The 72,089-nt window shown below is 33.2% G+C and overlaps 4 protein-coding genes and 1 non-coding gene across 6 annotated transcripts; 2 read left to right on the plus strand and 3 right to left on the minus strand.

Moving 5' to 3' along the window:
* Positions 1 to 9,336: 9,336 nt before the first annotated feature.
* Positions 9,337 to 9,447, minus strand: LOC140815213 (small nucleolar RNA R71). The gene has a single exon (XR_012114299.1). It is a non-coding gene; the product is annotated as a small nucleolar RNA R71 (small nucleolar RNA).
* Positions 9,448 to 14,762: 5,315 nt separating this feature from the next.
* LOC140823706 (cytokinin riboside 5'-monophosphate phosphoribohydrolase LOG3-like) lies at positions 14,763 to 15,760 on the plus strand. The gene has a single exon (XM_073185175.1). It carries the CDS (start codon positions 15,113 to 15,115, stop codon positions 15,740 to 15,742), a length of 630 nt encoding a protein of 209 aa, XP_073041276.1. The 5' UTR covers positions 14,763 to 15,112; the 3' UTR covers positions 15,743 to 15,760.
* Positions 15,761 to 31,144: 15,384 nt separating this feature from the next.
* LOC140823351 (S-protein homolog 8-like) lies at positions 31,145 to 31,504 on the plus strand. Its single transcript, XM_073184679.1, has one exon. The coding sequence runs from the start codon at positions 31,145 to 31,147 to the stop codon at positions 31,502 to 31,504; it is 360 nt and encodes a 119-aa protein (XP_073040780.1).
* Positions 31,505 to 45,482: 13,978 nt separating this feature from the next.
* Positions 45,483 to 54,261, minus strand: LOC140823715 (ABC transporter G family member 24-like). Its single transcript, XM_073185188.1, has 15 exons — positions 53,872 to 54,261; positions 53,641 to 53,717; positions 50,482 to 50,757; positions 50,099 to 50,162; positions 49,870 to 50,016; positions 49,714 to 49,748; positions 49,462 to 49,535; positions 48,931 to 49,167; positions 48,248 to 48,846; positions 47,860 to 48,156; positions 47,084 to 47,569; positions 46,781 to 46,929; positions 46,354 to 46,643; positions 46,137 to 46,270; positions 45,483 to 46,002 (listed from the first exon to the last, which is right to left on the minus strand). Exons 1-15 carry the CDS (start codon positions 54,135 to 54,137, stop codon positions 45,846 to 45,848), a joined length of 3,288 nt encoding a protein of 1,095 aa, XP_073041289.1. The 5' UTR covers positions 54,138 to 54,261; the 3' UTR covers positions 45,483 to 45,845.
* A 5,227-nt stretch (positions 54,262 to 59,488) lies between these two features.
* On the minus strand, positions 59,489 to 67,584 carry LOC140823721 (ABC transporter G family member 28-like). 2 transcript variants are annotated; one of them, XM_073185200.1, is made up of 14 exons: positions 67,162 to 67,580; positions 66,922 to 66,998; positions 66,224 to 66,484; positions 65,779 to 65,842; positions 65,539 to 65,685; positions 65,204 to 65,238; positions 64,967 to 65,040; positions 63,854 to 64,770; positions 62,510 to 62,806; positions 61,827 to 62,291; positions 61,288 to 61,436; positions 60,652 to 60,941; positions 60,440 to 60,573; positions 59,489 to 59,944 (listed from the first exon to the last, which is right to left on the minus strand). In XM_073185200.1, the coding sequence occupies exons 1-14, from the start codon at positions 67,410 to 67,412 to the stop codon at positions 59,788 to 59,790; spliced, it is 3,318 nt and encodes a 1,105-aa protein (XP_073041301.1). In that variant the 5' UTR covers positions 67,413 to 67,580; the 3' UTR covers positions 59,489 to 59,787. The 2 variants fall into 2 exon arrangements, with proteins under 2 accessions (XP_073041301.1, XP_073041310.1); XM_073185209.1 differs by lacking the exons at positions 59,489 to 59,944; positions 60,440 to 60,573; positions 61,288 to 61,436 and having other exon boundaries at positions 60,770 to 60,941; positions 67,162 to 67,584.
* Between the last annotated feature and the right edge of the window lie 4,505 nt (positions 67,585 to 72,089).

Genomic DNA, 72,089 nt, shown 5'->3' on the forward strand with positions numbered 1-72,089 from the left:
CTAAATTTTGAATTTTTGAGTTATGGGGAGGGAGTTTGCTTCTTATATAGGCTTGAATAATCAACTATAAAGGTAAGCCCGTATCACTCCAAGAATGTCGCTGATTGCTTAATCAACGTGATGATTGCACTTTTCTCTCCCGAATGAACGTGGCCTCTTCTTGATTCAAGATACACACCCAAGATTCATGAGTGATTTTGGTTTTCCTTAAGTGCAAATGGAGAGTGATTTTGGCTGCATGAATCTCTTCCAAGATTGGTGCACTTACATATGGTGATAAATGGTCAATAATGAAGAGACAATGATTATTCAAATTTTCATTATTATGATTGTATGGAACTAAAAAATGTTATGCCAAAAATGAGTTGAAATTTCCTATGACTTATATAGATTTTCTCGTTGCAAGATTTCGGGTCTTCACATCCCTCCCTTCTTATTAGAAGTTTCGTCCTCGAAACTTGAGTTAACTCGATGTAGATATGAAATGATTGGTAAATTCGAAATTTAAATCCATGTTGAATGATCTATGGTTCGAGCTCAAGTGATTCAAGGAAAAATTTAAACTTGAATTCTATAATACGAATATGATAGGTTTCAAAACACAAGTGGTGAGATGTAAAAAGAAATAATATAGACAAGAGTGTCCTTATTCCAAAATACTTATGAGAGCCTAATCTAATCAGTAACGTTTCCATCTCCTAGCTCCTCGTTAGCGTCTTCTCCTTGTGCATTTAGTGGTTGTTGCATATGCTCGAGTGCAATTTGCTGGTTGGCGATTTCTACACTCAAGTTTTGGTTGTTGAGCTCAAGTTGTTGCACATAGTTTTCCATTTCCAGACGATAGGCATTGAACTCCTGTTCAAGTTGGTCACAAAACCATTTCTTAGCGTGATAGTGGTTGCACCAAGCTTCGGAGGTGGCAAACATTTGTTGACCATACTTTTGCGACTCTTGCAACTCTTCTTTGTAATCTTTGAGTTGTTTTTCCGCAAATTTCTTGTCGAAAGTGAGTTGTCTCACTTCTTCTTGAAGGTGATCCCTAGCATCCTTCAACTCTTTTTTGTCACGAAGTAAATTCGTAATGGTACCCTTGAGTTGCTTTATTTCGAGCTCGAGTTCCCTAAAGGTCTTGGCTTGCGTCGTCCTTTTCGAACACGAAATTGATAATCTTGCTTGAAGGGGAGGGCACGAAATACGAGAGGATTGTGATTTTGTGTGTTTGAGTGACATCCTTCATTTATATAATTACTTTCGGTGAGATGCATGGTAACAAAAATTTTGGCCATTAATTCATTTAATTGTTATAATTTGCAATTAATTGAGTGCTAAATTTTGGGTCAATGTTTCTAAATTTAAACAATAAGAAGCCTTAAATCACAAGTTAATTGTAGGTCACGATTTTTTTTTTTTGGGAAATAAGGCTATGGTGGATTCAAATTTATTTACCTTTTTTATTTATTTATTTATTATTATTATTATTATTAATTTTATCAAACAAGACTTTAATAATAGTTTAGGACCATTTTTAAGCAAATGAAAATTTTGTTATTTGACATTAAAAATAGAACTGGGAATGATGTTTCAAATCTAGACCATATATTCAAGTCAAGAACATAAATTTATATGTTCACATATATTTGCTTAAAATCCTAAATATAATAATTTTTTTTAACTCTATTAAAATTTAGTCATGAGTATCACCTCCACACTTAAAAGTCAATCTAACTTAAACCCAAAAAATTAGGACTTGAAACTTTCTATCGATGATTTAACATATATACTAGTCCCAAAATTAATCTAACTTAACTTCAAAAATTAAAATATCAAATTTTCTATTAACCAATTAATATAAAGACTAGTCCCAAAATCGATTTCATATAAATCTCAAAAATAATATCTTAAATTTTTTTTTCCCGATCATGTGATGTAGAAACTAGTTGTCAATCATTATTATTTTGTATTCAGACACTTGCACTAATATAAAACTTAAAATTCAAACTATGACCCAATATTGTTAACCTAACTTAAATCTCAACAATAATATCCTAGAAGGTTGAAATTCCAATCGTCCGATTTACATAAACACTATTTCCCAAATTTTTTTTTAAACATGCCTATGCATATGGATAACAAATTTTCGGTGAAGAATCGATGGAATATTCAAAAAGAAAAGTCAGAATATTTTCATATGAATAATTCATGAGGATCAAGGAACAATTGGCAAAATAGGATTTCAATTTTCTACGCAGAGTTGTAAGTTCTACGAGAATTTCAAAAATTGGCAAAAACTGAGCGTTGTTACGAGGGGCGTATGAAGCCATTTCCTGAAAAACAATGGAAGGCTTACAAAATGATAAGGTCATCAAACAGTAAATTTCATAGTCATCTCATTCGAGTTTTGATTCAAAAAGGGTTCAAAGATGGAAAATTCGAGAATTGACGTATGGTTTGAATATTATACATCGAGAACAGTCTAGAATAATTAATGGAATCGAATTCTTGAGTTTCCTATGGGTAGTCACAATTTTCAAATCTAAGATTGGGATGGATATGAATGACTAAGTTTTTGCCAAAATCTAACTTCGTCAAATTTTTTTCTATCGAAATCCCCAGCCGGATTATGAACCTGGCGGCTCTGATACCACTTAAATGTCACGCCCCGTGACCGGGGTTAGTCGACACCGGCGTTGTTCAACAATCACAAAATCGTCAAACAACAAGCCTCGTAGTTCAGTATAAACCAAAACCAGTCTATTTCATAATTAACTCAAAATAATTTTGTCTTACAGTGATAAATTCCAAAACGAAATAAAATGTACGGAAGCGTTATACAACTTGAATCGAACTTAGGAAGAACATAAGCGAGAAATCTTCATATCTCGAAACTTCATCACCAACTCCAAAACATGTCTTATTCATCCTCGTCTACTTGATCTTCATTCTTACCTGGGGAGAAATGTAAGGGGTGAGTGTTTGGGAAACACTCAGCAAGTGGGGGCCGATCGATTACCACAAATACATATAAATATAATTTAAAACCCATATTGCAACTGATTTTCAAAAACGTATCATATCAGATCAGAATCGGAATTGAAATGTGAAACAAAGATTATCAGACAATTCAGAACAGAGCGAATCAGAACAAACGAAAACACTGTTATTCATCTCGTTATCCATGGTCAAATTGTCCCCAATATGTTAGTCCTCTAAGGGGTGAGGCCAAAACACAGTTTTATACCCACTGATGGGGGCCGGAACACAGTTTTATACCCACTGATGAGGGCCATATAATTTACAATTGTCGTTCCATATCCCACTCGAATCATAACAGTGCACCACAGAATTAGATGTATCGAACAACACTTATCGGAATTTCTGAATGAACTCAGCAGAATCAAAGAACATCGGAAACAGAAGGAACATATCGTACATCGATCGATATTTTATGAAATATATAATAGCATTTTTCGAAAATGATTTGACACACAAACAAGCATGTCATGAAATACTTATACAAAGTTTAAATTACAAAGAAATACATAGCAAAAGCCCACTTACCTGATTCGTTTGGATTAAAACGCTAGAAAGACGTGCTAAAAGAACTTCGTTCGAACAAGGTTGCGGTAGAGCTTCGACTAGGTTGCTACAATTGCTAAATTTTGAATTCTTGAGTTATGGGGAGGGAGTTTGCTTCTTATATAGGCTTGAATAATCAACTATAAAGGTAAGCCTGTATCACTCCAAGAATGTCGCTGATTGCTTAATCAACGTGATGATTGCACTTTTCTCTCCCGAATGAACGTGGCCTCTTCTTGATTCAAGATACACACCCAAGATTCATGAGTGATTTTGGTTTTCCTTAAGTGCAAATGGAGAGTGATTTTGGCTGCATGAATCTCTTCCAAGATTGGTGCACTTACATATGGTGATAAATGGTCAATAATGAAGAGACAATGATTATTCAAATTTTCATTATTATGATTGTATGGAACTAAAAAATGTTATGCCAAAAATGAGTTGAAATTTCCTATGACTTATATAGATTTTCTCGTTGCAAGATTTCGGGTCTTCACACTTCTATCATTTTATGTTAATTTGATTCGCACGGACAATGTATTGTTGTAGGTATTGTGATGCTAGATTGAGGCGACATGAGACTTTGTTTGGAGCGTAAAATAAATATCCATTCAAGAAGATATGAATTTTAGAGCAGATTCTAAATAGATGAAACAGAAATATGTGTATCGCCAAAACTATATCCATATTTTTTTTCTATTATTGGCACAAGAAGTTCATTTTTGTTGTATTTTTTAGGATGGTGATGCAAGTAAGGATCCGGGTGACGACATTCTTTCCTTTGTTAGACCATCAGGTCACTACAGTTGGTGTGTATTCAGAAATTATTCTCTTAACTGGTTCGTTCTCTTCATTTTCTTGGTTATTTTTATGCTCTTGCTTAATGATCACCATGGTGATGAAGTTATCAAAGTGTTCTATTTTTTACTCAAGTTTGTGACCTGGTAATTTGATACAGTAGAAGATTGAAAATTTGATACAGTAATTATGAACATGATAAACAATATGCGAAAGCGAATCGAGTATTACCTCTGACTATTGAAAATTTTTAATTTCTCTGATTTTTCTTCCGGTTGAAGTCTTCTAAGCACTCCACCCTCTCGATAGATGGTGTATTTTTGTTTTCTGAGGTGTGTGCTTAGGGACCTCAATCACCGCTATTTATAGGCGTTTATCATACTATCGATGAGCATATCGGGAGTCGAGAGTAAAATGAAGAATCGTGTACGCATTCTAAATTTGAGACAGTTTTTCAAAAGTTGTAGGCAATGACCGTCACCATTTCCTATACGTCTGTTCTTCTTCTGATATGTGTCATTTTTCTTATATTCTCCCACTTGACACATATATCTCATTTACCATAGGAGAAAACAAAATACATGAATCATGGCGATATGTCATCTAAAATGATTATTATCTTCCACGTATTACAATGTATTATATATCTCAAATAACTTAATGAATAAACCCTATGTTTATTCGAGGTCCAATTTTATTGATATATCTCAAATCAATGAATGTCTGCACAATAAATATGAGAAAATATCATATCATAGTTTCATTATCTTTGTTCTTACAACAAAATATCATATCATCGTTTCATTATCTTTGTCCTTAGTCAAAGGATCTGCAATCATCAATTCAGTGTTAATGTGCTCGATAAGTAGCTTCTTATCTTTAACATGTTCTCGTATAACTAAATATTTAATGTCGATGTGCTTGCTTCGACTATCACTTTTGTTATTTTTACCATAAAAACAGTAGCTGAATTGTCACAATATATTCTTAATGACCTATATATAGAATCCATAATTCTAAGCCTCGAAATGATACTCTTCAATCATACACCATGTGAGGTTGCATCAAAACAAGCTACAAACTCAGCTTCCATATTAGAAGTAGCAGTCAATGTCTGCTTTGCACTTCTCCAAGATACAGCTCCACCAGCTAGCATAAAAATATATCTTGAAGTGGATTTTCGTGAATCAATGCAGCCAACGTAGTCTGAATCAGAGTAGCCAATTACTTCCAAATTCTTAGTTCGTCTGAACATAAGAATATAATCTTTGGTGCCTGGAAGGTACCTCATGACTTTCTTTGCAGCTTTCCAGTGATCTAAACCAGGATTACTTTGATATCTTCCCAACATCCAATCAACAAATGCAATGCCAGGTCTAGTGCAAACCTGAGCATACATTAAGCTTCCGACAGCAGAAGCATAAGGAACGTTTTTCATTTGTTCCCGCTCTAGATCATTCTTTGGACATTGGCTCAAATTGAATTTATCGCCTTTCACAACGGGAGCTATATTTGGTGAACAATCTTTCATCCGATATCTCTCTAAAACTTTGTTAATATATGTTTCTTGAGACAGATTTATATTTTTAATTCGGTCTCTATGTATCTTAAACCTATGTATCTTAATGTCAATGACATAAGATGCATCACACATATCCTTCGTATCAAAGTTTTTAGAGAGAAATTGTTTCACCTCATATAACAGACCCTTGTCATTGGTTGCAAGTAATACATCATCCACATATAGAATAAGGAAACAAATCTTGCTCTCACTGACCTTCTGGTATATACATTGATCCATGGGGTTCTCAACGAATCTGAATGAAGAGATAACATCATGAAATTTTAAATACCATTGACGGAAAGCTTGTTTCAATCCATATATAGATTTCTTAAGTTTACAAACCAATTGCTCACCATTACTAGAGAAAAATCCTTCAAATTGTTTCATATAAACCTCTTTCTCTAGTTCTCCATTGAGAAAAGCTGTTTTCACATCCATTTGTTGCAAATCTAAGTCAAAATGTGCAACCAATGCTAGAATGATACGAAGAGAATCTTTTAGATACAGGAGAAAAGGTCTCCTTATAATTGATTCCTTCCTGCTGAGTGAATCCTTTAGCAACGAGTCTTGCTTTATACCTTTCAATGTTGCTTAATGAGTCTTTCTTTGTTTTGAAGACCTATTTACATCCAATGACTTTTACACCATCAGACAACTGAACAAGATCCCAGACTCCATTAACTGCCATAGAATTCATCTCTTCTTTCATAGCATTAAACCATAATTTTGACTCATTACAACTCATGGCTTGTGAAAACGTTTCAGGATCATTTTCGGCTTCGATGTTAACGTCTGTTCTTGTAAATACACAACATAATCACTAGATATTGTTGATCTTATTCTTCTAGTAGATCTCCTAAGGTTATTTGATTGATCAACAATTTCTTGTTGTTCTTCATGAACAACTTGATCTACTGGATTTTCATCAGCGATTTGTGGAACTACGGTAACTGGTTGTCTAACACCCATTTGATCTTGAGGAGTGTGAATAACGACCAATCTATCATTTGAATAAGAGAGTTGTGCATTAATGTGATCATTCTAAAAAATTATGTCATGATCACTCCCACTAATCAAGTCATTTTCAAGAAATTTTGCATTTCTTGATTTCACAATTCTAGTGTTGTGAGATGAATAATAGAATCTGTAACCTTTGGATTTTTTGACATACCCAATGAAATATCCACGTATAGTTCTTGGGTTCAGTTTCTTTTCATGTGGGTTGTGAAACTCTTATTTTAGAAGGACAACCCCAAACATGTATATGTTGCAAACTCGGTTTCCAACCTTTAAATAATTCAAATGGTGTCTTTGGGACAGCCTTAGTTAGAACTCGGTTTAATATATACACAGCTGTCTTAAAAGCTTTAGTCCACAAGGATTCAGGAAGTTTGGAGCTGCTTAACATGCTCTGCACCATGTCCAATAATGTTCAATTTCTCCTTTCAGCTATGTCATTTTGGTCCGGAGAACCAGGCATAGTATATTGGGCAACAATCCCATGTCCCTAGAGAAACTTCGCAAACGAACCAGGTGCATGTCCATTTTCAGTGTATCTACCGTAATATTCTTCACCTCTATCAGTTCTCACGATCTTAATTTGTTTATCACATTGCTTCTCCACTTCAGCCTTAAAAATGTTAAAGGCTTCAAGTGCTTCGTTTTTATTATGAAGCATGTATATATACATGTATCGTGAATAATCATTAACGAAAGAGATGAAGTATTTCGGACTTTGCATGTCCATATCTGGACAACATATATCTGAATGTATGACTTCTAATATTTATGTACTCCTATTGGCACCTTTTTAGACTTATTGATATGCTTTCCCTTAATGCAGTCCACACAAGTCTCAAAATCAGTAAAATCTAAAGTACTGAGTACTCCATCATTTACTAATCTTTTAATTCTCTCTATGAAGATGTGTCCCAATCTCCGATGCCATAGTATAGAGGAATCTTCATTTATAACACATCTTTTAATACCTCCATGAACATGCATAGTGATATTATTATTTTGTAAAGAAATAGAGAAAAGACAATCAACCATTGTACCATTTCCAATAAGATTTGATTTATAAAACAAATTATTGATTTATCCAAAAACTGAAATGAATATCCAATGGGTACAAGTTTTGAAACTGAAATTAAATTCCTAGAAAAACTAGGAACATAAAATGTAACGATCATGGGCCATTAGGCTGAACCAACAAAGGCATCGGCCCATACCCACGCACCACTACTGGTCATGGGTCGTTAGGATGGTCCAGCATGGACCTCGGCCCATGCCCATGCACCGCCACTCATAGAATATCCCACTCCTGGAAAGTGGTTTCTTTCGCCTTCCCCAACACTCGAACCCAAGACCTCCAGGCTTAAGTACCTAGATTCCTAAGTGTTGGTACCAATTGAGCTAGCGCCTTTTTTTTGTAACGATCATGGGCCATTAGGCTGAACCAACAAAGGTCTCGGCCCATACCTGATGAAACTTAAAATTAATAATTTATTATATGTTAAAACCTGTATTTTAAAATTTTAAGTTTCATTAAAATTATAAATTATGTTATTTTAGTATTGTTTGTTTATATTTAAATGTCTTACTAAATTTGTTTTATTTTCAGGTTTTTTACGTGTTGGTAAAATAATGATAACTCAAGCCTTGACAATATTTATAATTTGTAAACTTCAGTCTTGCATTTGGTAATCTATAAATTAATAAATTTAAACTCAAAATAACCTCTCTGTGGATCGATCTCGTACTTACGAAATATATTACTTGCAGACAACCTACACTTGGGTGAATTATTATTTAAGTAGTAACAAGTTTTTGGCGCCGTTGCCGGGGAGGTATAAATTAAGTTTATATTTGTTATTTATGTTTTATTTATAAGTATTGTGTGTTTTTACTTGTATGAGTGTTTGGAGTCGAAAAAAAAGTGGTAGACTTATTCGAGTATCTGAAAATAATTTAAACATGGATGATAATTCAAATAATCAAGATAATGATAATAATAATAATAATAATAATCAAGAACATGATCAATTAAGAACACTTAGGCACCATATGAACCCTATTAGAACTAGTGCCCCATCTTGTTTAGTTTTTCCTCCTGACGCATCAAATTTCAACTTTAAACCTCAAATTATTCAACTTTTATCAAATTTTCATGGCTTAGATTCTGAAAATCCATATTTGCATCTAAGAGAATTTGAGGAAGTTTGTAACACTTATAATGATCAAAATTGTAGCATGGATATAGTTCGATTAAAGCTTTTCCCTTTTTCTTTAAAAGATAAAGCTAAAACATGGCTACAAAATTTAAGATCAAGTTCAATAAGATCATGGGAAGAAATGCAACAACAATTTCTCAAAAAGTTTTTCCCTTCCCATAGAACAAACTCTTTTAAAAGACAAATTACAACTTTTTCTCAAAAACAAGGAGAAACATTTTATCAATGTTGGGATAGATATAAAGAATTACTTAATACATGCCCACATCATGGTTTTGAAACATGGAGAATAGTTTCTCACTTTTATGAAGGTCTTATACCTAAAGATAGGCAAATGATAGAATTCATGTGTAATGGAACTTTTGAAGATAAAAACCCAAATGAAGCTTTGGAATATTTGGATTCATTAGCAGAAAATGCTCAAAATTGGGATAATATAGGTACAATAGAACCACCAACAACTAAAAACAATAATTCAACAAATGGGGGTGGTATCTATAATCTCAAAGATGATGTAGATATTCAAGCTAAACTTGCATCTTTAGCAAGAAAAATTGAGTCATTAGAAATGAAAAAGAGTGGTCAATTAAAAAGTATTCAAGAAATTGTTTGTCATATATGTGATACACATGATCATGCTACAAAAGATTGTCCAACATTACCTTCATTTAAAGAATGTCTCCATGAACAAGCAAATTATGTTAACAATTATAAAAAACCAATACTAGATCCTTTTTCACAATCATATAATCCGGGATGGAAAAATCATCCTAATTTTAGTTGGAGGAATGATAATAATGCACAACCGTCACAACAATATTTTCAAAATAACCAAAATCATCAAGGTTATATTCCCTATGTTACACCTCCAAGAAAAAACTTTGAAGATGTAATTCATGCATTTATCCAAAAGCAAGAGTCTATCAATATTCAAAACAGTCAATCTATGAATGATTTGAAAGAAACTCTTGCGAAATTTGCATCTGCACTTAATATTCATGAAAAAGGAAAATTTCCATCTCAACCTCAACCTAATCCTAAAAATCAAAATCAAGAATTAAAAAATGAAAAAATTGATCAAATAAAATCTGTTATTAGCCTTAGAAGTGGTAAAATAGTTAATGATCCATATATTAATGAAAACAATGATCATTTAAAATCAAAGAGTAAGGATGATAATCTTGATACTTTTGAGAATGATGATACCTTAAATTCTAAGAATAATTTGGTGAATGATAAATCATCTAAAATAGTAAATGACTCAAATAAACCTCCACCATTTCCTCATGCATTAACAAATTATAAAAAACAAAAAAGTGATTCTGATATCTATGAAGTTTTTAAACAAGTAAAGATAAATATTCCATTATTAGATGCTATTAAACAAGTACCTTCCTATGCAAAATTTTTAAAAGACTTATGTACTGTGAAGAGAAAATTGCATGTGAAGAAGAAAGCATTCTTGGCTGAACAAGTAAGTTCTATTCTTCAAAACAATTCTAGTTTAAAATATAAAGATCCTGGTTGTCCAACAATTTCATGTATTATTGGAGAAAATAAAATTAAAAAAGATTTGTTGGATTTGGGAGCAAGTGTGAATTTACTTCCTTATTCAGTTTATGAAAAACTTAATTTAGGGGAATTAAAACCCACTTCTGTTACTCTTTTACTGGCGGATAGGTCAATCAAAATACCTAGAGGTATTGTAGAAGATGTGTTGGTTCAAGTTGATAAATTCATATATCCAGTAGATTTTATTGTTTTGGATACACAACCAATAGAAGTACATAATGAAATTCCAGTAATATTGGGACGACCATTTCTAGCAACTTCAAATGCTTTAATTAATTGTCGAAATGGAATAATGAAATTGTCTTTTGGAAATATGACTCTAGAACTTAATGTGTTTAATTTATGTAAACAACCAAGTATTAATGAAAATGAAAATGAAGATGATAATGAAATTCAAACAATTGTGGAAGAAAATATACAAGAAGAAAACTTAAATCAACAATGTGAAGTTTTTTCAGTAGAAAGTTTGGAGTCTGAAAATAATTTTAAAGAAGATGATAATATAAAACTTGAATTAAAAGCTTTACCATTAGAATTGAAATATGTATTTCTTGGTCAAAATAAAACATTTCCTGTTGTAATTTCTTCCACTCTTCTACCAAATCAAGAAGAAGATTTAATTCAATTACTTAAAAAATATAAAAATACAATTGGATGGACTTTGAAAGATATAAAAGGTATGAATCCTTTAATTTGTACACATAAAATTCACTTGGAAGAAAATGCTAAAACGTATCAACAACCGCAAAGAAGGTTAAATCCACATATGAAAGAAGTTGTTAAGAATGAAGTATTAAAACTATTAGACGCTGGAATTATCTATCCAATCTCAGATAGTAAATGGGTAAGTCCAACACAAGTAGTACCTAAAAAGTCAGGCATCACTGTTATAAAAAATGAAAAAGGAGAGTTATTACAAACTAGGATTCCATCTAGTTGGCGTATGTGTATTGATTATAGAAAATTAAATGATGCAACTAGAAAAGATCATTTCCCACTACCATTTTTAGATCAAATTTTAGAAAAAGTAGCAGGAAATTCTTATTACTGTTTTCTTGATGGGTATTCGGGGTATTATCAAATACCTATATCATTAGAAGATCAAGAAAAAACTACTTTTACTTGTCCTTTCGGAACTTTTGCATTTAAAAGAATGCCATTTGGTTTATGCAATGCTCCGGCTACTTTTCAAAGATGCATGTTAAGTATTTTCAGTGATATGATTGAAGAATATGTAGAAGTTTTTATGGATGATATAACTGTTTTTGGAAACTCATTTGAAAATTGTCTTAAAAATCTAGAAAAAGTATTAAAAAGATGTGAAGAAAAAAATCTTGTTTTAAATTGGGAAAAATGTCATTATATGGTTAAATCTGGGATTGTCTTAGGACATGTGATATCTGAAAAAGGAATTGAAGTTGATAAAGCCAAAGTTGATGTTATTTCTAATTTAACATCACCAAAAACGGTCAAAGAAGTTCGATCATTCTTGGGTCATGCAGGATTTTATAGAAGGTTTATAAAAAATTTCAGCATAATATCTAAACCAATTTCAAATCTTTTAACAAAAGATACACAATTCGAATGGACTCAAAAATGTGAAAATTCTTTTAAAAAAATAATTAATCTTTTAATTACATCACCTATTTTACAACCTCCAGATTGGTCTTTACCATTTGAATTAATGTGTGATGCAAGTGATTATGCTATAGGAGCTGTGTTAGGACAAAGAAAAGAAGGAAAACCTTATGCAATCTATTATGCTAGTAGAACCTTAAATAGTGCCCAAATAAATTATTCAACTACTGAAAAAGAATTACTTTCAGTAGTATTTGCATTAGATAAGTTTCGATCTTATTTAATTGGTTCTACTACTATTGTTTACACCGATCATTCTGCCATAAAATATTTATCAAATAAACAAGATGCTAAGCCAAGATTAATACGGTGGATTTTATTGTTACAAGAATTTGATATTATAATTAAAGATAAAAAAGGAAAAGAAAATGTTGTAGCCGATCATTTATCTAGAATAATGACTGAATCATCTCATAATGAAATACCAATAAATGAAAATTTTCCAGATGATCAGTTGTTTTATGCTACTATTATGCCATGGTTTGCTAATATTGTAAATTTTCTTGTGACAAATAAAATGCCTTCTCATTGGAATTCACAGGATAAGAATAAATTCTTGATAGAAGTTAAAAAATTTTATTGGGATGATCCTTACTTATTTAAGTATTGTCCTGACCAAATTTTTCGACGATGCATACCCGACAATGAAATAAGTAATGTTATTAAATTTTGTCATTCTGAAGCATGTGGAGGTCATTTTTCATCCAATAAAACAGCTACAAAAATCTTACAATGTGGATTTTATTGGCCGTCTTTATTCAAAGATACGCATTTATTTTGCAAATCTTGTGAAAATTGTCAGAAGATGGGATCAATTTCAAAACGAAACATGATGCCTTTAAATCCAATCATAATTATTGAAATATTTGATAGTTGGGGGATAGATTTTATGGGTCCATTTCCATTATCTTTTGGATATAAGTACATTTTAGTCGCTGTTGATTATGTTTCAAAATGGATTGAAGCGATTGCATGTAGAACTAATGATCATAAAGTTGTTATAAAATTTTTAAAAGAAAATATTTTTAGTCGATTTGGAATACCTAGAGCAATAATTAGTGATGGGGGAAGTCATTTTATAAATAAATCATTTTCTTCTTTGTTAAGAAAATATGGCATTACACATAAAGTTTCTACCCCATATCATCCTCAAAGTAATGGTCAAGTTGAACTAGCAAATAGAGAAATAAAACAAATTTTAGAAAAAACAGTTAATCCAAATCGAAAAGATTGGTCTTTAAGATTAACTGATGCATTATGGGCATATAGAACTGCATTTAAAACATCATTAGGGATGTCACCATATAGGTTAGTTTTTGGTAAGCATTGTCATTTACCGGTTGAACTAGAACATAAAGCTTATTGGGCAATTAAAGCATTTAATACTAATTTAGATGATGCGTCTAAATTAAGAAAATTGCAAATAAATGAACTTGAAGAATTAAGAAATGATGCATATGAAAATTCAAAGATTTATAAAGATAAAACTAAAGCCTTTCATGATAAAAATATTATGAGAAAGTCATTTGAAATTGGACAAAAAGTTTTGCTTTATAATTCTCGTTTGCATTTATTTCCAGGTAAACTAAGATCGAGGTGGTCAGGACCATTTATAGTCAAATTTGTTTATCCTCATGGTGCTGTTGATATTGAAAATCCTAAAAATAATGACGTGTTTAAAGTTAATGGGCAAAGACTTAAGCCTTTTATAGAAAATGAAATTCTTAATGATGAGTTTATGCCTTTATATGATCCACAATAGCTGTTTGATATTTTCATTTTGTTTTGCAGATTCTAGTTCATTTCCCGGTTAAGTGGCGGATAACGGTACTCCGTGACTGTTTAAGTCGGTTTCTTCAGTTTTCCCAAAATAATTGAAATATATATAATAATAATAATATGGATGTGTGTATTATGAATCTTCGTAAATATTTTGATTGTTTACCTGATAATGCGTTGAAAAAAATTTATAAAGCTAGATGTGAGCGGCTAAGGTTGATGATGTTATATGGCATACCGGATGATATCCGTTTGATAATTGAAGCAAAAGTCCGATTGGTTGGGGAAGCAAGTGAATTAATAATAAGACATATGCCAGGATTTGGTAAAAGCACATATGCCAAAAAGCGAAGAGCTAAACGTATAGGTGGATGTCATAAATGTGCAAGGTGGACTTGTAAAGGAAATTGCAAAAATGTTGGAATGACATCAATGAATAGAGAAGATAAAATTTTATTCATTAAGAATGGTCTGAGTAAAGAGCCTTTGGATAATTTTCTAGAGGTTCTTGATACGCATTCTAGTGGGTACGTGCAAAATTAACTTCTTAAACTATGGTGGCAATTTCAACAGGAGGAATATCAATATGGACGGTGGAATCAGCCTTACAAAGATCCTACTGTAGTAACGCATATCTATTTAGATAAGTAAAAATATACACAATTTCGTCTTGGGAATCTGACGTTAAAAGACCCTGTTTGCCAATTTATAAGAAAATTGGATGGGAAGCATATCCTCGACTCATAGAAGGCGTTGAAGCCGTTACTGAACGTAAAATCAGAGGAAGATGTGAGCCACAATCACAACTACGCTGTATATATTTGTTTTAATTTTGTCATTTTTATTTTCTTTTAATAATAATAATTTCCTGTTCAAATATTGACTTTTGGCATGTTACGTTTATAAATTCATATGCTGTGATCTAACAATTACAGAAAACATATTTCTCAACATGTCAACGTCCACGGTAAGTAAAATCAAAAATATTTGTGTATTTTGTGGATCTAGTGCAGGAAAAGATTCAATTTATGAAGATGTAGCAGAAAAGCTTGGAATAACACTTGCTAAAAGAAAGATTCATTTGGTATATGGTGGTGGTGAAGTTGGCCTCATGGGAAAAGTTGCAAAAGCTGCGCATGCAGGTGGAAGTGAAGTCTTAGGCATTATTCCGATTACTTTAGCCAATCTTACAGGACCAACAATAGGAGAAGAAATGCAAGTGGACAACATGTATGAACGAATTACTCAAATGATTGAACATTCAGATGCTTTCATTGCTCTGCCAGGAGGTTTCGGTACTTTGGAAGAAATATTTCATACTGTTTGTTGGGCACAATTAAATATCCACAATAAGCCAATTGGTTTGTTAAATGTTAACAATTATTATGATAAACTGTTATCGTTTCTTGATGATGTTGTGGAACAGGGATTTATTTCATTAGCTTCGCGAAGGATGTTAGTTTCTGCTACAAGTGAAGGTGAACTTATTGATTTACTGCAAGGATTTAGTCATGAACCAGATCCATTCTTATCTCAACTTAATTGGCCAACATCCAAGAGTAAGAAAAGAAAATTCATGTGATGCTAAACTTGCGATTCAACGGTATGTTTTTAATGTTTTTTTTTTAAGGTATGAATAATTTCTTCTTCTTCTTCTTCTTCTCTTCTTAGTTTTTTTTATTATATAAAAAATAAAAATATGTAGTAATAATAATAATACTTTTTAGTTCAATGTCGAGTAAGGTGTCAGTAAAATGCACCTGAGACACATTAGTTAATAATTATCGGAAAATCGTAATACACTAGATTTTAATATTCATTATATTCAAATTACAGACTACAAGAAAAATTAGTTTTCATATGTACCAATTTATATACATATATATTTTGATCAATTAATATAAAATATATAATAGATGTGTTTATTTATTTACATATATGTATATAATTGTGTGTGTTTTCAAATAAAATAATTTCTAAAATTTTTATGAGAATATAGTTAAAAGATATGGTTTGTATGGTTGTTAACATGTATAATTGAAAGAATTCTTTTGTAAAAGTATAATATATACTCACACATCTTTTGTGAGTGAGTGGTGAGAAATGAGAAAACAATTAATAAACTTTTATTGATTATTAAAAAATGGTTTATTACAAGAATATAAATCCCCTAAAAAAAAAATATTTATTGAAAAAAAAAAGAGAAGTAAATAAATAACGGACTGCAAAATACTTTATTCATTGTAAATTTTTTTTAGATTTGATTGATGTACTATCAATATGTTCTAAAAACATCAATCAATGTTCTCAAAAAAAAAAAAAAAAAAAAAAAAAAAAAAAAAAGAAGAAGATTTGTTTGTGCTAGATAAGTTCCAAAGGAAATCGGATGTATCCGTTATATAAATGTTTATATATATACATATATATATATATTTATGGTAGAATGTTTGGATAGAAAATTTTATGTTATTGTAAAATTTTGCAGTCACGTTATTTAAAAAAAAAAAAAAACAATAAAAAAAAAGAAAAAAAGAAAAAAGAAAAAAGAAAAAACAGGGGATTTTATTCTTTGTAAATTTTCCTATTTTGTTTTCAATATTAGTTTAATTAATTGTCTGCTTTAATACTTGGCCTTTTTCGATGAGAGTTAATATTCATTCCAACTCCATGAGTGAAAACTAGCTATTCCGTAAACATTTTGACCTGAAAGATTATATGGAGTTGAGGCTTTTACAATAATATTCTTGATATTATACATGTTATGGTGGGTGGTGTGAATTATCTTTTTGACTATATTATTATAAATTTTTTTAGAAATTTAAAAATTATATATATATTGTTACTTTATATATTATGTGAAAATAAGAATAAAAACACATCTAATTATATATTATTATATTAAACGAATATATATATATATATATAAATCGGTATATGATTTTGTTTTTAATGAATATGTTTGTATTTGAATATATAAAAGGAATAAAGAATCTAGGTTGTGACTTTCCGATAAATTTTATTACTAAGGGACTAGTAATAAGATAGTGTGGGGGTGTGATGAAACTTAAAATTAATAATTTATTATATGTTAAAACCTGTATTTTAAAATTTTAAGTTTCATTAAAATTATAAATTATGTTATTTTAGTATTGTTTGTTTATATTTAAATGTCTTACTAAATTTGTTTTATTTTCAGGTTTTTTACGTGTTGGTAAAATAATGATAACTCAAGCCTTGACAATATTTATAATTTGTAAACTTCAGTCTTGCATTTGGTAATCTATAAATTAATAAATTTAAACTCAAAATAACCTCTCTGTGGATCGATCTCGTACTTACGAAATATATTACTTGCAGACAACCTACACTTGGGTGAATTATTATTTAAGTAGTAACAAGTTTTTATTGAAATAGTTATGAATTTTTTACTAAATGATGGTCATAATAAAAGTAAATGTGTCCTCCTTTTGATCTTTGCACAATTTGATCATCTTAATGAGCTTTTTAGGCAATCATGTCTTCTGCAAAGTTGTAAATAACTTCTCAAGGATTCCAACCATGTTTGAGTCACCTCCATTTGAATTTTCTAGCTTGAGTTATCATTCTATCTCATTGTAAAATATAGTGTGAGTGTGTATCAAAGTTCTAAGTTTAAATATATTTTCTTTCATTTTCTCAACTTTGAGTGATATTTTAGTGTTGATCAAAAGTAAGTTCATGGCAAGCTAAATCTATTATGTCAAGGTGAAGAGGATGCATTCTTGGTGAAGTAAGATTGTTTATATTTTGTATATTATTTCTTTATCTCTTTTCATTTAGCTAACTTATTTTTATTGTAGGTATAAAAATGAATTATTTGTTGTTATCAATTTACATCAAATGCTTGATACCATTAAAGTGGTTATCTTGATTTGTTGTTTAATTTTGATACAATAAATATTTCATCACTTATTATTATATATATATATAGATATATATATATATATATGTATATTTATATAATAATATCATAATATTTCATTTAGGCGATAGCGTGGCTCTGCCGGTTGTTCTAAATGAAATATTATGACTTAATATTAACATCTAACAATCTAACATTTACTTTTTCGCAACTAACTTTTATTTTTCGCATCTAACATTTACTTTCTTGCAACTAACTTTTACTTTTCCGCAACTAACATTTACTTTATTGCAACTAACTTTTACTTTACCGCAACTAACTTATTAAATCAATATATTTCATTTAGGCAATAGCGTGGCTCTGCCGGTTGTTCTAAATGAAATATAATGATTTAATTTAACATTTAATTTATGCAATTATTTATTTATATAGTTATAATTATAATCATAGGTACCATATATAAAATATCGGTTAATTCGGTATTTTCTATAGTGGGAACTATATTAGATTATGTGTGTGTTTAATTTTCTTGGAACCATTATTTATGGTAGTTTCTTTTGTTTCACTTTTAGTTAAACAATATTACATAAACCAAGAATAAATCCTCAAGCCTTGACAATATTTATAATTTGTAAACTTCAGTCTTGCATTTGGTAATCTATAAATTAATAAATTTAAACTCAAAATAACCTCTCTGTGGATCGATCTCGTACTTACGAAATATATTACTTGCAGACAACCTACACTTGGGTGAATTATTATTTAAGTAGTAACAATACCCACGCACCACTACTGGTAATGGGTCGTTAGGATGGTCCAGCATGGGCCTCGGCCCATGACCATGCACCGCCACTCATAGAATATCCCACTCCTGGAAAGTGGTTTCTTTCGCTTTCCCCAACACTCGAACCCAGGACCTCCAGGCTTAAGTACCTTGAGTCCTAAGTGTTGGTACCAGTTGAGCTTGTAACGATCATGGGCCATTAGGCTGAACCAACAAAGGCCTCGGCCCATACTCACGCACTACTACTGCTCATGGGTCGTTAGGATGGTCCAGGCCCATGCCCATGCACCGGCACTCATATAATATCCCACTCCTGGAAAGTGGTTTCTTTCGCCTTCCCCAACACTCGAACCCAGGACCTCCAGGCTTAAGTACCTAGATTCCTAAGTGTTGGTACCAGTTGAGGTACCTGGAGGTCCTGGGTTCGAGTGTTGGAGAAGGCGAAAGAAACCACTTTCCAGGAGTGGGATATTCTATGAGTGCCGGTGCATGGGCATGGGCCAAGGCCCATGCTGGACTATCCTAACGACCCATGACCAGTAGTGGTGCGTGTGTATGGGCCGAGGCCTTTGTTAGTTCAGCCTAATGGCCCATGATCATTACATAAAATGTCTTTTCCAATTTTAAAATAAAACAACTATCGAATATAAGGCATCAAGTCTCAATAGCCTCCACATGCGAAGACATCTTGTTTTCTGAATAGATGTTCCGCTCATTTCCTTGAGGTTTCCTTAGGTTTTTGCATACCCTGCAAGGTATTTGTAACATGGATTGTAGAACCAGAATCAATCCACCATGTGTTATAAATCATATCAACCATATTAGATTCATAACAGACAAATGAAATAGGAATACCTTTCTTTCAAGCTAATTTTTAAATTTATTGCAATCCTTCTTCATTTGTCCCGTCTTTTTAAAGAAGAAACACTTGGGTTCTTTCTTAATGTCAGGTTGGGGTAGAATTATTCATTTCCCTTTTTCCTTGACTTTTGCTTGCTTCTTATACTTCCCTTGTGTAGTCATAAATATATTATCACTTGTTTCAATCAACAACCTTCCTTCCTCTTGAACACACATGGTCATTAATTCATTGATTGACCATTTATCCTTATGTGTGTGGTAGGAAATTTTGAAGGGTCCATATTGTTGTGGAATAGTACATAAAATGTAGTGCACAAAAAATTTTTTCAAACATTTTCACTTCAAGTGTCTTTAGTCGAGCCGTTATGTCCCGCATTTTCATTATGTGCTCTCGTACACTTCTCAAACTGGTGAGGCTTAATGAAGAGAATTTCATAATTAGGGTGCTTGAAAGTGCCTTATCTGAAGACTGAAACTGTTCATCAATAGTCTTCAGTAATTCTTTGACACTATTATGCTGGTCGACAGAACCACGCATGCCAGCAGATATTTTGGTCTTTATGAACATTACGCATAGTCGATTAGATCGCTCCTATTTTTCATAAAGATCAACATCCGGAATGCTATTTTCTGTACTAGCATATGGTTCGTCTTTCTGTACAGCATAATCAATATCCATCCACCCCAATTGAAGAAGAATTCTTTCTTTTCATATTTTATAGTTATCGCTCTTTAGTTCGGGAATGTCACATTTCATATCAGAAAAACTCGCAGGTTGCATAACTGCACAAAATATCATATGCTTAAAATTTTGAGATAATATCATGTTTTACCAATGTAATTCACGTTTTTAAAAAAAAATCTAATGACATAAAATTTGCATGTGGGCTAAAATTTAAATTCAATAAGATTTATCTTTAACTTTATGATAAAACTATCAAAATGTATTTTCATTAACTCATGTGGGTAAATTGAGAAAAATATAATTTGATATTTTAACCTAATTAGTTATATAAATATAATAAAAATATTTGTGGGGTAAAATTTATTATGTTTATATATTTAATTACAAGTGATGTCCATTATATGATCCAAATCCACTTAATGCATAGTTTTCCATAATTAAGGATTTTGTGGTTATTCCTCAATTATTTAAAATTATACGGTTGATTGGACAAAATTTTGGCTTTACTTTAATACTTTATATAATAATTATTTAGTAACATAATCAACATTTTCCAAGAGTGCTCTCTTGAAAGATAGGTAGTGCTAAGGTCTTTTAAATACCTAACTCCTAGTCAGAGAAACATTCCTCACGGAGATCAGTGGCAAGTCAAGGTAATTTAAACCGGTCTATGAAGAGCTCTCCCATATCATGTTTTCTCATTCCATCTTATAATTATTATTCACTTTAATTATCCACATTTATGTAAATCTTTATAAGCCAAAATTTTTCATTAAATAACTTTATATTCACATTTTTCACTTAATATGAACAAATAAGTTCTCCATCAGTTTCTCTCTTCAATCAGAGTTGTGATAAAATGGGGATCACATTTACATAAAATTGTGGACTTCTCATTATTTTTTCTCTTTTATCAGAGTAGTGATAAAGTGATGATTATTTGTTCATTTGTGAATATCTGAAATATTTTTTTTATAATATTATATTCATATTTTACTTGATATGTTCATTTAAAATTATAAACAACTCAATATAATTTAATATAAACATAATGTGAATATTAATTTATCAAAATATTTTTCAATACAATTTGCATTTAAAAAAACTTAAAAATAAATGTAAATATAATATTAAATTTGCATCTATAGATCAAACACTTATCCATAATATTTGACATTAATCTAACATGCAAAAATAATTTCTAAATATGTATTAGAAATTACGTCGAACTTGAAATTATTTTAATGTGTACAAATTATTTAACCAAATACTATATGTATACCGAATTATACATATAACTTAATAACATATTAATCATTATTTATTTATTTATTATTATTATTATTATTTTAAAAATAATAATAAGCAAAAAACCGACATTGTTCAATTGTGAAATAACTGTGTGGGTCCCACATTAATTAATTGTGGCGTGTGGGTCACACATTATGAAACGTCTACCATTTAAAGTGCGGATTTATTTATTTTTTTTAGAAGCTCGCAATTACAAAATAACATTTAAAATAATCGTATTTATTTTCCAACAAGAATGACGCAGTTTAAAATAACTAACGTCATCTAAAATCAACGAAAACGTAAACGTGTGAAAATCGTAATATCATTAACATATAAAAATGTGCAACTCCTCTCAAAATACGTTAATCAATATGCGGAAAAATAATGGTCCTCGGGTCGTGTCATCGCACATTCCGCCTGCCTACTCAGTCTTCGGCACCTTCGGTCCCCTGATCAAAATGCTCACCTGCATCACACACGCCTAGTGAGTCTAAAGACTCAACACACCTGTATCAGTAATAACAAGTACATATACGTAGCACACAGCAGTGAAAAATAGCATAATCAAACATACATTTCATGAGCTTAAAAATTATGAACATAAGCATGTCGTGTAAAATGGTAACATGTCAAAACATGTCTCATCATGTTATCATATCGTATGCGTAACTGTGACCTGTCAAAACATGGTAATAGCATGTATTATCGTATCAGCATATACATGTTAAAATCTTAATTTGAATTCCGTTCATTAGCTGTGACATTCGTATCATCATGTCATCATGTCAGTCGATGGATCCATCTACGTGTAACCGCGGTACCCGGCGGCGGGGAACATCAGTGACACTCTCACCCGTCAACTGAGCCCGAGCCTATCATGTCATCATATCATGTCAATGGAAATACGATCGTCGGGCTCCCTCTGGGCCTTCTCCAGTAAACGGGCTACCTCTGGGGCCTTTTCTCTCACGATATCTCCAATCATATCATCGTGTTAGTCACAACTAAATCACTTCCTTCAAAACGTGTCATCATATTCATCACTTAATAAAAGCATGCATATACATAATTTTTCCTTTAAACCAAGCATGCAACGTATTTATCATAATTACGTAAAAATCGTAAACATGATGCATAAACATTTAAAATATCATAATTTTTGTGGTCAGGGCGCTGCCAGGACCAGCATTTCACCCCATGTGCAAAATGACCATTTTGCCCCTGAAACCCAAAAATTACCATTTTGCCCTAGAGGTTTGGAGAGCAAAACCGATGTGAAGGATTCAAGATAAGTTTTCTTTGCAAGGACAAGTGTAGAACCGAGACACCCATCTCTATTTAATGAAGGGAAAAAGAAACAATGATAGTTGGCTTGAAAAAGAAGTGTGCCGGTTGTTGAATTGTAAATTAAAAGATGTAGGGTTATTTAATTATTAATGTATCATTAACAATTAGATTAATTAGTTTTTATTTTAAATTAAAAAAGTTTAAGCCCAATAATCTTAAAAATAGATCCATTAAATCCAAACACACTCCCGAAAAATATTTCGTGTTGAAAAATTTTTGAAAATATTAGCCAAACCATTAAAAAGTCTCTTGATTCGATAAAATTTGCGTACCGTTAAAAATAAAAAAAAAAAAATCATGCTGATAAAAATATCCAATAAATCCTATTTTTGAAAAATACACTTAAAAACACCTTATATTAATTAATAAAAATAGATCATGTAATTAAAATAATTTTCCTAAAATTCTCCGGTCTCTGATTCTCGTTCGAGCGCGAAATGCAACTTAAAAATCATTGTGCATGAACTTTTAAAATTTCATGAATTAAATCCTATTATGCATGAATTATGCATAAAATGCATAAAAATAAATAAACACAAACTAATAAAATAAACATGCATTTTATGCTTTAAAAGAATTTAATAGAATACCAAAGATATTTAATAATTTGCATGAATGTAGTTCACGTGGACCTTCAATTTTTCAGGACGTTACAATCTTCCCCCTTTAAATTGAATTTCGTCCCCGAAATTCGCTTATCATTGGTAATCAAAAAAATTTAGATTTAGTTCTAGTATCCCAATGGTCCACGCTTCCGCGACGCTACTCTGATTAAATAATAAATCTTAAGATGTCCTTATATCTCCTCGATCCTAATTATTTTGCCTGTCCAAATCCTCGTTTGTCAATCATAACTTAAGACGATTTATAGTGACTTAATTTTATTCTACTATGTCCTCGAATTTTGACTTTTCTCGCAATTCTCAAAATCATAAATGGCAGTCCAAACTTATCGCATCTTACTTTCTTTATAATCTACCCAAGACGTTCATTGACCTATTATATTTCAATATTGAAATCTTAACATCATCATTTCTTAAATTTATTGAACTCAAGATATGTTAAAGCTTCAAATCCAAGTATTGACATTCATGCAGTTCAACTTAGGATATCTTAGCACCAAAATTTACTGATCGACTTCTATCTTTGTTAATACACTTAATAGTTAAACATTATCTCAACCCCATAATAATATTAACCTAAGATCCTTTAATCGAATCTTTATCTTACGGTACCAAACTTACATAACTTAATTATTTACATGTACATCCCAAATATTAAATTGTCGCAAATCTTAAATTCGAGTAACGTTAATCCATAAAATCCAAGATAGGCAATATCGATCTTCTACCTTAATAATAAAACCATTCTAGTGTCAATTATATTCTTAAACTATTTCTTTCCCAATTACAATATAGTTGAAGCCTAAGACCCTTGAACTTTCCTCATTGGAACGAATGTCGCATTCTTACGTATCCTTAATGCTTAATTAATTGTAGCGTATAAAACTTACTAAGTTATCCCATGTTAATGTTGGACTAACTCTAGTAAATCAACTTTACTTATAATCCATAGAATTCCCATATCGAGGTTTTAGATTTTTACTCGATAAAAATCTTGATATTCGTTTATTGATAACATATGTTGAACATCACTAATTCTCTTTTTGTTTATTTCACCCAAAAAAAAATTTTCACTTATCTCATAAATTTGAAATTCAAACTTACTCAACCCAAATAGTAATAGATAGTATAACTCCAACACATATATCCGCTTAGTCTCAAGTTTCTTAATGACTTCCAAATAATTCTCAAAACAAGGTGTCTATCTCACCCTTACATGCGTCTACGAAATACCTTAACCATCAGTCATGCCCAACTTTCTAGAAAAATTTAACCGTAGTGAAGATATAATATTTTTTTAACTTCTAAGATCATGATTAAAACTTATACTACATCAAACCTTAAGTCTTCAAAAATATGTTAACTTAATGTCTAATCTTGTAAATTGACCAATTGTTCAATTTTATCTTAAATTGTTATCACTCTAAATTCTTAAATTTTCCACAGGATTATTCCATTAACATTTAAATTTTCAAGCCTAGTATTGATTCATCCTACACCGTCCTTGATTACCATTCTTTATAACATCAAAACCCAGATATCTAAAGGTTCTAAATATTCTTCCGGCCTAAATCACCGAAAATTCCTATCATTTAAACCATCAATTCTCACTTACTGCTAAACTAATCCTCCAAATTTCTTAAAACTGCAACATTAATTCTTAATTTCCTCAAAAATTATCCAATTTGTCCTTAATTTCTAAAATTCCACAATTACCTATAAGTTCTTGGCGTTACTAATTCCATTTTATAGGTTTCCCGGAATATAAATTTCAATAATTTTAAGTTTATTCAACCCAAAATCAATTCTCATAACCTTGAAAAATTACTGATTTAACCTAAGTGTTTCTCAAAGTTCGAATTAAATCCTCAAAAATTTCGGAATTTGCAATTTGACCCTTAAAGTTCTCGAAAATTACATTTGACCCTACAAATCTTCTAAAATTGAATCCTGGTCCCCAAATTTTTTTTTTAATTTTTGCCTCATTAAACCTTAAAATTCTCAAAACTTGGAATTTAATCCCAAAATTTGGCAAATTCGAAAATAGTCCCTTATAATTTTATTTTTGCACTTAGGTCCTCAATTATTGTTATTACAATTAGGTCCTTAAAATTCTCAATTCATACAATTCAATCTTTAAATCCAACTAGGTAGAACATACATCTTAAATAAATTCTACGTTTTTATATTTCCAAAAATCGTCGTAGTCTTCGAATCATTATTCCTTACATGAAATCCTCAAAAATTAATTCAACTAGTAACCACGAACCATCAATATTTTCTTAAAAACCATACCTGTCCCAAAAGTATTCATGATCTTCAAGATTAACTTATGATCCAAAAGTAGAACATGAGTACTACTAACCAAAATCAATATAGACAAATCATGTACAACCTTTCCCAATGCCCAATAGTAAAATTCTTATTTATGTCCAATTCCACCACAAAACCAGCATGCATGAAAATCATTTAATTTCTCATTTCATTTCGCAACATGCATGACAATTTTAAAGCATCTAATCTCAAAACATAACGACAGATAAACATGTACCATAAAACGTATATCATGTAAACATGCAGGTGATAGCATTAAAAAAATTTAAAACATTTAGATCATAAAAGCTCACAGATTTGAGGCTTGAAGACTGAGCGGCAGAAGCTGGCGGTGGCACAACCCTATACAAGACCCTTGCTCTGATACCAACTGAAACGTCTACCGTTTAAAGTGCGGATTTATTTATTTTTTTTAGAAGCTCGCAATTACAAAATAACATTTAAAATAATCGTATTTATTTTCCAACAAGAATGACGCAGTTTAAAAATAACTAATGTCATCTAAAATCAACGAAAACGTAAACGTGTGAAAATCATAATATCATAAACATATAAAAATGTGCAACTCCTCTCAAAATACGTGAATCAATATGCAGAAAAAAAATGGTCCTCGGGTCGTGTCATCGGACATTCCGCCTGCCTACTCAGTCTTCGACACCTTCGGTCCCCTGATCAAAATGCTCACTGCATCATACACGTCTAGTGACTCTAAAGACTCAACACACCTGTATCAGTAATAACAAGTACACATACGTAGCACACAGCAGTGAAAAATAACATAATCAACATACATTTCATGAGCTTAAAAAACATGAACATAAACGTGTCGTGTAAAATGGTAACGTGTCAAAACATGTCTCATCATGTTATCATATCGTATGCGTAACTGTGACCTATCAAAACATAGTAATAGCATGTATTATCGTATCAGCATATACATGTTAAAATCTTAATTTGAATTTCGTTCATTAGCTGTGACTTTCGTATCATCATGTCAAACGATGGATCCATCTACGTGTAACCGCGGTACCCGGCGGCGGGGAACATCAGCGACACTCTCACCCATCAACTGAGCCCGAGCCTATCATGTCATCATATCATGTCAATGGAAATACGATCGTCGGGCTCCCTCTGGGCCTTCTCCAGTAAACGGGCTACCTCTGGGGCCTTTTCTCTCACGATATCTCCAATCATATCATCGTGTTAGTCACAACTAAATCACTTCCTTCAAAACGTGTCATCATATTCATCACTTAATAAAAGCATGCATATACATAATTTTTCCTTTAAACCAAGCATGCAACGTATTTATCATAATTACGTAAAAATCGTAAACATGATGCATAAACATTTAAAATATCATAATTTTTGTGCTCAGGGCGCTGCCAGGACCAACATCTCACCCCAGGTGCAAAATAACCATTTTGCCCCTGAAACCCAAAAATTACCATTTTGCTCATAGACGTAAAATTTCACTTCTTTGACATTTTCTTAATTCCATTAACTCTAACACGTCCCAAATAATTATTTAAGCTTACAAGAACTTTCTCATATTTTTATTTGGCTTAAATCTATGACTTTTAAATTAATCTTTAAATATAACCTATTAATGCGTTTTAATCCGGAATTAAATCAAACCTTCGCATAAAATTCCCAAATTAAAAACTTAGACTTCTAATAATTATTTGAGCTTAAATATAATTTCCCATAATTTTATTAAGCTTAAATCTAGACGTTTCCATTAATCTTTTAATTAACATTTCGTGCGACGATTAAATCCCGGATAAATCCAAAACTCATTATTTTGATACGAACCTTACCAAACTCCTAAAAATATCCCAAAACATATTTATAAGCATTCCTAGATGTAAACTCAAGCTTATTCATAACTTAACCGAATTGTTTTAAAACTTGTACCGGTGTCCCGGTTTTAATCCGAATCGAACCAAAGCTTAACCAACTTTTTTTCACACCTTATAAACATATTAACAGCCTTAAAACATTCAAGACCAGCCCCTTTAACCTCTCTGCCAGGCCCCTTTAGGCTGCTGGAAATTTCTGTGCAAGACATCTTCAATACTAATTCACTAAACTTGCAAATTATCGATCTTAGCTCAAGACCAGGAGGACCAGCGCCTAACCAACCATACTAGGACCAAATTCGAACCCAAGAGACTCTCCTTGACTGACCTTGGCTAGCCTTACTGCCCAAGCAACCATACCCACGCAAAACACTCAAACCCGTGCACACCTCCTAGCCTAATCGCCATTCCTTGCGCCCCGATTGAATACCCGAGCGTGACCAGCAGGTAATGAATCCTTCCAACCCACGTCTCAGAATCATTAAAGCCTGCACCGTGGCTCGGTGTGGCTCCCTACAGCCGGCGCTTGCTCCCTCCCTCAACCTTGCCACAAACATTGACTTACAACCAAAACTCCGTTCGTCTACCCCCTAGGCTCGGTCAGTTCATGACTCCTGCGAAGTGTCCTCCATTAATCATGTCTTAACAGTCCCCTAACAACAGGATTCAGCAGCCCCTTGAACCATTAAAGAAAACGTGAGAAATAAACCACACCATGCAAGAATTATGACAAGTTTTGAACCAAAAACACTATCGCATGCAAGATCTTAAAAATTCGAACACCCATAATAAATCCAGCATATAATAACGTGTATGAAGAGAAAGTGGAAGATACAAACGTGCCTTAGAGGTTTGGAGAGCAAAACCGATGCGAAGGATTCAAGATAAGTTTTCTTTGCAAGGACAAGTGTAGAACCGAGACACCCATCTCTATTTAATGAAGGGAAAAAGAAACAGTGATAGTTGGCTTGAAAAGGAAGTGTGCCGGTTGTTGAATTGTAAATTAAAAGATGTAGGGTTATTTAATTATTAATGTATCATTAACAATTAGATTAATTAGTTTTTATTTTAAATTAAAAGAGTTTAAGCCCAATAATCTTAAAAATAGGTCCATTAAATCCAAACACACTCCCGAAAAATATTTCGTGTTGAATTTTTTTTGAAAATATTAGCCAAACCGTTAAAAAGTCTCTTGATTCGATAAAATTTGCGTACCGTTAAAAATAAAAAAATCATGCTGGTAAGAATATCCAATAAATCCTATTTTTGAAAAATACACTTAAAAACACCTTATATTAATTAATAAAAATAAATCATGTAATTAAAATAATTTTCCTAAAATTCTCTGGTCCCCGTTCCTCGTTCGAACGCGAAATGCAACTTAAAAATCATAGTGCATGAACTTTTAAAATTTCATGAATTAAATCCTATTATGCATAAAATGCACAAAAATAAATAAACACAAACTAATAAAATAAACATGAATTTTATGCTTTAAAAGAATTTAATAAAATACCAAAGAAATTTAATAATTTGTATGAATGTGGTTCACGTGGACCTTCAATTTTTCGGGACGTTACACATTAATTATGTATTTTTTTATTTATTTATTATTATTATTTATTATCATTATTATTTTAAAAATAATAATGATAATAATAATAATAAATAAAACATTACCGAAAGAATCACGATTGCCTGCAATTGTATTTAATCAGTGGGGCCGCCAACTTTAATAATTTCAATGTATGCAAGTGATGTATTACATTTATTGATCAAATGGATGACTTTTAATTTCATTGTCTTCTGCAATTTTTCTTGCTCTCAATTTTTTTTGATAATCTCTTATCAAAAAATTTTTAGAAAACAATTATCAATTTCAAAAGTAGAACTTGAAGCGCAGCCATCGACAAAATTCTCAGGCAAGTTATTTTATCCGATCTTCAAGTTTCTTACGTAAATTTCAGAAAGAAATTTTTCAAAATTTCATGATATCGGATTTTCAGAAAATGAAAACAAAATTTTCAAGACAGATGTATCATGACTCTGATATCAAATGTCAGAATTTTTCTTAAAAATCATGTTTCCTATTAATTATATGATGATGATTTACTATTTTCTAAATAGTTACATGCCTTAATTTTTACCTATAATTCTTAAAATAAAAGTGGTCGAACGATTCTATTAATTGTGGCCAAAATTTGGATGTAATTGCATAAAATATAAAAATGCAAAACTATTAAAAAAAAATTGATATACATAGTATTTCCTCTTAATTAGTTTCTTCCATAAATAAAAGAATTGAATGTTTATGTATTAAATTTACACACACACACAATATATATATATATATATATATATATATATATATATATATATATGCATGTACAAATGCAAAACTATTAAATAATTGATATACGTACATAGTATTTCCTTTATTAAATGAATATTTTCAAATAATAACTAAATATTTGGTAATAGTATATATTTTCTTATAATCGATATGATTTTGAATCAAGGGCTAGATTATAATCAGTCCACTAAATTAAATCATATATATGTCTTTACGCTTACGATTTACTTAATTCACGGATTAGTTAAAGTACAAATTTCGATTATTGCTTGGATTTTGCAATATAATTAGCTTTACTTAAATAAATGATTCGGCCATATATGCATAATCACACAGTATCTATTTCCACTTTATTCCCTCGATATATATTTTTTGAAAATTGTTAATATTTTGGGAAAATAATAAACCAGAGCCCACAAGGGCAAATCTGCAATTAACATTTTATATAACTATATATATGTATATATATATGCAATTAACATTTTATATAACTATATATATATATATATATATATATATCGATATATATTTTTTGAAAATTGTTAATATTTTGGGAAAATAATAAACCAGAGCCCACAAGGGCAAATCTGCAATTAACATTTTATATAACTATATATATATATATATATATATATATATATATATATATATATCGATATATATTTTTTGAAAATTGTTAATATTTTGGGAAAATAATAAACCAGAGCCCACAAGGGCAAATCTGCAATTAACATTTTATATAACTATATATATATATATATATATATATATATATATATATATATATATATATATATATATATATATATATATATATATATATTCCTCGATATTCAACAATTCCATCCACAATATTATTCGATAGTATCATGAGTTTCACCAAATCCAATTCCATGTTTCATTTTCTGATCATTTGTGTTCTATTCTTCTCCCTCCAAACAATGGGATTGTTCGAAGAAAAATGTTTTCTCACCAAGAAATATAGAGTCATACTTGCCAATGGCCTCCCCCCGAATTCCAAACCCATGCGGGCACATGTTTTCTCCGGGGACGACGAACTCGGATACCATACACTCAACAGATTCCAGAACTTCACCTTCAGCTTCTGCGCGGGTTTCAAAACAGAGTTCTTCTGTCATCTCTGGTGGGACAAGAAGGATGCCCAGTTCGACCTTTTCAAAACGGAGAAGTACGTATTTGCTCGTTGCGAGGATGAGTGCTATTGGCTCGTGCGAGGCGATGGCATATACTATTCACCTTCTTATCGAAACCAGCCGCCACATAAAGTCATTACTTGGTGATCATATAATTAAATGTATATTCAATATTTTTATGCATGAATGATCAAAAAGTGAAGAAATCTTTGAATAATTATTGTTGTGTAAGATGTTTTATTGAAATTTAAAATTTATATTTTGTTATTATATGAGTAAATTATAGTACTTCTATCATAAAATTTACAAATATAAAAGAAATTACAGTAAACAAGAATTTTTTAAATCTTGAATGGTATGTATATTTTTTCTGCGGTGAATGAAAGAAAAACGAAGGTAGAGATAATTGGAAGTTGTATTATAGAAATCTGAGAAATTAAATAGGAAATACAATTGCTAGTATAATTATGAATGGGCATTTTAGTTTAATAAAATATATGAGTAATTAAACAAGTAAAATTAATTTGTAAATTAATATAATAATGATAAAAGTGTGGAGTGTAAGAAACAAATTTTGGAGTGAGAATAACAATCATTATATATGTAATCGGTCAAAATTAAGGATTAAAAGAAGGGACACAAATAAATCTAGTAACGTACATATTAGGTAGGATAAATGAATGGTAAAAAATGGAGAAATTTGATGAAATAGATGCCCCAAAAAATATGAGTAGGTATCTTGTTATACGGTATCACGGATTTGTATTTGTGAAACGGATAGATCAGACTCCTATTTACAATGAAAAAGTAATACATTTGAAATGAAAAAAAATATTTCTCATATATCGGGTCGAATAGAAATATGTTTTTTTCGACCGTTTTATAAAAGTTTTTGTGAATAAAAAATATAATTGTGACACAGTTTTTATCTCTTTGATAAGTATTGTTGTAACTTGTAATGCCCGAGAATTAATCACTATAATTAATGATTATTGAGTTATAATTTAACGTGATTATGAAAGGGTCAACGGAGACAAGAGTTAAAATAATGTGCGGCAATTTATGTTGCAGTTCAGAATGTGTTGCCGAAGCAACACCGCACCCGCGCATCAAGTTGTACCGCACCCGCGGTGCATGAGCAGTTGGGTGTGCAAGTTTTACAGTAGGGTGACCGCACCCGCGGTAAAAACAAGACCACACCCGCGGTGCGGGTACAGAGACCTCACCGCACCCGCGGTAATTCCTGGAGCGCACCCGCGGTGCAACGTGTTGTGCAAAATTGATGCCACCTCTCCATATGCATGCACGGATATATATATATATATATATATATATATATATATATATATATATATATATATATATATATATATATATATATATATATATATATATAACATTCCTTCCTTCGAAAATCAGTAACAAATCGAGATTTGAGGGAAAGTTTGGTTCTTTGAGATTCAAGTTACAATAATTCATAATCCGTCCGTCCGAATCGTAATCTGACTTCAGTACTGTAATCCTATCGACGTAGGCTGCAACTTGACGTAAGTTTTGCTACGTTTTGACATGTTTTGAAATTATGCTATTGTCAGAATTGAATAGGATTCATATATGATGTTCTTGATATGTTAGACATCGTAGAATCGAAGTCAGATTGAGAAACAACTTGATTATGGAATTGTTATGAATTTTCAGATATATATTAACTGATATCGGACAGATTTTAATTAGAGTGAATTATGGATTGTATGGGGTATGAGTGATGATTGTAACTGTTATCTGGTGATACTGTATTGACGGGAATACTGAGATTATACAGTTATGCCGTCAATTTTGAATTAAATCCAGATTGATCAGATTATTATGGATTTGAATGGTATATTGACATGAGATTATTGGTATTGTCATTGCCAGACAGGCTGTGAGTTCAGGACTTTGACTGAGCCAGAAACAGACGAAAGAAGATATAAGTCAATGTGGTATTGGGAGATCGACTTGAGTCAGTTTAGACTTGAGTTTCCCTAAATCACATACTTTACTTTATTGCATTGATATTGCATTGATTTGATTGATATACTTGTTCTCTTGAGTTATAGATTGCAGGTATTAGAAGAGTAATCTTATGACAGAAGTGCCTGATAGTGGTGGGATCGCCACGGGCACATTGCACGATGGCATAAGATAGTGTACTGGCGGTGGTGCCAAAGTTTGTCACTGGATGTTTGGCTATCGATGTGGATAGAAGGGTAGCTTTTTCTATTACTGGTGATCGGTACCGTATCGATGTGGATAGAATTATAACTTCTTCTATTACTGATGATCGATGTTATATCGATGTGGATAGATTTGGAGTTTCTTCTATTACTGGTGATCGATACTATACCGATGTGGATAGAAGCATAGCTTCTTCTATTACTGGTGATCGATATCATATCGACGTGGATAGAACTGGAGTCTTTTCTATTACTGTTGGTCGATATAGGAATGCCAACGTCTGGAACCGGGATCCCTAGACTAGGATTGAGTCTAGTCTGAATTGTGTAGCTACGAGTATTGTTGACAGTTTGATATTAATTATGTTTCAGATTGGATACATATTGATGTTACCTGATTACATGCTTTATATTTGTTTATATGATCTGCATGTTTCGTTGATTTATACTGGGATTTATTCTCACCGGAGTTATCCGGCTGTTGTCTTGTCTGTATGTGTACTTGACAACAGGTGGGACAGGTTCAGGGTCCAGGAGATGAAGAGAGAGATCATGATTAGAGTGGAGCCACCGGACTTGGATTAGAGATAGGGTTGGACTTGATAGTAGTTATCAAACCCTAGTTTGAATAAATGTTTGTGATACAGGATTTGTATTTATATACTGAGATGTATATATGTTTTATGTCACTACTTTCCGCATTTTAAAAAAAAAATTTAGACCCTGTTTTATAATTGATTAATTAGTCCCAATGATGGTTAAGAACTTGATTAGCGTCCGGGTCCCCACAACAGGTGGTATCAGAGCGATAGATCCTTTAGATTGAGATAGAAGCTAGTGAGCGGGGTAGATTGAGTTTTCTTTCCTGCTTTTGATTGCTAGCATGTTTTCTTGTTTTAATACGTGTTACCTGAATTATCTGATTTTGATATAGTATTGTGTATTATTGGAATGGATCAGCTGTAAGATGATCCAAGGAGGATTGAGATAGGATTATTGTTGGGATTGTTAACCCTTTTGCTTATCAGATATGCCTCCACGACGTGTACCAGAAGAGGGAAGTACGTCAAATCCTCTGATGGATGTCACACCCACTCCAATGGAGAAACTGTTGAAAAGGTTTCAGTCATTTCATCCACCGACTTTAAAGGGAACAGAGAATTCCGTTGAATGTGAGAGTTGGTTGGACGACATTGAATCGTTGTTCGAATCTTTGGAATATACTGAAGAAAAGAGGGTGAAACTGATAGGACACCAGTTGCATGACGTTGCTAAACACTGGTGGATCACGACGAGACGGGCATTGGAACAACGAGGTACGGCCATTACCTGGAATGTGTTTAAGTCGGAATTTTATCTACGGTTCTTTCCAGTTTCATATAGGAAGGACAAGGGAGCCGAATTTGCAAACTTGAGACAGGGCCAGTTAAACATTGAGGATTATGTGGCTAAGTTCTCTACGCTATTGCGGTTTGCTCCCCATGTGGCTGGAAGTGATGAGGCTGTTGCGGATCAATTTATACATGGCCTAAATCCGGAAATTTTTACCCTGGTAAACACTTGGAGGCCAAACAATTTCACCGATGCTTTGAACCGAGCTAAGGGAGCCGAAGTCGGTTTGATAAGACAGAAAGAGGCTTCGTTTGTGCCTTTAGCACCGAGTTCACAACTGCCTCCACCATCTTCTCGATTTGAGAGCGGTAGTGGTAGTGGGAAGAAAGACTTCCTGAAAGCTAAGGGGAGGAAATTCAAGAAATCTAGTATTGGATCATCCAGTTCAAGTGGCTCTAGACAGACTGGTCTTGGTCAAAGTTATACAGGACCTTACTGTAGCACTTGTGGAGGGAAGCATTCCACCGAGCAGTGCCGAAGAGTGTTCGGCAACTGCCGCATCTGTAAACAGCATGGACACTTTGCCCGAGTGTGTCCACAACGCGGTGCCCAGGGATCACAGGCAGCTGAGTCATCGGGATCAGTGGCTCAGACAGGGAGACGACCCTCTGCCGTTCATTCCTTCCAACCAGCACCTCCTACTCAGTCACAGCTGAGGCCATGAGGGAGCCAGACAGCAGGTCAGCCTCCGAGACAGCAGGCCCGAATGTTCGCCTTGACTGAGGAGCAGGCACAGGATGCACCTGATGATGTCGTGGCAGGTAACTGTTTTATTTCTGGTTATCCTGCATATGTATTGATTGATACTGGTGCATCCCATACATTTATATCTGAGCGATTTGCTTTGATGCATTCTTTGCCTATTGAGTCGTTGTCTGCGGTAGTAACTGTCTCTTCTCCGTTAGGGACAGGTTTGATGTCAGTGAAATCTGTTAAATCTTGTATCCTGCAGTATGATGGGTGTGAGATTGAATTAGACTGTATAGTGCTTGGGATATCTGATTTTGATTGTATTATTGGCATTGATACGTTAACCAAGTACCGAGCTACAGTCGATTGTTTCCACAAGATTGTACGCTTCAGACCGGAGATGGCTGAAGAGTGGAAATTTGATGGTAAGGGTTCTCGATCTAGAATTCCTTTGATATCTGCAATGAATATGACTCGATTATTGCAGAAAGGAGCGGAAGGATTCCTGGTGTATTCAGTAGATTTACTGAAACCGAGCCCATCATTGGCAGATCTGCCCGTGGTGTGCGAGTTTGCGGATGTCTTTCCAGATGAGATTCCTGGATTGCCTCCGATGAGAGAGATCGATTTTAGTATCGAGTTGATGCCAGGTACCGTACCGATATCGAGGGCTCCTTACCGAATGGTACCTATCGAGTTGAAAGAGTTGAAAGAACAGTTGGAGGATTTATTGGCCAAGGGTTACATCAGACCGAGTGTATCTCCTTGGGGTGCTCCAGTACTGTTCGTGAGGAAGAAAGACGGGTCGATGAGACTTTGTATCGACATCGGCAACTGAATAAAGCAACGTTAAAGAATAAATATCTGTTGCCACGCATTGATGATCTGTTTGATCAGTTGCAGGGTTCATCTGTGTATTCCAAGATTGATTTAAGATCCGGATACCATCAATTGAGAGTCAAAGAGTCTGTTATCTCAAAGACTGCATTTAGAACCAGGTATGGACACTATGAGTTTATTGTCATGCCTTTTGATTTGACGAATGCACCGGCAGTATTTATGGGATTGATGAACCGCGTCTATCAGAAATATTTGGATGATTTTGTTATCATATTCATTGATGATATATTGATTTATTCAAAGAATATGATTGAGCATGCTGATCATCTGAGAACTGTTTTGCGAATTCTGAGGGCTGAAAAGTTATATGCTAAACTGTCCAAATGCGAATTTTGGTTGAAACAATTGATATTCTTGGGTCACATTATATCCGGAGATGGGATATCAGTTGATCCTAGCAAGGTTGAGGCAGTGATTTCTTGGCCGAGACCGACATCTGTACCAGAAATTCGCAGTTTTATGGGTTTGGCAGGATATTACCGACGTTTTATCCAAGATTTTTCGAGTATTGCCAAGCCAATTACTCAGCTAACTCAGAAAAATGCTCCATTTGTTTGGTCTGAGGAATGTGAGACCAGTTTTCTTGAATTGAAGAAAAGATTGACCAGTGCGCCTGTGTTGACGATTCCTTCAGGTACTGGTGACTTTGTGGTTTATTGTGATGCATCTCACCGAGGATTGGGTTGTGTTTTGATGCAGCGAGGGCATGTTATTGCTTATGCCTCAAGACAGCTTAAACAACATAAAACTCGATATCCAATTCATGATCTTGAATTGGCGGCCATAGTCTTTGAACTGAAGATATGGCGACATTATCTGTACGGTGAGAAATTCGAAATTTATTCTGATCATAAAAGCTTGAAATATCTGTTTTCACAATCTGAATTGAATATGAGACAGCGAAGATGGCTGGACTTATTGAAAGACTTCGATTGTGAAATCAAATACTATCCCGGAAAGTCCAACGCAGTGGCTGATGCACTGAGTCGAAAGGTATGTGCATTATCCTTATCGACGATTGGTGTATCGAATTTGATTGAAGATTGCTGCTTGTCTGAATTAGTATTTGAGACAGATCGTCAGCCTCTGAGATTATGTGCTATTCGAGCTGAACCAGAGCTACTTTTGAAAATTAAAGAACCTCAAAAAATTGATCAGAACGTACAGAATTCGATTGCAATGGTCAGAGCTGGACATCAATCGGAATATCAGGTTCATGATAATATCTTGTATGTGAATAATCGTATTGTTGTGCCGAATGTTTCAGAGTTGAGACAACGAATATTGGCAGAAGCGCACAACAGCTGCTTTAGCATTCATCCTGGTGGCAGGAAAATGTATAATGATTTAAAGACACGGTATTGGTGGAAACAAATGAAATCTGATGTGACTAATTTTGTAGCCAAGTGTCTGAATTGCCAATAGGTGAAAGCTGAAAGGAAGAAACCAGGAGGATTATTGCAAAGTTTGTCCATTCCTGAATGGAAATGGGATCACATTTCCATGGATTTTGTGACACAGTTACCGAGATCCTCCCGAGGTTGTGATGCGATTTGGGTCGTGATTGATCGATTGACCAAATCTGCATGTTTTATTCCATACAATTTGACATATAGATATGACCAGATGGCTGATATTTATGTCAAGGAAGTGGTTAGATTGCACGGAGTGCCGAAGTCGATTGTTTATGATCGTGATCCTCGATTTACATCGCACTTCTGGCAGAGCCTGCAGCAAGCTCTTGGTACTAAGTTACATCTGAGTACCGCATATCATCCACAAACTGACGGACAGTCAGAACGTACGATTCAGATATTGGAAGATATGCTGAGAGCTGTAGTGCTGGATTTGAGCACTAATTGGCAAGATGCATTGCCTCTTTGTGAATTTTCGTACAACAATAGCTATCAAACGAGTATTGAGATGGCACCATTCGAAGCGTTGTACGGAAAGAAATGTCGATCCCCTCTGTATTGGGATGATATCTCTGAAGTTCCTGAGATTAGACCTGACATGATCAGAGATATGACTGAGAAAGTTAAACTGATTCAGAAGAAATGAAGGCAGCACAGGACAGACAAGCCAAATATGCCAACATCAGACGACGACCGTTGGTATTTGAGGCTGGAGACCGAGTATTCTTAAAGATCTCACCTTTCAGGGGTGTTGTCAGATTTGACAAGAAAGGGAAGTTGTCTCCACGATACGTCGGTCCATATGAGATTCTTGAAAAGATAGAAGATCGTGCCTATCGACTTGCGTTACCGCCTTCATTATCTGGAATACATGACGTCTTTCATGTATCTTTGCTGCGGAAATATCTCCCAGATGATTCTCATGTGATTCAGCCAGACAAGACCGAGCTGGATGAGACATTGAGTTATGTCGAGAAACCGATCCGGATTATCGATCGCAAAGAAAAACAGCTCAGAACAAAGACGATTCCTCTTGTGAAAGTTCAATGGACTCGTCATGGCATTGAAGAAGCCACTTGGGAGATTGAATCAGATATGAGACAAGAATTCCCAGCATTGTTTCAATGATGTAAATTTCTGATACAGTTTCTGTATATATACTCCTTCTTAATGATGTGATTGATTGCCTGTGATTTCGAGGACGAAATCGTATCTTAGGGGAGGAGAAATGTAATGCCCGAGAATTAATCACTATAATTAATGATTATTGAGTTATAATTTAACGTGATTATGAAAGGGTCAACGGAGACAAGAGTTAAAATAATGTGCGGCAATTTATGTTGCAGTTCAGAATGTGTTGCCGAATCAACACCGCACCCGCGCCTCAAGTTGTACCGCACCCGCGGTGCATGAGCAGTTGGGTGTGCAAGTTTTTGAAAGCGGACCGGTTACGGTGGCCGGAAACGCAACGGAAGCATAAAATCGAAATTTTTATTAAAAATTTTCGGCCACCCCCAAAAATCTTGTGCAATATTTACTAAAAACAAAACACCATTCATAGGATGTTAAAGAAATGTACCTATCAACTTTAAAAGTTGATTGTGGCTCCAACTTTGTTGTAAACAACAAAGCTCTTCAAGGTTGAAGATCTACAAGCCTCCAACTCCCTTTTCTCCAAAATAAGGCCCACCACCAACTAGGTAAATCCCTTCTTAATTTGCACTAGAAAATTAAGAGGATTTTTCAAAAAGAAGTGTGTGTTCTTAAACAATTCAAGAACACAAAAATGGAGAGAAAAATTGGAGAGAAAGTGAGAGATAGATTTCGGCCATCACCATGTGAGAATGGGGGAGAATGAGTTGTCTTGGGGGTGCAAAAAGTAGTTCCAAAAAAGTTGCATGCCATGTATTATTTTAATCAAAAGTATTCCCCAACTCTTCACCTCCCATGCATGTATATTATATAGTTTTTTATCAAATAAAAAACCATGGACTAAATTTAATTATCTCAAACATATTTGAGACTAATTAAACATTACTTGAATTTACCCAAGTCCCACTAGTTAAATAATTAATTTAAATTGAGCTCTACAAGACTCAATATAATTTAATTAATTCAACACTTGAATTAATTTAATTATTTTGACTCTACTAGGTCCACTAGTATTTAATTAATTCAACACTTGAATTAATTTATTTAGTCCATAATAATATTTATGAAAATCACAATTTTCAATTGCATTATTCTCTTGGCCAAATTTTAATTTAGGAACACTTCCATAAATCAAAATTTACATTTCTCTCATAGAAGTCATACTTCTATTTTTCCTTACACTTATAAACACATTTATAAGCCGTTCAACACTTTGAACTATTTTCTCCTTTATAGAAGTCATACTTCTAAATTTTACTTACGCTTATAAACACCTTTATAAGCCGTTCAACACATTGAACTAATTTACTTCTCATCGGGATTTACAAAGCTAGTACTTGTGTGGCCCTCAATGGTTCATTGATACAACTAGCCGTGGGTTCACATCTCCATGTGATTCGGACTAAACATGTCCTTATTCGAGCATACCCCAATTGCTCCATTCTTACTTATCAACTCCTTGATAGTACAAAAGGGCAGAACTCGAGTCTGATAGTACCCAACCAATCACGTTAAACGCCTAGCAGCATCGCTTACGTGATTCCCTAGGTATCACATGATAGTGCCTGCAAGAACCATTCTATTATGGTTAGCGTACAGTACGGTCCCTTCAACTCATATATCCCGACCGATTCGACAACCATTGGTTTATCGAGAGTTGTCAATGAATCGATACTATGTGTCATGTCGTAGTTGCATCAATGGTGTAATCTATGAAACCCCTTTCATAATTACAACCATACTCTGGCCAGAGATTTCAACCTACATACACATGATAACACATAGGATATCCATACCCGAAGGTAAGCGGTGAATCCCCGACTACAATGCATCGACTCCTATGTGTTTCGACAGAACACCCAACCTTGCCACCTGATGACCCCATGAGAGTCGGTAAACAAGTCAAAGTGTAATTCTAGCACATAGAGTCTCAATGTTGTCCCGGGTCATAAGGACTAATTCTGTACAACCATAAACCAGGACTTTTCCACTCGATAAGTGAGAACCACTTGGAAAGTCCTTTTATGGAGGGTTGTTCAGTGCACTCTACAAGGAGCACCTATCTGCATGTTCGGACATCACAATGTCCCCTACCAATGAAACATGGTACTCACATCGCAGATACTAGTCTCTAACTCGAGCGGCCTATATCCTTCTTAGTGGCGGCTGAATCGACTAGGAACCGTTTAGAATATACAGTATTACAAATATGAGTTTCATGATACTCATCATATGAGCATCTCATATTCTTTCTACTATTTGTATATTCAAGGGCTTTATCTATGCAGCTAGCATGGGTATACAGATAAAGATTTGCCAAAATAATAACTTCAAATATTATTAAAATAAAGACTGCTTATACATAGAGTTTCATTGTGAACACTCGGCCAACACTTGGCTCGACGGGCACCTACTCTAACAGTTTTACAGTAGGGTGACCGCACCCGCGGTAAAAACAAGACCGCACCCGCGGTGCGGGTACAGAGACCACACCGCACCCACGGTAATTCCTGGAGCGCACCCGCGGTGCAACGTGTTGTGCAAAATTGATACCACCTCTCCATATGCATGCACGGATATATATAACATTCCTTCCTTCGAAAATCAGTAACAAATCGAGATTTGAGGGAAAGTTTGGTTCTTTGAGATTCAAGTTACAATAATTCATAATCCGTCCGTCCGAATCGTAATCTGACTTCAGTACTGTAATCCTATCGACGTAGGCTGCAACTTGACGTAAGTTTTGCTACGTTTTAACATGTTTTGAAATTATGCTATTGTCAGAATTGAATAGGATTCATATATGATGTTCTTGATATGTTAGACATCGTATAATCGAAGTCAGATTGAGAAACAACTTGATTATGAAATTGTTATGAATTTTCAGATATATATTAGCTGATATCGGACAGATTTTAATTAGAGTGAATTATGGATTGTATGGGGTATGAGTGATGATTGTAACTGTTATCTGGTGATGCTGTATTGACGGGAATACTGAGATTATACAGTTATGCCGTCAATTTTGAATTAAATCCAGATTGATCAGATTATTATGGATTTGAATGGTATATTGATATGAGATTATTGGTATTGTCATTGCCAGACAGGCTGTGAGTTCAGGACTTTGACTGAGCCAGAAACAGACGAAAGAAGGTATAAGTCAATGTGGTATTTGGAGATCGACTTGAGTCAGTTTAGACTTGAGTTTCCTAAATCACATACTTTACTTTATTGAATTGATATTGCATTGATTTGATTGATATACTTGTTCTCTTGAGTTATAGATTGCAGTTATTAGAAGAGTAATATTATGAAAGAAGTGCCTGATAGTGGTGGGATCGCCACGGGCACATTGCACGATGTCATAAGATAGTGTACTGGCGGTGGTGCCAAAGTTTGTCACTGGATGTTTGGCTATCGATGTGGATAGAAGGGTAGCTTTTTCTATTACTGGTGATCGGTACCGTATCGATGTGGATAAAATTATAACTTCTTCTATTACTGATGATCGATGTTATATCGATGTGGATAGATTTGGAGTTTCTTCTATTACTGGTGATCGATACTATACCGATGTGGATAGAAGCATAGCTTCTTCTATTACTGGTGATCGATACCATATCGACGTGGATAGAACTGGAGTCTTTTCTATTACTGTTGGTCGATATAGGAATGCCAACGTCTGGAACCGGGATCCCTAGACTAGGATTGAGTCTAGTCTGAATTGTGTAGCTACTAGTATTGTTGACAGTTTGATATTAATTATGTTTCAGATTGGATACATATTGCTGTTACCTGATTACATGCTTTATATTTGTTTATATGATCTGCATGTTTCGTTGATTTATACTGGGATTTATTCTCACCGGAGTTATCCGGGTGTTGTCTTGTCTGTATGTGTAATTGACAACAGGTGGGACAGGTTCAGGGTTCAGGAGATGAAGAGAGAGATCATGATTAGAGTGGAGGCACCGGACTTGGATTAGAGATAGGGTTGGACTTGATAGTAGTTATCAAACTCTAGTTTGAATAAATGTTTGTGATACAGGATTTGTATTTATATACTGAGATGTATATATGTTTTATGTCACTACATTCCGCATTTTTAAAAAAAAAATTTAGACCCTGTTTTATAATTGATTAATTAGTCCCAATGATGATTAAGAACTTGAATAGCGTCCGGGTCCCCACATAACTTCTCATTATTTACATAACCATTATCTACGTACAACTTTTTTTAGAAAACCAAATCTCAATTTTCACATATATATTTTAAAATAAAGTGAAGAAAGCTTGAATAATTATTGTTGTGTTACAAAATAAAGGAAAAACTAACAAAGTAAATATAATATATGAAAGGTTTACATGGATGACCTATTTATAAGTACAAGAAATTCCCAGATATAACTAACTATGCACAAGGCATTGATAAGATTGCAATTTTCTACTATATATATATATATATATATACATTTGACATTGTTAAGAAGTAACAAGGATACAAAAAATTGTTGTAATGAATGAATAAATAAAATAATTTTAGCTATTACAATAATTTTCCAACAAGATTGCGAGGATATATATATACTTGCTACTTTGAGATTTTTTTAAATGTAATTCACAAAAAAATTAATAATGATAGTTAACCATACAACATAAGAGGGCAATCCGATGAGAATTCCAAGAATAATTAATGTGTAAACAGCAATTAACATTTTCTATATTACTATATATATCCTCAATATTTTACATTTTACATCCACAATTTACACATTCTGATACCACAATATCTCTAGCATCATGAATTACACCGAAATCAATTCCTTGTTGCAATTTATCATCATTTTTGTTCTTCCACGTAGGATCCAACGTTTATCGCTTTACCAAAAGCTATAGTTGATGGTAATGGTGTAACTCAAATTTTTTAAACCACACAGCAGCTCAAGCACCACGGTTCAGTTGCTCTAGGGACAATTATTGCACTTAATAATCTCTCTCCCAATAATTGCACTCCTTGCAATTAACGAGAATCGAACCCGTGACCTTGACTCTGATACCAATTGTAGGACCGAGCGCTTGCTGCTTTACCAAAAGCTATAGCTGGTAGTAATTATGCAACTCAAATTTTTTAAACTGCACAACAGCTCAAACACCACGGTTCGATCGTTCTGCTAAGCAAGAACAATTATTGAACCCAACAATCTATATCTCTCAAAACAATGGGATTGTTCGAAGAAAAATGTTTTCTCACCAAAAAATTCACCGTTCTACTTGCCAATGACCTCCCCCTGAAGTCGCACTCGGTACTGGCCCATGTTTTCTCCAGGGACGAGCTCTACAGAAGCCAGAATTTTACCTTCGGCTTCTGCGCAGGTCTTACACTGCGTTTTTTTGTCATCTCTGGTGGGGTAAGAAGGCGGCCGAGTTCGACCTTTTCAAAGTAGAAAAAGGTATATTTGCTCGTTGCAAGGACATATTTTATCGGACGTCTTACGAGACGACGACATATATTATTCAGATTCTTATCCTTCCCACCAGGCGATGAAAGTGATTACTTGGCCATCAATATTATCATAGCAAGATTGATTGTATTTAAGATAAGATTGATTGTATTTAAGATTTATTAGTGTAATAACACATAATAATGGAAAGTAACTAAATATTGGATGATTGATAATCTACTATGTATTAAATTCTTTACAATAAGAATTCTTTGCATGGTATTATAATAAAGTGTTTATCTACATGCAATATTTTTTAATATTTGAAATATCTATACAAAATCACTGGTCATTAATTTTTTAAGATTTCTTGTTTCTTGTGTTGAAAGAGTCAAAATTAATTAATAAGATGAGAAGAAAGAACACAAATAAGTTTATTCACATCTTAGAATAAATAAATTGAGAAATTTGATTAAATAGATCAACATAAAAACATTATCGCATCAATGTAATTTCACTAAGGTTTAAAATCATATGAATCCTCTAAATCATAGGAATTACGTTTTAGTTTTTTATAATATCATGTCCATGCCAGATTATTGAGACGATAATAAAAGAGATATACATTGATGTCGTTTAATATTTTAAATTAATCATTTTCGTAAAACGAAAATTGACGTGAATTATTTGAGAGTCAATAGATTTTGCATCTTGCCCCAATCTTAACTTGTAACACCTTTAGTAATTTTAATAATTGGCAAGAATTGTTGTAACTTATCGATTATTTATATCATCATGATTTACTATTTTCTAGATAGTTACATGCCTTAATTTTTACCTATAAATATTAAAATAAAAGTTTCCAAATGATTATAGTATAATGATGGCCAAAATTGGAATGTAATTGCACAAAAGATACAAATGCAAAGCTACTAAATAATTTATATACATAGTATTTCCTGTATATAAGTTTCTTCAATAAATAAAAAGAATTGAATGTTTTTGTATTGAATCTACAAAAAAAATACATATATCCATGTGATCTAGTCCTATGCTACATTTTTTTTATATAAGCTATCAAAATTCATATGTCTATTACATATAAATCTTTGGTAAATTTCATGTGGATACGCTATATATTTTAACGAACCCTCGTGGCAAACTTGTGAGCCGAACTCAATCTAATCTACTATAACAAGCACCCCTATGCAACTAATTTTTACAAGTCTATTCTTCTGATGAACAAATATGAAATTTTTTAAATGAATGAATTTTGATCTCATTTCTTCTGTAAAGTTATCATACCGAAAAAAGCTAGAGCGCGACAGGCTGCACCAGCGCCAATGAGAAGGGATATACATAATTTCCAATAGTGAAGATTGTAGCCGGTTCTTAGAAGTGCACCACAACGTTGTATCAGCCATACACCATAATAACTGCAAGTGGAAAGGTGATGGGATCATTTTTGTCTGCGTCTATTTCGCAAGAATTATGCAACAATGTTGAGTGACAGCATAAGTGATGGATGGAAAATAAAATGCTTATGTTCTAAGGAAGAATTCAAACGTACTTTTTCGCGTTTGAGATTATGAAGGCTTCTAAAGCCCAGTTTGGATAGCACAATTCTGTCAAAATCTTCATTAACTTTCCAGTTTTCGGCTGAGTTGACAAAAGAGTCAGGACCACAGGTAGAAGCACAGAACACTGCATAATGCGAAACCATTTCAGAATGTCTAAAATCTGGAACAATAAAGAAAAAAAAAAGGTAAAGTGGACTGTTTGATCACCAGCTGAGATGGACCAGGTTCAAGGAAGATTGCCAATACATATGCGATACCGGTCACACAATAAACGAGGCAGAGCAAGACAATGTAATTGTCGAAGAAGGAAGATCTAGGATTGCTGAAGGTATAAAACATGGAAAGATAGACCAATGGCTTAATCAGCGTGTTGAAATGGTCAACCGTGTCTTTAGCAATAAAATGAGCCAGGCTGCTAATCCCAGAAGCACGTTCCCTACGGTATTGTAACTTATCCAGGGCGAACGTTCTCAGGGCCGCGATTTTGCAGAGCAGAGCTTAAAGGAAGAAAATTATTGATTCAGATCCCACAACTTATTTAAGTCAATTCAGAACTAGGAAAATCTGATGCACATAGTTACTAAAAAGGAGTACAGTCTATAGCTCTATGAATGATCAATTAAAACGAACTTACATGTGGCAATGATGGTGTAAGTATAACCAGGTGCGTTAAAGCTTTGATCGCTTGCTTTGGCAATCAATCCCAAACAAGCACCAGCGAGCAACAAAATAAGAAAGTCTATTGCTTGGATTCTAGCCTCTCGTAGTCGCTGCTTAGCCATCCTGAGACAGCAAACATGTTGAAGAGAAGAATATTACTGCATGATTAGGTGTTACATAGACCCATAACATGATCAAGTTGCATGTGGATACATCAATTCTTGAATCTCGCAAACAGAAAATAGTCATATGAGAAGGATGCAACTCAGTATTTTACCTTCCCAAGAAGTGTTTATACTGTAAGAGAATACTGGGAGTTCTCCTTCCGGACAAGTCCTTTGATTTCAAGAAGTTATTCAATATCCCCTCAAACCGCGCCTCCAGTTTGTATTGTAAATTTTGCCAGTATTCTCCACAAAATGATAATTGCTCAGCACTGGAACCAGCATAATTTTCATGGTCTATTGAATCATCGCGGATTATTTGCAGAGAAATGTCATTTTGCATATCTAGAGGTACGGGATACCCTTTATGGAGCTTCCATCTTAAAGGAAGCTCTTCATAAGTCACACATGAGCTCGTGCTCGGTTTAGCCATCCCTTCCAAAACATCTATAAAATAGTCGGGTGGATTAATACGCTCAGGGACGATAATACCAAGTTGTGCAAAGTAATCTTCAACCTCCACCACTGGACCATGATAGGCTGTGAGACCTCCCTTCGCTAGAAGTATCAAATCATCAAACATCCTGAACAAGGAATAGCTGCAAAACCAAATAGATGATTCGATTAACAGCAAGCGTGAACTAAACACATTGGAGAAAAACATATTACCTCCTGATACAGAAAAATTAAAAGTGGCTGCACTTTCTTATGCCTCTATATTATTTATATTGATGGTTGTGCTATTTCTAATCAAGATGTTCGGCTAATCATGTTGTCTATATGTTAATACTGAATATTTCATTCATATGAAGCAGTTAGTCACTTAATGATGACTGATGTGAACTGAGAAAACAATGAGCAAATTTTGTAACAAGATTACTAATATTACCTAGGTTGGTGCACAACCATGCAAATGTTTACTCCCTCGAGAGCTTCACGCCTGAGCGCTCTAAGTAGAAGCTGCGAAGACGAGCTGTCCAGTCCAGATGTTGGTTCATCCAGGAATAAAAGTGAAGGTTCCATCACCAGCTCCAGACCCACATTTACTCGCTTTCTCTGTCCTCCAGATATACCTCGCTTCTCCACAGTGCCAACAAGGGAGTTCCTAACTGGCTGCAGTCCCAAGGACTCGATCACCCTTTCAATAACGAGTACCTTCTCTGCTTTTGGTAAATCTGCTGACAGTCTTCAATAATTTTGGAATAAATGCTTATTAGAAATAATTCGAACTAAAAATTATATGTCCACACCAAGGATTTGAACAAGACATGGCATACCTGCAATTGGCACTGAACCATATATTCTCTTCCACAGTCAAATTTCCATGAACAACATCATCCTGTGGCACAAAACCAACTATCTTTTTATATGAGCGTATTGACTCCATCTTTCCATTTATAAGAACTAAGCCGGTTATTGAGCAACCAACGGTTTTTCCAGCCAGAGCTGAGAGTAAAGTTGTTTTTCCAGCCCCTGATGGCCCCATGAGAGCAGTAATTCGAGAAGGCTTGATTTCCCCAGTAACGGACCGCAAAAGATGTTTCTTGCCTTGTTTCAATGTGACTGTAAGATCTCTGAAAGAAATCTCGATGTTGGGTCTTTTCCTGATCTCATTATTCATAGCCATTGAAATATTTATGGGCACAAGAAGGTTTACGTTCTGCTGTTGTTGAGCTTTCTCTTTCTCCAGTTGCAAATATGCATACTTGAATATTTGCGTATCAGTGCGAATGTGTTTGACCTTCACCTTTTTCTTCTTATCCTTGTTCTCAGTTTCTGGATGCACACCTTCAAAACTCTCCACATGTTCTTCAACTTCCTGTATCGGAGGATTATCACTTTCTGTTTGCTTCTCTCCAGATGTAGCAGCACGTCGCTGAAAGGCACTAAACTTATGTGGTTACGCAGACTAATGCAAATATCCATATGTATCACCTTTAGTTCGGTTCATTATTCTAACCTTCTCAATAGGTCCTCCTGTGATTCTACCAGAAATTGTGCGGGATACTTGAGATTGAAGCTCAATTGCTCTTTTCTTAATTGCATCCCTTGCAGCTAGCCATCTTGCCTGTGCCTGGGCACTTTCCTTGACACTTTTCACAGCAACTTCCCTTGATCTAGCATATCTCCTTTCACTAATGGTGATCACTTGCCCGTAACAATTGTAAAAGATAAATAGAAGAACACTAATACCAATCTGCAAAAAACAAGAATAGTGCTTCATCAATCAGATATGGTTCCATCAAATATAGCAAGGCCTGGGAATAAATCCGCTATACGATTTCAAATTATGTCAAGATCAGATGGGGTGATAAGTCACAGTTTATACTCAGATGGAATATTTTTATTTATCTTTGAATACCGAGTCGTGTATTTTCTAGTTACATGGATCACTTTAAATCACTAACAAGCCTGAATTACTCCCGGAAGAATTATAAAGCATCTATGAGTAAAAGATTCTTCACGAACTAAAATATGTAGGAAAACTTACAATGAGCATTAGACCATATTTAGTTATGTCCTGCTTTGTTGAGTTCGGTCCACATGGAGTCAACCAGAGGCACCCTGCAACCAATAACATAAGATGGTCAGCAAAGTACAAGGATCCATGAATTAGAGTCATTAAATGCACTACATCAAATGCAAATTGAAGCTGCTAATCTAAAGGAACAGTTTCCTCCATTTGACAAGAAAACGTACTCATTTACAAGACCAATCGTACAAAATTTAATCAAGGACTCACCAGTCTGAGATTTGGAGCCCATCCGGCAGTAGTGCCTGAGAATCAAATTCCAAAAAAAGATTAATTTTTAGCAGGCATACACTTTTACAAACTTAAGTACAAGACAGAGAATCGAGACATTGGCTCCATCAAATAAATCAGAGCAAAAACCGATACCCGCTGCTGCAAGGAACTTCTTCTGTATTCGTTGGACAATATGATCCAGCTGAACAAAACGTAGAACCACCTCTGCTAACATCTGCCCAAATATTAGCTCCTCCACAAGTGTGATTCGGCTTTCCATGGGGTAGTTGGTACATATATCTGCAGAGAACAACCAGTAAATATTATGCACAAACTGTGGAACACAGGATAACCAAGAAGCCAGCCTGAAATAACTACGTACGGGTCACATAAGCCGGTGCTCCCATTGAACGTAGCTAGCGGGCAATATGAACCCAACGGACAAGCTACACAAATGCCAAAAGCACTCAAAATTAGAGGTTCTTTGTCGGTACAAAAACGAAGAGCAATAAAATCGGATTAATAGTCGGGCCTGTTTATTCTCCAGCATAACCAAGAAACTTAATGCAAGAAAAAAGATTAGTTTCCTACTCGATTCTCTAGCAAGTCCATATTTTTCAGATAATTCTAGAGGATTTTCTAAATTTTTTCGAAAATTTTCTCACTTAATTGAGAAGAATAACTAGCAGAAACTAAGATTAAAAAATTACAAGATAAAATTCAGCATCATTGATGAACTAACTAAGCAGCATGGCAAAGACTTACGGATCATGCAGGTGAGGCCTTGGGGGCAGAAGAATCCCTCACAACATGGCTGGCAATCCGAGGTTCGGGCCGGTATTTCACGTGATTCTCTGTAATCCAAGGGCTCAATCAGGCCCGCACTACAAGCCCATCCGGGCTCGCAGCCCGAAACCCAGGAGCTGACGTTACAGTTCCTGTTGGGCCTCAGGAAAGTGGTGGGAGTATTTGCTCTTGCGATGAAATTAGTGAAGTAGAATCTGAGATCGGCTGCTGTACATATTCTCTGCGGCAAGTCTCCTGTTTCATCAATCATCAGCAACGTTAAAGTTGATATCGAATTTAAGGATGTCTGAATTCAGATATTTGCACATAAATCTATACACAGTATCAGCGTACATATTTTTTGACAGCAAAACCTATAATAATATTGAGATAAATCAATTGTTAGATTTATTAATAATGATTGAAACTCGTAATACATCAACACAAAAGATGAATAGTAGTCAGTGGCGGAGTCAGAAATGTGGCTCTGTCCGTGCTAGAATTTTAAACTCTAAAATCTTTTATATTTTAAATTTATCTACTTGAGCTAATATCATATTATTCCAAAATTTACATATAAATTTTTTAAAAAACTAGGCCACTCGGGCTTTAGCCGGGGTATATATTTAAACTCTAAAATCTTTTATATTTTAAATTTATCTACCCGAGCTAATATCATATTATTCCAAAATTTACATATAAATTTTTAAAAAACTAGGCCACTCGGGCTTTAGCCAGGGTATATATTCATGTGGCTCCACCACTGATGGTAGTAAGAAGAAAAATGAACAATTGTATGAACTACATTATTCGTCAATATATTTTCATGAATAAAATCTGCGACTATAGGTTCTTTTATAAGGGATATGATTTCTGAAACACAGTATCAACGTCATATTAGGTGTATGTGAATGCCATATTCACTTCTCTATGATTTTAGTTATAAGCAATTTTGAAAAAATAAATTTGTAAGCTTAATCAAACACCAAAAATAAATAAGAACTCGAGAGCATGTGCTATTTTCTATGAAGTCAATTTGTCAAACTAAAAATAAGGCGGAATACAAGCTGAGCAAATCCTAATGAATCGTTTGCTCTATAAAAACTAAATTAAATAAATTTTGTTCTGGGCAAGGCGTTGAAGTTGTACTTCCCAAGGTTTTATTAATTTAAATTACAGAGAAAGTCTTCTATAATTTATTAATTCCTTTAATACAAAGTATGAATCAATTTGTTAACATGCTTTGTCGAAACACGAAAATTAAAATAAAGAAAAGAGAGATATATTTATATTTCATTTTTTTGTTATTTTATTTTATTTATGAATAAGTTTGATATATATTTTATATATAAAGTGGAACGTAGATAATAGAAAATGAAGAGTAAATATCACGTCTCTAAAAGAAAATATGATTAAAAAAATTACAATATGTATTGGATTAAATATGCATGAGTGAGAATAATGATGAAACGAGCGACTTCTTGAGAAGTTCTCGTGCGTTAAGCTGCAGACAGTGTACCACTTGATCTAGTTGGATATGTGAGACGTAAAAGAGTAACGTCAAATCTTAATTGGTAATGCCTCTATTGGGGAAGATTTAGCGGTAGAGAAAGAGTAAAACTGATATTTAAGAGATATGACAATATCAGGAGATTGACACGCACCTTTCCGAACTCATGGATCTAACAGTCCAACCTATTAGTATTCAAAAAAGTGCACTCTATGTTGACACGAGTATAAGAAAATAAAGTTGCACTTTGATTAACAACTATAGTTTTTTGCTTAGTTGTAAGCTTTCAATCCTAACCATTGGTGTAGGAGAGAGTTTACGGGTTCAAGTCTCCCAATGAATATATCCTATACTTTTTGGAAGGAATATTGAGTCAATTGTACATGAGTGAGAGTGACACTGAGATATGTGACATCTTGAGAAGTTCTCGTGTGTCAAGCTACTAACGTTGCGCCGCTTGATCTGGTTGGTTAGGTAAACCGTAAAAAAATTGATTACATATCTTCACGGGTAATATTGTCTCTGTTTGGGACAAGACCGACAATATGAAAATGATAAGACCGATCTCTAAGGGATATGATACAACATCGGCAAATATAGACACCTCCCCGGACTCATGTGTCTAACAGTTCGATCCATTAGCATCCAAGTAAGTGCACTCTCAATAGTCACAAATATAAAAAAATAAAATTGTGCCTTGACTAATAGTTTTAACTTTTGATTAGTGATAAGCGCTTAATACTAATAATATGAATGCAGAATCTTGAGTAATAATTGTTCAAATGCAATAAATACTGTTTTGGTGATAAAATTACATTTTTTGGGAATTTAAATTCTTTATTTCGAAATAATTACTAAAGCATTCGTTCTTATAAATTGGGTGTCTTGCATGAAGATTGCAATTCCCGTAAAATTCAACATTTCTATTTGGTATAGATATATGCAAACAGATAAAATTAAAGTTTAGTCTAAATAGTTTATTTCAGTTTTAAATGGAAAATAGAATAGTACAAAAATATCTTATCTAAAATTAAATTTGGTAAGTCCCATTTTATATAATTACTTATGCATACATACATTCACATATATGTATATAATGGAAAACACAATTTTTATCTTACAGTTTATACTCATATCAAACTAACATATATTTTATCATACGATATTAATTATCTACATATTTGAACTATTTCTCCATCTTACAATTCTCCTAACTCACACATCAAACGGCACCTAATATCAAAAAAATTAAGAGTATGGCTCTTGTCATACGGTCTCGCGAATCTTTATATGTGAGACGGGTCAACCCTATCGATATTCACAATAAAAAGTGCTACTCTTAGCATAAAAAGTAATTCGTTTTCATGGAAGACCCAAATAAGATATATGTCTCACAAAATACGAACCGTAAAACCGTCTCACACAAGTTTTTGACAAAAATTAATTTATATCCTCACGATTTGGGTATAATTTCTAAGTACATGTAAAGTTCAAGTTATTTATTTAAAAAATAAGATTTTTTTTCTTGAAAAAACAAGACTGTATTTATGGATTAAAAAAAAAAACCAAGACTATATATAACTGATGCGTTATTAAACCAAAAAAATAAAAATAAAAATGAAGCATACCTTTAGTAGCGAGGATGCACCGAGACAAGAAATCCAAATTATTAGAGAAATTAAAAGATTTGTTCCAATCATCTTGCCTGTCATCACAAACAATGCAAATTTATATATATATATATATATATATATATATATATATATATATAAACACGCACTTTCTCAATTTTCGGGTCAGCTGACAAAAAATGTAAAAACAAAGGATATAGTTGAATTCATGTAATATTATAATCTTACGGGTCTGTGATACAGAACGTGGCCTGTTTAGCAATCTCACTGTGTATCAGATCGGACGTCACGCCGGAAAGCCGGTCGTAGACGAATTCCGTGAACTGGTTCAGGGTCGTCGGATCCTCCAGTTGACTGCTGTTTACATGCCCATTGAAGTCATTATTGAAAACTTGTTGGCACTGCACGAACCGCACCGAACAACACAGCATCAAGCTCCATATGATCAGAACTTGCATAGATTGTAAAATACTCAACTTCTTCATGTTTCCCATGTGTTGTTTGATTGGAAGCTCATAGATAACGAAAGTTTCTTTGGAAACCCAGCGTCTGTGTGTGTGTGTTGGTGTGTGTTCTTGGTGTCAAGAGGAAGATTATAAGGAAACTAGGATTAAAGAATTGTAGGGTTTTCCATAAAAACTTATTGTATATATATATCTATTTATTTTTTTGTGTTTGTGTGTGCATTGGTGGTTGACCACGTCGTAGGGAAGATATGAATTGGTAATTTGAGTTTTCGTGTTTGACTATTTTGATAATATTAATTATATGTTCAAATTAACGAGAGCGTGTTAGAGAAATGGCTAATTACAGAGGTTGACGAAGGTGTATTAAAAATTAATTATATTTACAAACAAATTAATACATAAAAATGTGATATTTAGCACACACAAAAAGTATTTCTAGTACAGTTTCAAAAAAAATGATCAGGTAAGAAAATACCTGAATTTTATGTATGATTTTTGGAAAAATTAAGACTTTGTTCTCCTTAAATGTAAGAAATTGTTCATGAAATGTAACTTGGAAGTTTTCCATTTTTTTCCTGTTAACAATTAATCCAAAGTCTTAGTTTTACACTCTCTCTTTTTTCAATTTTAGTCATTCTTCACTAGAATATTGACGTGGAAACGACACGTTAGTATTCTAGGATGTCACGTATTTTTTCTGAGCAATGTCAACATTGTCATGAAAAATAACTATAATTGAAAATTTTGCAAATTAGTTGACTAATGACCTACAACGTAATAAAAAATGAGAAACGTGCGAGTTAAATGACCAAATATAATTTTCCAATAAGAAATCGTAATGAATTTTTTAAAAACTATGTAATGGTCTTATTCTATATCGATTTAAATTTGATGTTTAAAATGTTTGATAAGAGGTTGTGATATTAGACCAGTTAAAAATTTGAGTAAATCATTTTCGTAGAAAGAATATAAACAGATTATTTATTCTAAACACTCATTAATATACAATCCACTTGATTTTTAAAAGTAAATATATATAAGTGTGTATTATTTTAATACTTATTATCAAAAAAATTGAATTAGCCCGATCTTGATAACAAGACATTATTAATCTTTTAAAACTAACCTTTGATTGCTTCGTTGAGAAGTATTCTGTAGGATGACTTCGTCTTAGTCGTGGCTCGGTAAAATAACATAGAAAATAAAATTTATGAGTTAATACTTGGTTCTATTTATTTTATTTAAAAGAAAGTATTTGTGAAAAATAATTTATGAAAATGTGTTTGAAATTGTTTTCCGCAAGGATAATTAAAGTCACATAAGATTTTTTTGTAATTATAAAGTTAAATTAATTTGATATCTTTGTAGATAGTGATGAAGGGTGTAAATTCTATATTACAACATAATATTATAATATATTTTTGAAAAGCTGTGAAAAAATGAATAGATATAATCAATTTCTTTTTTTTGGAAAATAGATATATAATCATTTTTTTGGTTTTATTTTTTATTTATTGTTTTTGAAAAGTTTGGTTTTATTTTCGGTGTTTCTGGAGTGTGTTTTTTGGAAAAATGGATCGGAGATTGAATGCTAGGTATTATTGTTTTGGCTTTTCAGAAAAATACTATATCATAGAAAATTGTTTTGCATTATTATTTTTAATACAATATTTAAATTGTTTTAATATAATTGATCAAAGGCTTATTAATAGCCCAAAAGCTATATCTGTTAGTCAATACGCAACTTTATTTTTTTATACTCGGAACAACACAGAGTGTGCATATTTGAGTGCTAATAGGTCAGGCAGTTATGTCAATGAGTACGGAGAGATAAGTGTCTATCAACTGATACTGTCTCATATCTCTTAGAAGTCAGTTTTATTCTTTCTCTACCGCCGATCATTTCTCCCGCACAGAAAATAATATCAGTTAAAATCTGACGTCACTCTTTTACGGCTCCGCCTAGCCAAATAAATCAAGCACCGCAATGTTAACAAGTTAACTTACAAGAACTTACTAAGATGTCATTCATCTCAGTATTACTTTCGTTCATGCACGCTTAAGTCAACAATAATATTATTTGATGTTAATATTTAATAAAAACGAATGTTTTTAGGTGAAATAATAATTATAATTATGCCAAGAGATTATGTTTTGGGAAACGAAAAATTGATCTTCCCAAAATTAACGAAATAAAGGGATAAAACATTGGCATTTCCCAGGAAACCCCCCGGGAGGTAATCTTCAACAGGTTCATATTATTGAACACGTCTTGTATTTTCTTAAATTAAAAGGATAAAATTTCATTATGAGAAATATATAACTCAGCAAGAAAAAATTTCTTTATTTTATTATATTTATAGACGAATTCAATATAATTTAGGCAATAAAATAAATTATATGTCTAATATATACTTAGTTATGTTTGACTATGATTTCTTCTAATTTGTTGAATATGTCTAATTATATTTTTTAATGGTTCGTGTCATTTGCCCTGTGTTTAGCCAAACTAAACAATGGACGCAATTTGGATTATTTAATGAATATTTTAAAGTAATTTGCCTTTTGAATAAGAATATTTTCAGGTAATTAATAAGTTTAAGTCATGATATATATATATATATATATATATATATATATATATATATATATATATATATATATATATATATATATATGTGTGTGTGTGTGTGTGTGTGTGTGTGTCATCTCAGTGACGAACATAGAGATAAACACAGTTAATGAACAATATAACAAAACTATACATACATAAATTTTGTTTTACCTTACGCAATGGATGATCAACTCATGGGTGCAGACAAAATGTTCATATGAACATCTTGAAATCATTAATGCAAAAATTTTCTCGAGACAAAGAAATATGACTTTGCACATTTTTTCGTGTCTCGAGAAAATTGATGCATTAATAATTTCAAAGTCATATGAACATCTTACAGATGTTTATGTTGGTGATCAACTCATGGAGATACCTAACAACTTATTGATGTCCATAAGTTACTCACGAATATGTGAGCAGAATATCAAAATTATAACTATATATAAATATATAGATATATATACCCATGTGTACACATGTGTCCATTAGCCAATGTTCTCCAGAATATTTTTTTCACATTACAAATTGGGTGTAGAAGGGGAAAACGTTGACTCCATGAAAATAATAAAAACTTGAACTATTTACAATATTTTTTATCTTTTCATTAAAAAAAATATTATTGACGTATTTTTTTATTGCCATTTTGAATTTTTAATGCATTCTTGTCGTAAGTAATATTTTAGACTCGGGGTTTGGTCGGATGTCGTGTTCGGGCATCATGTTAAATAAGATATGAATTGATTCTCTAACAAATCAACGACAGAAGATAAGAACAATACTATATATATATATATATATATATATATATATATATATATATATATATATTACTAAAAGAAGCACGACATTAATCTAATTTTTTTTTCATTAATATTTAATTTTTTGGGAAAATTGTTTTTTTAGTTCATTATATTTGGTTATTGGAAATTTTAATTTGATTTCTTGTCAGAATTGAGTTTTAGTCCGATATATTCCAATTTTTGGTATTTTGATAATTTCTTTTGTAATCTTAGTATTTTTTTTGTTGAAGTGCGTATGTAACACCGGTCATAATAGTGTCAAGTAGAAAATAACTAAAATTGCAAGAAAAACAAAGATACTTGATAAAAATTAAAATTCGATAAGATTGATAATCAAAATTTCAAATAGACAAACATAAAAAAAAAAAAAAAAAACCTAAATTTACAGTTTTTTCTTAATTTTTTTCACTAGTAAATTAAATAGTAGAACTCCGGTAAGATGAGAGTCTTGTGATCAATATTGGTCGTGGTGGATTGTCTTTGAATCATTTATATATCATGATCATGGAAGGACCGGGGCCGCATATTTAATCCTCTTAAGAGAGTAATATTAAACTAAAAATTAATGATCAAGATGTTAGATATTTAATAAAAATAAATTTATAAATTATCTAATCAACTCCATATATCACAATACATCAGGAATTCATGTCGAATTACCAGAAAATATAAATAAGAATAAACGCGTACTAGAATCCATTCATTGATATAGCGTTGAAGTTACAAAATTTTCAAGACAACATAAAATCGATCACCTTATTTATGCCTTAGATATGAGAATGAGAGAGATTTAGAATATGTATGTCATATATATTATGTGTTATTTTCTGTGTCTCGTGACCATAACTTTATATGGCATTAGCAATTTTCGATCATCATAAAAAACTTAATTGAGCTGAGTTTCTACTGATCATACCAATTTATTTAATACTTTGAAAATCATAATTAGTTATATCACATTATTGAGTCTTTTATTAGATAACTTGTTCATGTACAGTTAATTAAATTACGTGAGCTCACAAAATAGTTCCAACACGAGAAACTAATAATGTTTGGTTTGTGAAATAAGATGATAGATTATTTATAATATAAATGATAATAAATCTTATAACTCCAATAATTGTAGTTTCGTGGCAAACATTGTTACGGAACAAAAGACAATCAATTCGCATTAAACATTACATGTATAGAGTCGCATTCCAAGTCAAATCCATGTACATATTATGTATAATATTTTTCGAGTTAATTTGAAATTAGATCAAGGTCGATGGTTGTTCTTTTTTCAGAAGAATATCGATAAATTAATAAGATCAGACAGAACGTTAAATTAATAGTTTCGATAAATTAATAAGATATAATTTTTCGAAAGGTCCATGTATAAAGTTCAGTGATTGAGATCTACAAAATTGTATAAAATATAACTTCATCAAAAATATACATCACCTGTCTAAATTGAAATCGTTCTTTGGTGAATTCAGTTTTTATTCAACTGTGTAGTATCATATCAGCACTCCAAATAAAAAATAACTAAAATTATCAAAAATCGAAAGATGTAAGATTAAAACTAAAGTTTGATCGTATAAATGACCAAAATAACAAAAATAAAATAAAAATAAAATAACAATACCAATATTACAAATTTTTAAAAAATATGTGAAGAATGAACTACACTTTTTAAATCATTCTCCAGTCCATTTTATTCTCTCTTTTTTTACCCTTTCAATTTATTCATCTCAATGATTTATTTTATTCTACTAATTTCAATACTTTTCCTATGATCCAAATTACTCTCTAATCCTTCTCATTAATTTTCAGTTTTCTCAAGTTTCATACCCTTCAGATCTTTTTTCTATTTTATTATACAAACAATTTTTACAACAGCCTCAATTTTAAATAAGATGCAAGAATTCATATAATTTTTTTTTTCAAATTTTTTTGACAAACCAATACATTTTTATTAAATTAAAATATAAAAAAATATATCTATTTCTTTTAACAATACAATCTCATATAGCACGAGTTCATGTACTATATTTCACCGTGGAACTATCCTTTACAGTTTTTTACACACAAGCATCTGTCATTCAACAAAGAACGATGCAATCTAAAACGTTGGTTGAACTAGCTTCTCCAGCATATCAAATCTTCTGCTACAACTGATCTCACTTACAATACTCGTTCCCATCAAACAAAGCAGAAAATTCGCGCAACTCTTGTAGATCGCCATATCAACAGAGCATTTCAATTCTTTTTAGGCATGCTACTTCTTTCGGAAGGTTACCATACCGATGAAAGCCATCGCACGGAATCCTACACCGGCGAGAATCAGCATGGATAAACGAAGAACAAAGTGATTTACATTGTAGCCAAATCTATGGAGTGCGCCACATCGTGTCAGGAGCCACACACCATAGTACCTGAAATCGAAATATTCCCAGTTACAGCACGTATTACAATTGCTCATTTTACAGAACTCTATCCTTACGTTTGACCAAGAGTGTGCGTCCAACAAAAACTAAAAAGAGGATACTTCATACAATGCTGGCTTTACGCCATCATATAATTGAGAACAAACTTGACTGGGAAGGTAGTAAAACTTTATCCTGTAGGGGAGCCTTTCTCATGCACCCATTATTGGTTTTCCAGAACCATATTTATGAGCACGATAGGTACGAACGATGCCTTGAACTCAACCATTTCGCATTCAGTCGATATTTATTGTAATTTTTTTTAAAATGCCAATTGTCTGGCCTCTCCTGTATTTCTTCATCCTTTTTATTTTGTATTACACATAAGGTTTTCCCCACTCAACGAACTAAAGTTTCAAGCATTAGATGCTACTATGACAGCTGGATCACTGCCTTAAAATCTCATTCTTGAAAATGCTGCATGCTATATATAAGAAGTCATACCGTTCTGCATTTGCAATAACAAACGCTTCGAGTGCCCACTTTGGATAACAAAAGCTGCCTACAGTCCTCACAAACTTGCTTCCGTTCAACTGAGTTGCAATAAGAGTCAAAACAACTGGAAGAAGCACCGCGCACTACAGAAAGTGAAAGATCAGTTCCATTGTACTTTTTGCAGCACAAATTAAAATCAAATACTAATGTCCTAGATTTACCAGCTGGGAGGGACCTGGTTCAAGAAAGATGGCCAAGGCATAAGCTATACCAGTTACACAGTAAACGAGGCAGAGTAAGACAGCGTAGTTGTCTGCAAAGGAAGATTTTGGATTGCTGAAGAAATAAAACATGGAGAGATAGACGACTGGCTTCATCAGTACGTTGAATAGATCAACCGTGTCCTTGGCCATGAAATGAGCGAAGCTGCTAATGCCAGAAGCGCTCTCTCTCCAGTATTGTAACTTGTCCAGAGAAAACGACCTTAGAGCCGCAATCTTGCACAATAGAGCTGAAATTGCCAATTTAATTATAAAGCAAGAGAAAACGAGTCACAAGGTAAAGACACACACTTTTAAGCACATGAGTGTCCGACGTTTAAAAAAGAATTTCAATATATGATATTTAAGTAAAAATAATATAGCATTAAAGTGAGCGAAAGTTACATTTCTAGACGATTATAAATAAAAACTGTTGTTATCTTAGTCTGAATAAGGGGTGGGGGGAGGCAAAGCATCAAAGGGCATTCTTCATCCTTTTTGGGACACAATCATGAACAATGTCAACTTCGTGATCCATGATACAGTAAAATAAACATCAACTAAAGTAAGAAAAACCAGGGACCTAGATGAACTTACAAGCAGCAATTATGGTATATGTATAAGCACCAAAACCAAAGGTTGCATCATCTGCATTAGTAAGTGATCCCAAGCAGGCCCCAGCAATTAACAGGATAAGATAATCTACAGCATGTGTTTTAGCTTCTCTCAATCGCTGCTTACTAAGTCTGAGATTGCCATGACATGAACACGAGGATAAATAAATGTTGTTTCACAATAAAGCGCACAACAACATCAACATTTAATGATAATAAACATGATGATGACGTAAATAAGCTTTTAGCATAACGAGTGTTTGGTCCTTTGATTAGTATTGGAGTTAATGTCAAATTTTTGCGTTCAATGAGCTGCAAACAGGTGCATTATATGGAGAGGATTTGTAGGCCAGCCACAGTTTCCATTGCAAAAAAGTGGTCATTGCGTAGTTACATGAATTAAAAGATTTAAGTTGCACAAAAACTTTGCAATACTATTTGTTATAATTTTTTTTATAAAGCAATAAATAATCTGTGCTACGATTGGAACTTTCTAATCAGAAGCGCTTTTTGTTCATGTACCTTCCAAGGAAGTACTTGTACTGTAAGAAAATATTTGGGGTTTTCCTTTTGGATAAGTCGGTTGACTTTAAGAAGTTGCGCCGTATCCTATCATGCTTTTGTGCAACATGGGATTTAATATGTTGCCATACTTCCCCAGCAAAGGATTGTTCCTCCATGACAGAATCATGTAACACATGATTTGAAGTTCCATTTGAATCAGTTCTCATATCAGGTGGGATAGGATAACCATTATGTAGCATCCATCTAACAGGAAGTTCCTCATAATTAACACCGGAACTTGAGCTTGTTTTAATTAAGCCCTCCAAAATGTCAATAAAGTAATCTGGTGGATTAACACGCTCTGGGACACAGATGCCTAGACCTGCAAAGTAGTCTTCAACTTGTCTTACAGGTCCATGATATACAGTAAGGCCTCCTTTTGCTAGAAGTATCAAATCATCAAACATCTGGAACAATGCGTAGCTGCAACAAGAAAACACTTAAAAATAAACAAAAACCTAGTGAAAATATAGGCTTGACCTGAAGAAATTAGATGCCATTCAAATTTCACATTTTTCTAAGATTTTATCAAAGCATATTGTGCACACGTTACTTCCGCTACATGTATTATTGAACCAGGTTATGGTTTTTTCTTTTTTTTTTTCACTAGGTATCAAAGTACAATCTACAGGGGTTATTACCTTGGTTGATGGACAACCATGCATATATTTACCCCCTCGAGAGCTTCCCGCCTAAGAGCTCTAAGAAGTAGCTGCGAAGATGAGCTGTCCAACCCGGATGTCGGTTCATCTAAGAACAATAGTGACGGTTCCATCACTAACTCCAGGCCGACATTTACTCGTTTCCTCTGACCTCCAGAGATTCCTCGCTTCTCCACTGTTCCAACTATGGAAGCTCGTACAGCCTGTAAACCCAAGGAGTCAATGACTCTTTCGACTATAAGCACCTTCTCCGGCTCCGATAAATCTGCAGATAGTCTTCAAAATTAAAATGTAAATGCAATCAATAATAATTTCATGTTGCAATTATTTCTTACAGATAAACAGGAAACAAATTCACAAATCAAGGACCTAACAACGATAATCTGAATTCTTTAAAGTTGGCTAAACGTGCTCTTTTACTATGAGTGAGATTTTATTTAATTATTTTGGAATATAGTGTGATTAATTTCCTTTTGTAAACTTTGTTCCTTTAATTACTTCTATATTGTAGCCACTGACCACGAACACCCTCCAATAAATACTTTTAAGTCTCTAATAAGAATACCAAGTGAGAGATATCCTCTTTCATGGACTTGAAGCGACTAGACATGGAGGTCTAATTCATTAAATTGAATCAAGAGCAGCAAACGTTGCAACTTTCGGCTATAATCTGTGGCTTACCCAAGATCATCAAATCCATGGGAAGCCATCCAACTAAGCTGAAAACTATGATGGTTTAAATTATCATACATCGCTAATAGCAGAATCTAACTTGAGGAAGGAACTTAGGCTTGAATTCCCATGTCAATAGATAGAATCTTGACAAAAATTGTTAATGTAATGGTACACTTCCACCAGTATCTTCTGTGGCAGCAATGCAAATTTCAGAGATCCAACTTCTTGAGTACACATAGATTTGAAAAGCCTAACAGCTGGAATGTTCCAAAGAGTAATTTTTTGTTATTTTCATTGAGACAGCTGTTGTATACTTGATACTAGGGTATCAGACCATATCAGTGGTTTTGAGCTCGTGCAATTATATTAAACTAGATATAAGAAAGGAAAAGCTACGGTTTGAAGAGTAATTTTGTCGTTAGTTGATATATATCTGTTACGCTTTTAGAAATATTACACATGAAATTGGAAAATTTATTCGGTGATGGGCTGATCAGGATCGAAGGGTGACCTGCCCCGATGACTAACTCGGTATAATGTGTGCTACTTGGTTGCATAACTGATTCGTGTAAACGAGTAATGCATGCATAGTGTTTTTCTTAAAAATAAATATTGCACCTGCAATATGCACAGTTTAACTTCACATACCTGCACCTCGCACTGAACCATAGATTCTCCTCCACAGTCAAATTTCCATGCACAATGTCATCTTGTGGAACAAAACCAACTATTTTTCTATATGAATGGATTGATACTGCCTTTTCGTTAATCAAAACCAAGCCAGTCACGTTGCATCCTACTGCTTTTCCTGTCAAAGCAGAAAGAAAAGTAGTTTTCCCAGCTCCCGATGGGCCCATGGTAGCCGTAACACGGCCAGGACTTATCTTCCCAGTGACGGACTTCAAAAGTTTTTTATGCTTGCCTTTCAAAGTGACAGTCAGGTCTGTAAACACGATCTCAATGAAAGGCCTTTTCCTAATTTCATCGTTCGCAGCTAATGAAATTAGACCCGAGAAATTAAGGTTCTTGCTCTGTTGCTGCTGAGCTCTCTCTTTTTCAAGTTGTGTATATGCGTAATTGAAAATCTGACTACGTGTATGAATATCTTTTCCTTTTGAAACTTTGTTTTTGACATCTTTGTTTCTGGAATCAATGTCGAATTTGCCAAAATTATCTTCCTTCTCATCTTCCGTGTGAATATGAAGACTGGATTCTGTTTTCTCTACTTTGGAATTGGCATTTGATTGATGAGGCATACCAGAGCCATCAGCTGATACGGATGAATATAAATCATCAGTCATTTCAGTTTCTATTTCATTCAGAATTTTGAATTCCTCCGGATTTGAGGGCATCCTTTTAGAAAATCTGCCAGAAATCTGAGCATGCAATTCAGCCACATGCTTCACAGCAGCATCTTTGGCAGATTTCCACCTTGCACGTGCTTGTGTCTTCTCCCTAACATTTCTTACTGCCGTTTCCCTGGATTTTCTGAATCTCCTCTCACGAATAGTAAGAAGTTGGTCTGAACAATTATATATAATGAGCAAAAGAGTACTTAATGCACCCTGCAATATTGATGGATAGATAGTAAATCAACATCCAACTGACAGAGAAGAAACGGAAAGAGAGGCACCAAGTAAAATGCCATGATTTAAAGGTTTTCAAACAGTACACCGTGATGGAGCCATAAAGTAGTAAGGAAAAGATATTTCAAGGAAACACAATCAAGTTGTAGTTATTAATCCATAGAGATTAACTTACAATAAGCATCACTCCATATAAATGAATATTTTGACTTTCAGTTTTCGGATCACATGTAGTCAACCTGAAGCATCCTGTAAATCAACATTTAAAACCCAATGCAAAATGTCAAGATAATCCAACATTTCTACCTTTAGATATTCCGAAAATACGCTTCTAAACGCAAGGAGGTTGAGTTCGGGAAAAAGGATACATTAATATGGCATATTTTCACTCTCTACTAATTGAAGAACTTACGTTTTTCACCAGTGGAACCCCTTGGACAATAATACCTGAGAATTTAGTACATCAAGTATTAGCAATGAAATAACATGAGCTCAAACAAACACGATAGGTAGTATATCAAAAACAGAAAAAAGTAAAACCAGAGGATCATATGCCCAAAATATTGATGTTCAAAATCAAAAACTAAGACAATCAATCAAATGGGTAACATGAGCTCAAACAGACAGGATAGGTAGTATATCAAAAAAAAAAAGTAAAACCAGAGGATCATATGCCCAAAATATTGATGTTCAAAAACAAAAAACTAAGACAATCAATAAAATGGGTGTTGGAAAGTAAATTACTACCCACTGCTGCAAGGTCGTTCCACTGTGTTTGTTGGACAATAGGAACCCGCAGGACAGAACATCTCCCTGTTGGTCCGTGCATCAGCCCATATATTTGCACCACCACAACTATGATCTGGTTGTCCTGGAGGTGTTCGGTAAGAATATCTGTACGGTCCATTATTTATCAATATGCTATAAATCTCATAGAGTGGTAAACTACAATGACAAAAGAAGTATAATAAGAAAATTCGAACTCACGGATCGCATATGCCTGTAGTTTTATTGAGTGTTGCAAGTGGGCAGTAGGCACCCAATGGACATGCTGCAGACAAAAAGTTGAATGATTCGTGATGTCGCAGTATGATCATAAAAGATAATGGAGTAAATTAACAAAGCTTAATACATATCACATCAGACTTAAAAGTAGCTAGCACAACACAAAAATAGAGAGACACAAATATAGTCAACCCTGTAAGCTCTTTATTAATAACAAGAAGAGTAATGGCGGCATGCAGAGAACTGAAGTATCCAAAAAGGCGTATGAAGAAGAAATGGGGTTCAGCAGCAAATTAAGCATGTTCAGAACAAATGGAAAAATTGAAACATTATCCTTAGTCGCTACACAAAAATTATAACATCAGCATACGCACAGTGAGTAATTGAAATTTTAAAAACCGGCAGTAATCTCGATGACTTGACTTACGTATCATGCATGTGATGCTAGATGGGCAAAAAAAGCCCTCACAACAAGATTGGCAATCACTTCCTCTTGCAGGTACTTCTTGAGAATTTTTAAGATCAACTTGCCCCTCAATATCGGTCATACAAGCCCATCCCGGCTCACAACCAGCAACCCAATATGTTGAGTTACAATTCCGGTTAGGTCTCGCACGGTTCATCCCATTGAGCAAATTATTAAAATAAATTTCTACTTCCGCGGCTGTGCATAATCGTCGACTAACATCTGCCATTGAACAGGTAAAAGCTTATAAATAATAAGACCCCTAAACAAACAAAGTAGAAAGCATACAGAACATACTAGTAGCAGAGGAGCTTCATATTTAGGTAAGGCCTAGCCACTAGCAGGTTTCTTTCAAGAAAACAGGTGAACATATGAAACTAATCAAGAATATGCACAATCGATGACTTGATGCATCTTTTGCGTCATAACATTATTATTCAACCCATTTCGACATCCATTATGTGTTTCCATCCATTAATCCGGATCGAAATCTCACTAAAACTTGGTCAAACTCACATTAAACACATATCACGACAACAAGAAACATAGCATTTAACCAGACAGCTGAAACCTCATATGTACACCTTTCCAACAGTAAGTTTACAAAATCATTATTTTGCTTCATTGGACAAAACAGTTAAAAAATTAAGTGACATCACCTCCAACTTTGAGCATACAAGCAGTCAAGAAATTCCAATCTGAAGAATAATTAAAGGCTTTATCCCAATCAGCTTTCCTGCACCACCGAAAAGAAGACAGTTGCAACAGCTCTAGACAAAACAAAACAAAACATACTAATAAATTAAGACAAAAAACCCATCAAGAACAATCCTTCATCTTCCTTTTCACTCATCCACTCTTTGGGAAAAACCAAATGAAAAAAAAAGAAGAACATTTACGGATCCTCGATGCAAAAGCTGTATTCTTGCACAAGTTGGCTGGAGAGCAACTCCGTGGTGAGATTGTCGAGCCTGGCGTAAGCTGCTTGAGTCAATAAATCAAAAGTACCAGGATTTGGCAGCGGGGGTGGACTCAACGCACCAAGTTGGCATTGCACAAACCGCAGGAAGCTGAATGGGTAGAGTGTAACGATGCAGGAATAGAAAAGACATGTGAATGCAGAAGATCCCAGCAGCTTCCTTCTTCTCATTGCTCTTCTACAAGTTGCAGAGACCAAATTTTCTGCAAGATTCAAACTATGCTGATCCCAATGAAGATGTCTGTTGGGCAGTTGAGGTGGGACAAATAGAGATCTTGAAGAAGATCATCACGAGACGAGTTTTCGGGCGATGGTCAAAGTGACGCATGGGAACACACGGCGTTGGATTTTATATAATATCTAAATTTTGTAGCTATTTTCCACTTGCTCGGTCAGCTTCTTTTCCTTCCAATGCCAATCTGTTCACACATTTTATGGTTGGTAAAAAATACATTCTAAATCTAATAAAGAAAAATACATTTTATATTTTCAAAAAAAAAAAATATATATATATATATATATATATTATATTAAATTTGAATAGTCAATATTATATGTCAAAGTACAAACACTTTCGTTTTAAATATTTTAAATAATCCTAACAATAAAACTTAAATTATATAAATCATAAAACGTTTTCTAAAAAATGACAAATTTTTGTTCCTCGACAACTTCTGTAAATTAATATGCCATGATTATTAATTTTTATCGTGTAATATTTTTTGTCATCGCAAGTCTGGATAGAAAAGTAAAATTAATAACTTACATATAAATTTAGATTAGATCTCTTGTGACACGTTCTGACGAATCTTTATCTGTGAGACGGGTCAACTGTATCGATATTAATAATAAAAAGTAATATTTTTTCATGGATGACCCAAATAAGAGATCTTTCTCACAAAATACGACATGTGCGATCATCTCATACAAATTTTTGTCATTAATTAATCTATTAATCTCGAATTTAAACTTAATTGAAACAAACCTGGGATAAACTCAAAAAAAAAAATTCTTTAGATTTTAGGTAAAGTTTTTAATTGTTTTATATTAATTATGATAGTTAATAAAAACATTAATCATAAAAACATCGTTTGCAATAGTCGAGACAGATTTTACAAATTAACAAGTAGTTATCATATCTCAAAGATCTATTTAATTATGTTATTAATAACACGAAATTCATACACATGTGGTCAACTAAATTACATTTAAATTAAATTATTTGGAAAAAAAAAATTGACACATACGAAATTTCAAATAAAGAATAATTCGTACTACAAGTTTATGTCACAAATTATTGTGCAGATATTTTTGGCCATTTCTCTGTCAAGATAAGTTTGTCGAAATTTAAAAGGCATTGGCCAATTGGGCAATGGGAAGATATTTTTGGCATTAATAGGGGAAAATTTTTGATAACATCTATTATTATTTAAAGAGGTATAATCAAATTATGGTTATAATTAATTACTTGGAATGAGAATTCGGGTAATCCGTTGATTCAGGAGATCGTGACTTGAATGATTTCTGTTCCAACGTATCAATTAACAGAAATGAAATCCAATAATTGATTTTATAGGGGTCAGGGTCGTACATGTGTTCGATCAGGTCTGAAACGAAAATTTAAAAACGAGTCCTTTTGTTATGAGAAATAATACAAAAAAACAGTTAAAAAATAATAAATACAATACATAATACATAAATACATCAGAAACAATATATTACATAAAAAAACAAGTTATAAATATTTGAAATAGTTACATAATACTGATCTAGCTCATTTATAGGAAAATATATATAAAAAATTTGTATAATCTAGTTTTCAGATCATTTCTTTGTCAATCAATAATATAATTATCTCATTTAGTTTATCTTGTGAGATTATTGACCGGAGATAAATCTTTATTAAGTTAAACTTCAATAATCTTATTCTGCTTAAACAACTATTACTGGTATTATTAAAATAATCTTATAGGCAATACAATTAATTGAAAATAAAATATTTAGTTTTTCCAAATATTGTAGCATATTCAAAAATTGTTGAAGTTCTATACAATACTTCACAAACTAGTTAAAAGACTAATTCTTTAACTTTTTTTTAACTCAACAAATGCCTCAAAGTCTCTTGATATTGTCTAAATTGTTTAAACCGAAGTTGAAGAAAAGATCGAATATGATCAATTATAATCCAAAAATATTCAAATGAGTCTTTTTTATTTAATATTGAACCATTTTTTCTCCTTTCGGTAGGCCACCAACTCAAAATATATATGTTGGATCCCTTCCAGGATCGGGCCATGAGGCAGTGACCTCCTTGGTCTCATAGAAGGTTCGGCCTTACTCGAGGTTGTCACAAGTTTCACGAACGAACATCAAAGATGCCGAGGATTATCTCGCGAGACTCTCAAATCAGTGATCACCTCCAATATATGACAAAAAGGAGATAGCTTTTGGAATTAAAAGTCACTTACCTCAAATGGAGAATATGAGTGGTATTTATAGAAAAATTAAAACGAGCATAAAATGTAAATGAACCATTCAATATTATATACTACTAATTAACTTTTTCAAAGCTTTTTAGGGGTTAAATTTTATCAATTATCTTATTAATCAATTTTTACTTTAAGTATGAATCGAAATGACCTAACTTTCTCAATATTAAAAAGGTGATTTCCTAAATAAAAAAACTTCTTTTACGTGCGTTGATTTTATTTTATAATGCTACGGAGGGATATATATATATATATAAAATGTGTCAAGATCAATCAGATCCATGCTCCAGATCAATCAGATCAATGCATTGATTTTTCAATATGTTTCATTGCTTAAACTTCAGATGTGAATCCCGGATTATTTCACCCTGCCCGTGCAGGCACTGCCTGCACGGGAAGGGAACGGCCCGGATCACTCCACATGAGTGATCCGGGCCCACCACCATGTATAAAAAAAAAAAAAATTGGCTCAGATTTTTCCGAGCCTTTAGATCTACTGCCCGCACGAGTAGGGTCTACTTTACCGTGAATCCCTGGAACGTTTCTTTCGTTTCCTTCACAAGTTTCGATTAATTAAAAATAATTAATAATATACAAATTGATCGAACTTCTCATTTGACCACCTTGCATCATATATTAATATTATTTTATTAGCTAGGTATGTATTAAAAAGATGACCAAAGTTATTTCTTAAACTCTCCCAAAAAATATGCTAATGGAAAGAGAAAATTTATTAAATCTTTTACTTGACAATAATCACATTTAAGTAGCAGTAAAACGGTCTTACATATCTCTATCTATGAGACTTGTCGACTCAATCCATATCTACGGTAAAAAAAAATATTTCTCATCGATCGGATCGGTTTAGAGATCCGTCTCATATGAGTTTTTTTATCATTTTATTTTATACACACTTTAGAAACTTTAATAGTCGAACAAAAAAATTAGATTGATATCCAAATATATGTATGTGTGTGTATACATATATTAATTATATAATATTTTTTTTGGGGTATCATTAATTATTAATTTATAAAAAAATGTCTATCCTATCTGGCCAAGGAGAAAATTCAAATTAATATTATTGTAATGTCCACGCTAATCAGCTTGGTGTCACAATTAAGAGTAAATAAGAGTAGAATACAGCTAAAAAATCACTGTCCAAATAAATAAATGAAGACAAAACACGTACGTAATCTACGAGATTACTCAATTTTTCATTTGAAATTTTCAGTGGCAGGCACAGGTACATAAATTCATTCCCACTTCTCTAAATTTAACATTCAATATAATTATATAGTAAGAATATATTTTGCTCATTATTCTACTAAGTTTACTTTCCAGAATATTGGTGAATGGAAGATTTACTTTTAAACTCAAAGTTGGTAGATATTTTGTTTGTCTGTCTATGTATACATATATAGAAGATCTTATATTACAGAGGGAAACTCCTCCAACTCGTCTTCATTTTATCATTTGTACCTTTTATTTTGGATTTCTATTTTGGAGAATGCTACAGCGATCCTTTCGCATTGTAAATTTATATTACAAAATAGAGAATTGTATAAATTACAAAAATGTCATAATTGACTAAATAAAACATATATTTGAGATCAAGGAAGTATATATCATTCATTATCTTTCGACAAAAACTCAAGAAAGATTACGAAAATACGAGCCTATTATTGAATATATTGTGATAGTGCAATATCCGCGTCTGATTCAAGCAGAATGTTCAATTCTTTGAGCCTCTGAATCTCAAAGCTTCTGCTATAGTAGGATCTTGTATATCCAAATGCTACCTTGAATAGCTCCAACAACCATCCCACGATAATCTCTGAGTATGCACCCAAAACCGATACGAGGAGAGGATTACGAAGCAAAGCTACATCAACACTACACTTAGCATAAGAAGTTGGGGGAGTTTTCCGATGAACAAGCTGCTGTTGGCTGAGAAGGAGTGGGGACTGAACTGTTCTATGATGCGTCGGAAGCCATTGTGAATGAATATCCATAGCAGAAGAAAATATTAAGTCTGCTGGTTTGTTCTTTCCATTCCATACCACATACATTATCACTGCTGCCATCTCCAAGTCTAAATGGTTCTCGAGTGTTAACAAGATTCTGCCAGCATTTGGTAATAGTATCCGCGGACCCAATATTGCTACAAATCGAAGTAAGATTCCAAACATTGAGGGCAGGAAACCAGAGTGGAATTTTGGTGCAAGTCAAATTGCAATTAATTCAAAATAAATAATCAAAAGAAAAACACCACGAATTGTTCCTCGATGTTCCCCCACCATACATACATACACAGTTTTTTTATCATCTAACTCGCTCATCCTCTAAAGTCAATGTG

The sequence above is a fragment of the Primulina eburnea genome, chromosome 1 (genome assembly GCF_022965805.1).
Source record: "Primulina eburnea isolate SZY01 chromosome 1, ASM2296580v1, whole genome shotgun sequence".
Taxonomy (NCBI): domain Eukaryota; kingdom Viridiplantae; phylum Streptophyta; class Magnoliopsida; order Lamiales; family Gesneriaceae; genus Primulina; species Primulina eburnea.

Bases quoted from the DNA above. Each gene is read 5' to 3' on its own strand.
- LOC140823715 (XM_073185188.1), bottom strand. From the start codon at position 54,137: ATGGGAAACATGAAGAAGTTGAGTATTTTACAATCTATGCAAGTTCTG. The intron at 49,536-49,713 runs GTGAGTCCTTGA...TATTGGTTGCAG, and splicing joins GGGCTCCAAATCTCAGACTG to GGTGCCTCTGGTTGACTCCA. The intron at 47,570-47,859 runs GTAATATTAGTA...TTGGTTTTGCAG, and splicing joins ATGGTTGTGCACCAACCTAG to CTATTCCTTGTTCAGGATGT.
- LOC140823721 (XM_073185200.1), bottom strand. From the start codon at position 67,412: ATGAGAAGAAGGAAGCTGCTGGGATCTTCTGCATTCACATGTCTTTTC. The intron at 62,807-63,853 runs GTATGTGAAGTT...TTAATTTTGAAG, and splicing joins TGGTTCAGTGCGAGGTGCAG to ACTATCTGCAGATTTATCGG. The intron at 62,292-62,509 runs GTAATAACCCCT...TTCTTGTTGCAG, and splicing joins ATGGTTGTCCATCAACCAAG to CTACGCATTGTTCCAGATGT.
- LOC140823351 (XM_073184679.1), top strand. From the start codon at position 31,145: ATGGGATTGTTCGAAGAAAAATGTTTTCTCACCAAGAAATATAGAGTC.
- LOC140823706 (XM_073185175.1), top strand. From the start codon at position 15,113: ATGTCAACGTCCACGGTAAGTAAAATCAAAAATATTTGTGTATTTTGT.